The sequence below is a fragment of the Homarus americanus genome, unplaced genomic scaffold, assembly GCF_018991925.1.
Source record: "Homarus americanus isolate GMGI-L3 unplaced genomic scaffold, GMGI_Hamer_2.0 scaffold28, whole genome shotgun sequence".
Classification (NCBI taxonomy): domain Eukaryota; kingdom Metazoa; phylum Arthropoda; class Malacostraca; order Decapoda; family Nephropidae; genus Homarus; species Homarus americanus.
The window spans coordinates 6549462-6621550 of record NW_024742238.1 but is presented as its reverse complement, the minus strand read 5'-3'; the positions used below and the strand labels follow the sequence as shown (position 1 = coordinate 6621550).

Here is a 72089-nt window from a genome sequence, read left to right as displayed (position 1 = left end):
ATTTATCAGAATCAAGATAAATTACCTAGAATTAGGGTAAGATAAAAGTAACTGTTATCATTATTATAACACAAGATGATGATAACAATATTAAAACAAATAGTATAACCCGCGTTCAATACCATACACCACAATGTAACCTAAGAAAGCTTCACCTAGACTCACAACACGGTAAAGAATAAATAACGAAGAGAGATAGGCATAAAAAAATACACATTAATCGCAATAAAATCAGACAATAATAATACACACAACAATAAGGAAACAATTACTGAAAAAAATATATATTAGGCAATGCAAGAAAAAATAAATAAAACCCCAGATGAAGTCAAGGGCACTGAAGGCTTGCGTAATGCCACCTTCGCCAACACCATCACATCAGGAATTGCGACAGCATGTTGATAGAGGGACCTGTCGGGGGTGTTCTCCAGGTGCTGATAGTATGACACAAGCTGAGTGGAGGGGCTCTGGAAGTATAATAGGTATTAGTGAGTATAAAGAATAAGTACCCTGTATTAGTGAGGATTATAGAAAATTGATCACGGCGAGTAATAATTTATCATATACTTGTATTAATTAAGGTAATTATCATTCTTATTTTCGTATAAATGAACGTAATATATATGCATAGGTGAAGTTAACACTGTACTCAATATTTTTTTTATGAAATGAGGGTAATAATATATCATATTATTGTGTACAGGAAGATAATTATCTATCAGATTTGTATAATCGAATATAATAATCGATCCTATATTTGAATAAATGAAGGTAATAATCTATAATATCTACTTAATGAAGGTGGTAATTTATCATATATTTGCATAAATGAAAGTAATTATATATAATATATTTGCGTATTTGAAGGTAAGCATTTGATGTGTTATACATTGTGTAGAATTAAATAAATCAACATATTTGTACACAAATTATTATCTACAATAAATGTAATTATGTATCACACATCTGCATGAATGGAAGTACGTTAATCATCTAGAACAAAAGGTCTGTATCCTGAATAAAGGCAATTATCTATAATGAAGGTAATTACTCTGATGAAGGCAATTATTCAAAATAAAGGTAATCTTTTGAAAGAAAGTTGTAATCCATTAAGTCAGTACCTTGACTGAAAGTAATTATTGAATTTAAAGGTAATTATCTACGATATAATCAATTACCATAAGTTAATTTTCTAGAATGCAGGTAATTACTGGATCTACAATGAAAGTAATTCTCTAGTATAAAGGTAAATACCAACAAAAAAGATGATTATCTAGAATAGAGAGTGAGTGAGACAGACAGACGGACAGACAGACAGAATAAGTGGAAGTACAAGAGACTGTAAAGAAATGAAAGCGAGAAAGAGCAAGTCAAACGCAATGGTGTTATGAATAAGGTTAAGTGAGAAAGAATGAAAGTAAATGTGATCAAATGAAAGAGTAAATGAATAAGGCAAAGCGAGTGCGAGAAAGAACTAGATAAACTGAGAGAGAGAGAGAGAGAGAGAGAGAGAGAGAGAGAGAGAGAGAGAGAATACCTCGCACCCTACCCCAGTCTTCATAATGCAACAGGTGAGATAATTGACTGACACATACAGGTAGGGGCCGCCATCAACACCCAGGCCCTACCTGTCCTCGCTTTCACACTGCCTTTCCTCGCCACAGCCGGTCCTCGCCACCACACTGCCTGTCCTCACTACCGCATTACCCGTCCTCGAGGTTAACACTGTATGATGTAACCAGCTTATCAACAAATTTTTATTTAGTCTCCAGTTATAATTAGATCAATTAGTTCTTGAGTGGATTATTAATCATAGTTCCTATTTCCCGATTTTTTCCGCAGAGTTTTGTTCTGTTTATAGCCTCGAGTCGACATTTCCCGGAATGATTCAGCTAAATCTGTTAGGCTTACTGAAGTGCTGAGTCGATCAAATTGAATTCGATTTTCTTGGCTTTTTGTAATTTTGTTATTCCATCTAACAATATGTCCCACCTACTCTCTCCCTCATTCCTTATCAATCATTGGATACATAGAGCCGGACTTAGAAAAAACAGCCCTCATGTGTGAAACTCATCCATCATTCGGATCAGGTCAGGCGCGCATTGAAGACTAAAAGATGCCAAAAAACAATTGTGTACTAAGTTTCTTCACGTGATATAAAATATGGTAAAGGAAATCGATTAGAAATCACATCAGGGAGCTACTATGATCATGCAGGTATACTGTACCAACAAGTAATGTAACTTAAGGTCTATACTTACCAAGAGTCTCATCAGAGAATGAAATTAGATTAACGAAGTTTCAACAAAGTAATCAAAGAGTTACATTATGCCTCAACCTAATCAGCGAATACAATTTTCAGTCCCCCGCAGTTTTATAGGGGTGTATCCCTTTAACGAGACGAGTTAACTTACACCAAGACAGTGACCGTCTCTGTCTACAACATAACAAACATTGCCCTTCCAACTCTTATGCGACTACGGGATCGAACACGTGTTGGGAGTTACGAGTGACGCCGACTAAGCTATCAAAGTGAGAAAAAACACCTTCATATATCTGAAAATTGAGCAGCAATTTCAATAAAATCTTTGTTTTATATAATCCTTCGTTATGTATACATGTGTCATATTCATATTATGGTTAAAATCCAAAAAACATGTACAGGTAGTTTCATAACTGCGGAGTAAATAATGATTACCAATTAAACCAGCTTCACTTTACTCATGAATTTAAATATGTATTTGTAACATCTGTGTATTTGCCATAAATTTTCTGCTGGCTTACAAAACAATACTTCATTAAGAAAATTAAATATTATCATCAGATATTGAAACTGAAAAGAAACTAAATTCAATTTCCAAAACTTATTTATTTTGTTTCGAGCGAGAGATCCAGATTGTTTTTTGTTATTTATACTGCATCATCAGATCCCACCATCATTATGATTGTTATTCATTATCAATCAACAGCTCTGGCAGGAAGCTGTACCGTACTATAGGTCTGAAAATACAGTGGCTGTTTCACAAGTTAAAGAACACAATTTAAAGCATTTAAAGACCACTGTTCATGATCTTTTTATATCAGCATTTGATATTCCAAGTCTTTCCCGACACAAGTAAACAAATACAATACATTTATTCCTGGGTACTGTTTTTCCAGCAATGTTCTGGAATAATACATCTAATTTATTTAATGCTCAGCAACGAATAAACAAAAGAAACCAGATATAAATCCTCATACATATTTCAAGGAAGTAATTTCTTTTTCACAAAAGTGACATATCAAGACGCAACCTGGTAATGATGTTCCAAGAGATTTTTTAATTTACAAAATACAGTCCATGAACTCTTTACAGTACACCTCCCAGATATGATGTAAACAGCTTCACTGACGAGAATAAAACTGCATCAAACACAATTTCATTCACCTTATATCCACTTTCGCATGATTTTTTTTCACTTTAACTTTGACCTATCATCCCCTGTAGCAAGCTTTAAACAAAATGGCAACCATTTCGAAAACGCTACCGTACTCACACAAACAAAATCAATTGTCTATCCTCCATGATCTCATAAAAATAAAAGCTGCTGTTACATACCAGTTAAACCTAACACTTCAACATACCCGTCAACACAGATCCGCTGTAGGGGATATTTCGATATAAAATGTGGGTGTGATAACTAAGCCGACATGTGGTGCAACGAGGGAAATAATCTTTATTTCAGTTTGAACAACATCAATGACTGTAGCCACCAGACTAAAAAGTTCTAGTTTCATAACAAATTTATCTCGAGAACAACATTATTGCCAAATAATCTAAATGTGTTATTAAGCACCCTCGTGAGATACATCACATAATTTGTTTAATATAGAATTTGGAAATACTGTACTAGAAAAGAAACTTTCTCTTAAAAATAAAAAATAAAAAAAAATACTTACAGGATATATATATATATATATATATATATATATATATATATATATATATATATATATATATATATTATATATATATATATATATATATATATATATATATATATATATATATATATATATATATATATATGTGTATATATATATATATATATATATATATATATATATATATATATATATATATATATATATGCGCAAAATCACTTGTAGGTGCGCGTGATAAAGCGCCGTACCAATTCCTGAAGATGTGAATTCACGAAAGCGCCGGAACTTCGTGTTTCTTCTTTGTTATATATATATATATATATATATATATATATATATATATATATATATATATATATACAGTATATATGTATATATCAGAGCAGTGAACTAATAATGAGAACTGCTTCATACCCAATTACTTTATCGAGCTGTTTCCAGATACAAATGTGAAATTTTGTATATCATTGGTACGTGAACCTTAAAATAAAATTGCTAAAAGTTCCTCCCACACGGAACAAAAATCATGGTGGTGAACTAATAATGAGAAGTGACCCATGGCGAATTGTTTCACGTTTTTATATCACGAAAAACGCAAGGGACATGAAGATTATATGCGAACATTACACTTCCACATTACAGTTGGGTTTTTTTTTTGCGTTCCAACGGTTTTTGTCCGCTACTCTTTCTATGAGAAACATGGGTAGCAACATTACTTCCTCTTACTGCTGCTCAACTTCTCAGGCTGACACTCACGCCTCTTGCCTTCCCTTGACCTCCAGCCTGGGCTCACAAATCACCCACACGTTATTCCAGTGTGTTGTTTTTTATTCGGATTCCAGAGGAACCCAAAACGTAGGCAGCTTCACCTGTCCAACCTAATTTTTCAACAAACAACGCTTCTGCCTTAAACAAGTATACTTAATCTTGCGAAAAATGTGTTTCGTGTGAATAATATACCCCTTGAGGTTATACAAGTGATAAAAAGAGTTGTAGAGTAAGCCCACCAGTAGAGCAAGCTGAGTTTTACTTGAAGCTAATTTAGCAATGACTTACCCCCAAAAAATATGTCGGGTTTTATACAAGCTTCATCACAGTATTGGTGGCTCTATGATCTTCCTTACTGCGAATCTATAACTGAACTTTACGTCTTTATTTTCTATAACTCTAGGAAGAGGTGGCTTTTCCCAGTCCTCCAGGCGCGAATTCCAATAATTTTTGAGCGAGGCCAATACCAAACGCGGTGAAAAAGTGTTTAGAAAAAACATTCGGTGAATTCGTTTCAGAAAGGCATTGCGCGGGGATGCTTTCAAGTTAAAAAAAAAAGGGGGGGCCTTATATTTTAGCCTGTCCAACTGTACCATCCTGGGCCAAGGAATCTGTTTCGACAGGTATGAATGCTCGTCCCTGGCAGTCCATACCTGTAACGAAACGTCGGGTGAGAAAATAATGGATTTCTTCCCCCTGCTAGATTACTTAATTGCTGCACAAATACATCTGGTAAAAAGTGAATTCCATAAGCCCATAGGTCTGAGAATTGTTTCGGGACTGTATGGAATTGTGGATACAGTGCACGGAAAACTAAACCTTCAGTAAATATGGAAACAGCGTGACCAGCACCGCACTCTACCGCCTCCCTAACTTTAAAGTAAGATTGACTTGGGCCGCCGCATTCAGGAAACGGCCGGAGGATTCGAACCGTCGACTGTTGTTAGGAGATAAATGTTATATTTACTTGGTCGCTGCGCATTGGGTGGTGATAAGTGAACGTCCTACCGAGCTCGATACACCACCCCTCGTATTACCGCACCTGGCAAGGTCCTTTGGTGATGTTACACGGCGTAAAGATACGTGATTGACCTCCCTGATTGGATATTTGTGAGTCTTTACTGTGCTTCATCTAACGGGTGTGGATGGATGTACCTCAGTTGTCTGATATATAACAGTTCTTGTAATGATATATATCGGGTGACGATACGTGGCTTTCCTTTCAAGGTATTAACGTCTTAATTGTGTGTTCCGAACAGAGTACACTCTAGGGATTTATCGGTAACCAAAAGATTGTACACTGTAGCTTACCTGTTCTGGTCATGCATGATCCGCAGGTATATTTAACGACCAATATAACTTTCACATACATACAATAACATGCCAATACACAATGACAATTCATATCACAAAATAACTAATACAAAGATCACCGTAACTAAGGTCGCAGTGGAAGGTCAAAATGGGGTCCCTTAAGAGGTCACTGGTCACAGGTCTAGATCATATCTCAGGTCACTCCAGAATGTTTAAAGGCTGGGTAAACAAAGTAAACAAACAGAGATCAAGTTCAGACAAACACAGGTAGATAATATCACAACAAACACGGAAGAACTTAAAACAGATAAAGTGGAAACAAAAACAAAGCATCAACACTTATGGACAGACAGACATACAGGAGCTATATGAGACAACAAATAACAAACAACATCAAAAAAAAGACAAATGTACAGTACAAAAATCAGGTTAAGATTAAAATACTATCAACATGACAATAAACTCACAGGGAGGTAAACATTGAGCCAAATTATATCAAGAAAACGCAAAAAAAAAAAAAATAAATAAATCAAGCGGAACATACAGAGATAATGTTGAACTAAAGAGAAATTCCATTAACTAAACAAATCAAAGTTCAGATATTAAGATGAGAGTTAAAATGAAAAAATAAAAGAATGAAACCAAAACATACAGTGACTGGATCCTTGGACGTATTGATATTACGATCAGTGTATACTGTATAATATTAACCCGTATCTAAATAAGCATGGTCATACAGAGGTCATACTGAGACAAAAACAAAACATATGAAAAAAATTGATGGATATACAGAGATTATCATTAAACCCCCCAAAAATATTACAATACCTAGACAGATGAGGTATAATGAGTTCACGAGAGGAAAAAAAAATATCGTTATTACAGCAAACAAAGTGATGGTCGTTTCAGAGATCAAGATGAAACAACAAAAAATGACAAACAATATCACACTAATCCTTTAAAATGGCGGAGCATCAACAATATGCAAATGCCACCTGGAGCTCACCACTCAGCCGTGCAAATGAAAATGACTAATAAATTCACCAACGCGAATGTTTGTCCGAACAAGGTCAAAGAGCTTAATGATGAAATTAATTATCGATAGGCTAAAAGTGTATTCGCGATTAATTTGGCATATTCATAATAGGTACGTGAAAATTCTGGAAGAGTTATTAGTCTAATTAAATCAAGTTTCTGCTACCTCTGATCGAGTTACATTAGCCCTTAGTGAAATATGCATCTCATATTAGATTAATGATTTTATGAGCTGTTACTCTGGGAAGAGCACACAACAAGCTACGATCAGAACAAAGTGAATTACGAAATGCTAAAGTGGGATATCTTGCAAACGATTACGATTAACGGGAATGGGGAGAATGAGAATTAGACATAGATAAATTGAGAAGAAGGAAATCAGATGGTAGATGGTACGGATCTGTTTACACCATGTAGAGAGAGACCCAGTAGCCAGGTATCGAATTTAGTATGACAGTTCAGCTTCGTTACACGACCCCTGACTCGGCTACGTTACCAGACATTATGAATTAAGCATTTAATAGCTTTGTTAGGTTAACCTTGGTCGAGTCGACTTGGTGTTTACCAATGTTTGTATACCTGCAAAGTGTGTATAGTACATTATTTGTTTACCTGTACATGCAGAATCAATGTGAACTTGTATGGCATCACTAAATATCTATCTGTGTGTGTCAACGAAACCACAATTAACATGAAATAAAATTAAAGTCAGAATATTAATAAAAATAAACCATAAACCTTCACAAAATCAACTATTAAAACACTATAGTACAGAATAAACCACACACCAGAATAAACCTACACTCTGCGATAACTGAATCTGCAGGAAACACAAGACCAAGAATAATTCAATAAACCAGACTTACTTAAATAATAAATAATAAAGAAAAACACTAAACTAAACCAACTCGCTAGCCTAACTTGCTCAGCAGGAAAGAAGAAAGAGTGAAAGAAGACCCTGAATAAATTGGAGCGTCACTAAGTGGAAGGGAAATCAGACCTCATCAAAGAAATAGCGCCATTAGGTCCGACGAGCTGCTTAGTAATTTATTCTCGACAAATATCAATTATTCTCTCCTTGTTTAACGTGTGCATGACATTTTCGCATAGAGAGAACCTGAACTCATGGCAATACTGGGCTTCATCACATCAACGAGTAAAGAGGGATATCCAATGTCAAGTTAGGAGAAATTCTGATGCATTAACTGTTGTAGGAACGTGAAATGAATAAGGAATTACATTTGTTTTTCCTCATACGTAAAGAAAGACTCGGTGTAATTTGAACTTGGCACTATGTATATAACGTTATTTTATACTGTAAATGTAAATGAGACAACTCAATATGACTAACGCTTCCGGTAGACTACACTCTACATAAAGTATAAAGTCGTGTTAAGTATTGTAGGTTATGTATACTTTATTCCGGCTATAATTCAAGGTGTATTTGTCACTATGTGTACTAAAAGCCATGAAAGATTCTCCTGTTAATTTATGAAACAAATACAGGTATTTGCTTTATTTTGTCTACATGTAAAGGATAATTACTTATATGATTTACAATTCTACTGGATTTTGTCTGGAATCTTTTTCTTCTTTTGGGGGGGGGGGGTAAAATAACTGGATCTTGTTTCAGGTTATGTTTAGTCACACCAATTTACGTCTTTTTTTTTATCTGACTGTTGGATGTTCCTAGTTTGTGAGGAATTATGTTAAATAAATGGCTTAACTAAGGCAATAATCAGTACTAAACCCAACAGCATGAAAAACTTTTACATCACAATATATTCCCTCGTCCTTCGGAAAGAGACGTCTTATTATGAACAATGAAACCAACACTTGATAATATTTATCATCCTGTTCATATCATCGCCACAGTTTCGGATCTGTCTACCTCTACCATCAGGCAAACTACAAAACAAAAACAAAAATATGGCCTAAACTCAGTTGTACAGTATACGTGGTATCAGTAAACACAATTAAATGAACCTAACGTAGACTAAACTGTGTGATATCAGTAAACACAGAAATACGATGAAACATTAAAACTACGTCACAAGAACTTGATGAAAATGAACTATTAAGACTAACCTTAGAAACCCAGAAGTTTAAGGAGGTCTCGTTGCTTGCTAAGGAGGGTCTCTCTTTAACCCCTTCACTTCGGGACGCCACTTTCAATATTTTGTTTGGCTAACACCAAACTAATTTATTCAGCACAGATACCCCCAGGCACAAGGGTTAATAGTCTACAGACTCCATTATCAAGAGTTCGGTAGGGCTGGAGGCGGTGGTAAATGGTGACAACTGTTAACAAACCAACCAAGGTGTATGGAATGAACGGAGTGGTGTATAAATCCTACGACACACTGCTAATTAAACTAAAAACCATGACACTAATGCAATGCCATAATCAGTTACACAGAATATGAAAATCCTAAAATAGAATTTAATCTTAAAAAAACATAAATACAGCTAGATATATTACAGTATACGGTACATCAAAACACAGCAAAGTCGAGGTTCACTTCAGGTCTGCGTAGCGATTCCATGAGTGTCGTCAATCCTAACGAATGATGAGCTTCTTATGGATTATTTGAAAATCTTCCATTCTTAAATGCTTCTCCTAGATTCTCTGCACGTTCCTTAATTACAGAGTCAGAAGGTTTACTGATAGGTCGCAATTTTCTGAACGAACGACCCACATGCTCACAAGTTTACCTGTTCTGAGTCATATATAGTACTTGATGAAGCTCGACTCGAAACTTCAATAAACCAATTTACAATGTAGGCTACGCAAAAAAAAAATATATTGATCATTGCGTGCGTTAAGCCACTCTTGATAGAATATCTCTCATTCTCAAAACTATACACCAGTCACGTCAGAAAAATGTGCACTAGACTGACTAAACGCAAGCAAAAATATCAATGTGATTTAGGCTTAACCTTTTTCATTCCATTCAGGATTCTTGTAGACAAAGAAAAAAATCAGTAGGATTTAAATTTCGCTTGTTATATAACGTTCAACAATGAGGATCAAAATGATTTAACATCGTTGAGTAGGAACTGTCAACAGGTAAAGCAATCACCTGGGTACATTTTGGGCGTGGCCGCACGAACACTTCTGTCGCCAACCATCCTATTTATTACCGATCACCTGTGGCAACCATCCAACATACCATCTACCATATCCTGCAGCATTCTTACATGTTATCGCTTACGACAATAATTTGGGGGAGCTAAATCACAAACACATCACTGCGGCAACAATGCTGCATCTCGTGTCAATTGCGGCAACATCTTACAAGTACAGTAATTCAATTGCGGAAAGCCTCTTAGAACGTCATGTGCCATTTGCAGCGACCATCTTAAACAATGTTCGTCTCTTACGGCAACCATCCTACACCATTACATTTGAGACAACAGTTCTGCTTGTGTCTGCTGCAACAGTCCTACATCAGATCTGCAGCAACCATCATATAATATCACGTCTACAACAACCATCCTGTAGGAGTACTACACTGTCCCAACCATCCTACATCAGGAATACTGCTGCCCCAACCATCCTACATCAGGAATATTGCTGCCCCAACCATCCTACATCAGGAATATTGCTGCCCCAACCATCCTACATCAGGAATACTGCTGCCCCTACCATCCTACATCCTCTGGAATATTGCTGCCCCAACCATCCTACATCAGGAATATTGCTGCCCCAACCATCCTACATCAGGAATACTGCTGCCCCTACCATCCTACATCAAGTCTGAGACCCATTCTCCAAGTCTACGGCTGCGGCAACCATCCGACATCAGGTTGCGGCTGCTGCGATCGTCCTACATCAGGTGCGGCTGCAGTAACCATCGTACATCAAACTGCGGTTGCAGCTATCGCCCTACACCAGGTTGCGACTGCGGCAACCATTAACGATGATGAAGACTGAAGTTAATGTGTTGATCAATTCTGTTGAATATTTAACTCTGTCAACAGTTGCATCTGTTTGGGTACAGAAAAATCTAATCAACTTGTCTGTTTTCTGCTAAGAGGACCACTTACTGCATAAACGGTAACCTGCTGCGTGCGTGTGTGTGTGTGTGTGTGTGTGTGTGTGTGTGTGTGTGTGTGTGTGTGTGTGTGTGTGCAGTTATCTATGTACACGTTTCTCTATTAGCAGCTATACAAGTATATTATAATTCGTTTTATATATATATATATATATATGTGTGTGTGTGTGTGTGTGTGTGTGTGTTATGCTACGATGTGTGGAACTTTTACAAGTAAAGGTAAATAACAATGAATAATTTTACATACTTATGATAATGTACAGTTATACAAATTAATTAACGTACAGTATTTATATATGAATACGTTGTGTTAATGTACTAGGTAAACATAATCATATGCAAGTACCTGCGGATATGTATTGTATGTATCCATGTATCCATATGTATCCCTACATAATATACATCATGTCTACTACTGCCGCCCGTCAACCCAGAGCCATCGGCCCGCACACTATGTGATTACAACTTTATATACCTCCAGGCGACCAATATTTTTAGTCCACATTAATAACTTTTACGATGCTTTATGAGCCGATTGAAGTCCATGACAATCAAATTCGTTTCAGATATTATTTCCCGCTTAATGATATTTATGTATTTGTGCAGATGAAATATGTGATTTTTTTTTCACGAGCATTTCCAATGAAGAGCGGCTCATTGTGGATCAGGGGACGGGCGTCATTATGCAGGTAGCCTTTGTGTGTGTGTGTGTGTGTGTGTGTGTGTGGGAGGTTTATATTGTTTCGCTGTTTCTCGCATTACCGGGAACGACACGGCCCACATTCGCCACTTGCCACTCATTGTCAATCACTTGTGTGCGAGACGTGAAAAGCTTTGTGCTAATTAAAAAAATAAATAAAATGAGTACCTGATTAAAAATATATACATAATCATTGGGTTTTGTGTGTTGTTGTAGGGTTTAGTGTAGGGAGGGAGGGAGAGGAGGATTTCTATCGGGTATATTGCAGGCTGTGTTTCGCTGACTATAGCTACAGTATATAGTATCATCAGCCTTTCAACAGTTATCGCTGTTGTTGGCAAGATTCGATCAATCAGTAGTGATGTTTTTGGATATTGGGTTCGATCAATCGCAGTAGTTGTCAGAAGGTTCAATCAATTACAGCACTGAGTTATTAAAATGGTTCCGTCACTCACATATTAAAAAAATGCATCGCCAATCACAGAAAAGAAGTTAAAAACGTTCCGTCAATCACATATTTGTAAAAGCGCACCGCCAATCATAGAAAAGTAGTAAAAAAAAAAGTCCATCAATCACAATGCTTCTATTTAAAAGGTTTTGTTAACCACAGTGCTCTAGTTAGATAAATACCATCAATCACTGCTATTATGAAAGACTTCCATCAATCACAGTTACGGTAAAACGACTGCAGCAATCAGAGTGCTGTTGTGAAACGATTCATTAAACCAAATATTGTTGTCAAAGGTTCCGCCAATCACAGTGCTGTAATTAAAAGGTACAGTACTTGTGTTAAAATAGTTTCGTCAATCAAACTGTTATTGTTAAGGTCTTTCATCAACCACAGAGCTCTTTCAGTGAGTTATTATACCTATGTTGCACTAGTTCGCTCCCCCTCCACACACACAGAGCTAGAGTAATCCCTTGTTTTCGTAAATGAGTTTCATAATAAGACAACGCGAGAAATTGGATCACCTGAAGATTATAAGCCCCGCCAGTTAACACCTTAAGCTCAACCATCCTAACGTAATCTAACCGAACCTAACGTAACCTAATATAACTTAATCTAACCGAACCAGACCTAGCCTAACTTAACAGGATCTACCCTAACCTAACCCAACCCCCCAGACAGCGAGAAATTCAAGATACTCTGTAATACGAGAAATTAAAAACATAAGCAAATAAACACGTCCTTCGTTCATTCGTTTTCAGTGACCAAGAGTCAAACACAGTTCCGCTGTTTTCTACCTGATGGCTCTGAAACAAATGACAGGAACTATGCTAATGATGATTAATATTATGGTGTTAGTAGTTAGAATTTCTCTCCCTTATTGGTAATAACAAAATACGTACACCTCGCTTCAGTAGTCTCAGTGCAATTTCGACATTACTGTATTTGTGTAGCTGATAAATCCAGAGAGTTAGATGTGATAATCAACTTTCATTTAAAGGAAAAAGTTACTTACAAATCGCTAAGAATCTGTTCTGATTTACCCACCTCCCCACGGGAAGACAGGAGTTGACGCAACCCAATGATTATTGCGTCATCACTATGAAGCACCATAGAATACAATCTCATCCTCTTCTGCGGCACTTTTTCACCCACAGATAACCACCTCGCTCCCTGTAATTCACCTTGGATTATATACTTAAATGGAATTAGCGTCTGTAGAAGTAATGTGCCACTCGAGCCCTTCCGCCATTCTACTGCAATATACGCTGGGCGAAAGTAGGAATTTTCCCCACTGAAGTAGAAGGGTCCTATGTGCTCTTAGCTATTGTAGCGGAGGATGTATGGGAACAGGGGCCGGGAAATGACACGTTAGGAGCGGGAAGCAGCAACCTGCATATCCGGCGGGAGGCAGACAATGAGGGAGTCTTGGAGGCTACCAGGAGGTAAGGGAAGGGGCTCTGTTCAACTACCGCTGGTGGTGGTGTTAATGAGGGTGGTGGTGGTGTTGGAGTGGTGGTGATGATAGTGATGTTAGGATAATGTCAATAGTGGAGATGTTGATGCTGTTGTTGATGGGGGTGTTGGGGTGGTGGTGCTGGGGTGGTAGTGATGGTGCTGGAGTGGTGTTGATGGCGGTAGTGGTGATGCTACCTACGTGTGGGTACAGCAGAATGACTGGAGTAGAGATATGGGAATAAAGATGAGGAAAAGAAGATTAGTAGAAGAAAAGCTATTGAGACGATGGAGTGAATATGAGGGTTGAAAGAGAACAAGAAGAGGAGGGAGAGGAGAGAAAAAGAAAGTAAAACGAAAGAGATAAGTAGAGGTGGAGAAGAATAAAGAGGGGGAGAAACTGAAAGAGTAACTAGTACTAGAGGAAATAATAAAAGAAGGAAACGGACAGAATTAGAAAAGAAAGGTGAAACGAAGTGAGGAGAAATAAAGATAATATGTAGTTATTTACAAAGGGAGAGAGAAGACAAAAGGAGAAGAGAAATATGAAGAAAGGAAGGTAAGAGGAGAAATGGAGGAAGGAAAAGAGAGAAGGAAAAAGAGGGAATGACGAGAATAATGATGTAGGTGGTGGGACTCCATGTAAATCTCTGTTTACCATCACAACCAATATGATAATGATGATAATAACAATGACCGTGATGTTTCGTTTATTCATATTAACGATGACAGTTGCCAACGAACCAATATGATGATGATGATGAAGATGATAAGAGCACTGTGATGGCCGTAAAAAGAGAAAGTGATGACACTTATCGATGACTCTCAGCACTGGAGTCATTTTTTACTGGTAGCAACAGACGCTGGAATGATGATGATGATAATGATGTCAAAGAAAGTTATTTGTCATATTTAAAACCGATGATGACAGCAGGTAATGGGATGATAATGATTATGACGATTACAGTGAAGATATCGCTAATGGTGAATACACTGGTCTCATTTTTACTGACCAGTTGTAACAAGTAGAATGATGATTGTGACGATGGCAGTGACTGTGATTGTTTTTACACTAACGCTGCTGACAGTAGACCTGATGCATAATTTGTATTTATAGTGACAGTAATTAACAGGGATAATAAGGGTGATGGTCACAGTAAATACGATGTTTTATTTCTATATATAATGATAGCTATTACGGTGACCATTATGTTGATGTTAATGGGAAGTAATATATGTATGTTGATAAATTTTCAGTGACGTTACCATGACGTCAGGGGGTGTCTGTGTATGCTTGTGTACTTAATTATCGTGTGTGTGCGTGTGTCCGAATACGCCAACGTACTTTTTTTTATAATCTGATATACGGTTTTTATATTAAACAAAATCTAATTTCATAGAATGTAAAATCTTATAAACATTCACGAGCAATACTCACTACATTCTTAAGCCAGTTTTGCGTCATATCTCGGAAGAGACATTGGTGTCGTTCTGGTGACTGTCATTGTGAGCTTCATCTTGCGGTGTCGTCACAAGCACCAGAGGAGTTATCGTGGGGGAGTAGAGGATAGTGACCAAGATGGACGTCAAACACTCTGAAAAGGGTAACTATCTTTTACTCCTAAAGGAAATAAAAGTGAAAAATATATATCCTGTATCAGTAATAATCACAAGATAAACTTAAAAATAAGAAAAAGGAAACAAGAAAAATAAATACATAAAATCATCTTAAAAATATTCACTAACTTTCATTTCGTTCTCTGTATACCTTCAATGCACTGACTTTTAGGTGAGCGACTGACCTGAGTGCAGTATAGAGCACAGGGGTGTCAAACATGCGGCCCGACACACTCTTGCAAGCGGCCCGCGGCCCATTTGCTGCTCCAGCCTTACCTTGAGAAGCTAAAACTAAATAGTGAGTGTATCCCTCAGCTGAATAAAATAGTCTGCTGTTTCCTAGAACGAAATACTCAATCAGCATCAGCTTTTTGAACGGTAACTATCAGACGGCAACTTTTTCACTTTCCGACCTTGAAGTCCCTGCAAGGCACACCTGAGTTTCATGCTGATATCAACACAAAAAAGTACTGCATCAGGATTTCCGAATTAATGAATGATTTCCAAGAAAGATTTGCTGACTTTAAAAGACTTGAGGAGGATTTTTTTCATTTTTCGGGACCCATTCTCTGTTGGTGTTAATGAGGTACCAGTACATCTTCAGTTAGAATTAATTGAGCTCCAGTGTGATTCTGTGTTGAGGAACAAGTTTTCGAGTGTTGATGTTGGCACATTTTATCAATATTTTGGACCAAATTATCCCAGGATTAAATGTTTTGCCTCAAAGATTATGTCAATGTTCGGAAGTACATATGTCTGTGAACAACTCTTTTCTGTGATGAACTTGAACAAGTCTCGGCTTCGGTCTCAACTTACTGATGTGCTCCTTAATTCAATACTGAAGGTTGCTACAGCTCAGTCGTTAGTGCCAAACTTTGATGCACTGGTCCATACCAAGAGGTGCCAATTATCAGGAAGCAGCAGTAGCAAACAATAAGATTGATCAAGGTAAGTAAACACTTGATTTGTTTGTTTTTAAGGGTTTCGCACGAGGGCAGACTAAATCCACCTTCTTATTTTGTCGTACTACTCACCTAAGAGGTGATTGCGAAGTGCTCATAATTATGTTACTTGGCCCGCATACTGTGTACTCATATTAAATCTGGCCCGCCTTGGCAAATGAGTTTGACACCCCTGGTATAGAGCATTATACTTGTGTGTGTGTTTCTCTCTCCCCTTCCTAATAACATAACAAAGAATCAAGCCCCACCATTACTTCTCCACCACACGAAACTGAGATCAACATGAAAAAGCCAGCCCATGCTCTGCTCCTCACACCACACCAGTGAGAACAACCTTGATGAGGCTCTGCTGCGTCTGCTCCCACCACATCAACATTTACACAGCGCGACTACACAGCATACATCCTCAATATTGACTCACCAATGTATATTTTTTTTATAATTGTTAAGAGTCCAATACAAGGTGGTGTTCCCGTAGTTTTTCTGTGAACGAATTGGGATGTTGGTAGAAATTGCTTCCTGTGCGTTACTTAAATTTTAATGCAAGCTGTTTTATACACACATAATGCAGGTTTACGTGCATTAATTATATGACACACTTCATTGCAAGTATATTTTCACATACACGGCAGATTTACTCACATGTATTGCAAGGTTATTTACAAATTAATTACAAGTTGATTCACATATGTAGTAAGCCTATTTACACATAATAAAGCATATTTATTTACAAATCCTACTGCAAGTTGACATACATATCACATTGCAAGCTTATTCACAAATAATACTGCAAGCTAACATGACAGTATGGTGATGTAGTGTGTCATCAATAGTAGTGGTTGTATAAACGGCGGCCGCTTTGGTCATTGTGTACAGCACTTCTTTGGCTTCTAAAAATATAAATTTGGCTACAAATATACTCTGTGCGTTTGTGTGTGTTTATCTGTTTTTCTATGTCTGTCTGTTTGTATCTTATGTATGTTCATTATTTTTCCTTCACTACATCACCTTTCCTTCACGACATTACCCTTCCAACAATGAATCTTCACTGCATAACTATATCTTCCTTACATCTTTCAGAGCCCGAAAAATAAATAGAACATGAATATGAAAGATCTTATGCTTCGTCTAGCGGGGTTTGATAGCTTGTTGTAATCGGGGATGTACACAAACCCCACTGGCGGTGCACACAAGAAATGCACAACAAATGGACACACACCCGTACACACACAATAATAATAATAATAATAATAATAATAATAATAATAATAATAATAATAATAACAATAACAATAATAATAATAATAATAATAATAATAATAATAGTAATAATAATAATAATAATAATAGTAATAATAATAATAATAATAACAATAATAATAATAATAATAATAATAATAATAATAATAATAATAATAATAATAATAATAATAATAATAATAATGCATCAACTTAAATAAACATACAGATCAGCAGTGCACCAACCCAGTTGGACATACAGACAAGCAATATAAAAACCTAAGGAACAGTTACAGAAATGCTGTACACCAACACATATTGACACACTCCAACAGTGCACAACACATATGGACACGCAACACTCACACAGTGCACCAACACATATGGACACACACTCACACAGTGCACCAACACATATGGACACACACAGTGCACAACACATATGGACACACAACTCTCACACAGTGCACCAACACACATGGACACACTCCAACAGTGCACCAACACACATGGACACACTCCAACAGTGCACCAACACATATGGACACACAACTCTCACACAGTGCACCAACACATATGGACACACAACACTCACACAGTGCACCAACACATATGGACACACAACACTCACACAGTGCACCAACACATATGGACACACAAAACTCACACAGTGCACCAACACATATGGACACACACACAGTGCACAACACATATGGACACACTCCAACAGTGCATTAACGTTGCTGAGGGGAATTCTCATGGTCACCGAGAATATTAATGAAATTACGATGGGAACACATTTACCGCCAGAAACAATGCCCGACAACTCATGCACGTCCCTGTCATAACTAACAGGGCTTCCCACTCATTTACCCTACCATCATGATTGCAAAGCACCCACCCACCCTGAGTTACTGGGCTAATAATGGCCACTCAACCCACTACAACAGGGATTCTCGTTTCATTCGCATCAGAGGGAAGGTAATCGTGGTAAAACTTCCTCGCCGTACACACTCTCACAGAATAAGAGCTCAAATAATGTGTTGAAATTTACTGTTAACTTTTACACTGAACACACAAGATGCGTTAAACAAAATAGCTAAATTAATTGTTAATCTCTACACTGAATACATACAAGAGTTTAAGAGGGCAAGAAAGTTAAACATTCAAGATAGTTGAAATAAACTGTTTATGTTTACTGTTAACATTTACACTGTACACATAAAAGATATGAGTTAAAACACATTATCTAAGCTTACCGTCATCTTCCGTCGTAAACACTTACCAGACGAAGATAAACAAATTTTCAGAGTTTACTGTTGAGTTTTACAGTAAACAAATGCAAGACTGCGTAAATTCAGACCCACCAATATGTCACACTTGTTAAGCTTCTCGCTAACACCTGCAAGATAAAAAATAATTAATATATATTGTGTCACGTCTGCTGGTAACTTCCATAATAAATACATGAAAGTCAGTGTTTAAACATCTTGTTAAGTTTACTGTTAACTTCCACCTACTGTATAACACAAACAAGGTAGAGTAATTTAAATAAATTGTTTTATCTTTTTGTTAACTTTTACATTAAAGAGACTGCAGCAGTTTGAAATAGTGCCTTAAGTTTACTGTCATCTTTTACATTAAACAATTACAACAAAGAGTTTATATATACCCTCTAACTTAAGGTTAACTTTTCCGTTTAACACTAAAAAGAATGGTAAGGTTTATGCATTGTATATTGTCTAAGTTCCACCTGGGTTGGCGAGGTGTATGACCTGGTATCAAGGAAAGGCCCAGGAAGACTAGACAACTTGGGAACACCACTGACTAAACATTACCCCGGCATTATGATCAGCCAATCGGTTAACTTCCATAATGCACTGACGTCCCCAATTACTGTTAGGTAGATAAGAGGCAAAGAAACAAGATTTACCCATGCCCACTCACTTGGGAGGCAAGATAGCTATTAGGTACAGGGTACAATGGTACACCACGGAGCTTCCATTCAGTTATATCTTCGAAAGTTTTATTAAAACTAAGTCACAACTGTGGACCTGCATACACAGGCTAGTAATATGCTTCATCTGACACGTTCAGTGTACCATACTCAAGTGTACAGTACACAAGATTCAATACCAATTACTGCATATCTTGACGATTATTGAATTTACAGTTAATGCACTGAAATTAACGTTAATTTTAGTGTTAATTATGCAACATCTATAATTCTTTTTCTTGGCATAATGAACTAAAATTCATTGTGACAAAATCATTGTATCTACTATTGAGTAAAGCTGGCTTACGTTCTAACACTGAAATACATAACGTTTGGTGTAGCTTATGATACAAACTAATTACTTCCAATAATGTTACATTGAGTCTATCTGTTGAATGACATTTAATTAATAGCGTGATAGATATTTCATTGCCTACTGGATAGGACAGCAGGGTTTTAGATGTCAATGCACTATATGAGATTAAGCTATTAAATGGGTCCAAGTAAACTGGCCTTTAACTGACTCTAACAGTAAATAACACAGGCTGTCTAAACGTTAGTATGCACCTTATAATACATTGAACTTATCAAGGTAGTTCTGCACACACAACCACTAATAAGTAATGTTCAAGGAAATTATTCATCATTAAGGTACAGCCCTTACTATGATAGAATCTTCATGGTACAAGGTACACATGACAAATTTTAGATGTCCTTCACGGTACACATGACTGTATACATGTCCGTAATACATTATACACATGATTTAAACACAGGGTATTAAAAGTTCTTCATGGTGCATGCTGTAAGTATTATACGTGACTTATGGTACAGGTATATGATATACATGAGCTAAAGGGTCATGTCAGAGGGAGTTCGTCATGTTAACTCTGAACATCCGAACTTAAGCAGATTAAAGAATTCAGGTGTAGGAGTTGTGTATCTCCCCATGGCGCATACCCATAATATGCCTGAATATCAAGTCGGAAGTGAGGGCTCCTGGTTGTAAAACATTGGTGAAAGCTTCCTGGGCATATTATAGTACAGGCATATACTCGTCCAATTAAGACATTCAATAGTAGTATATTTCAGCTTTCATTAACAGGAGGCTGTAATAGACTACAGTACGTGTAACTTGATTATTCAAATGAGCTCTTTGTTAACCCAATTTTTAACACTCATGTCACGAACTACTTTATGTAGTTCTTCATATTTTGCTATTCTATAAATCAAGTTGGAGTACACACTCATTTTTTATCGTTACTGTCCTGCCGTAAATTGGAAAGAGCTGTAATTTTTTCTAACCAAAATTTTATCGAATGTTTACTTGTAGGTCGGTACATACTGTACTTGACTCCAGTATATAAGGTGCCAAAAACTTTAAAGTACTGTACAAGAAAGGTGTGCATCGAATTCGTCTTGCACATGTTCCCGTGTTGTCAGTAATATTGAGACTAGGTGACCTCACTCAATTCATTAAGTTAATTTTTTCCGGATTAAATGAAAGGTAATTTAATCGCAGCTGAAGTAAAAGATTCATACACAATAATATGCCGAGTTGTGTGACTACTATTTCTGGTTCCCAGAGGTAATATGCGTGGCAATAAGCCTTTAAGGTGGAATATTCCACGTTATCAGGATCAGCTGACAAAAACTACCTGAACACCCTACAATTTGATCCAATTTTCGTGCCTCCTCGTGCGGCTCAGTCTATAGTTTCTCACAGGACTGTATATTTTCATATGAATATTTATACGCACTTTTGACGACTGGTGTGGGTGGAGTGCGAAGGTTATACCAAATAACTTCACTTTACTATTAGTATTCAACACAATCCTCGGACTTCGGACAGCTGGAAGTGTAAGAAAAGGCTGGAAGCTGAGGTCTATCACCAGGGTTGGAGGACGTCTGCAGTGAATCCCACCTAAAAACAAAGACCAATCATGTTACATGACACACTGACCTAAAATAATGCGAGACTGTAAACTAAACTTCCATCACAAAAACTGTATCATACGAGGCAACTGATCAAAAAACTAACATTAATTTATCTTTCAATACCTATGTTTATCGTAAAGGATGGCCCTGTTCCATCGTACACACAGGAAAATGGACTCTATCTTTTCCAACACACTTCCGTATAAATTCATCACATGACATCCACAGAAAAAAACCGGATTGAAGACTTTTTAGATTTTCTATGATTACATTTAACTGAAAGTTACAGTAAAATGTACAGTCTGAACCAAATTGCAGTTAGTTCAACAGAACACACAAGAATACTATACGTATAACGAAATGAAACTTTCAAATCAAATTACACTTCGATATTTGGCAACTTTTATTGCGAATTATGAAAGGTATGCCGAGGAAAACACATATGCCATCGTTTTTATGCACACTATCCATAACATATATATTGCTTAGCCCATTCAGTTGTTTATTTACTAATCTTTTCTTCAGGTCAGTACTTCCACAGAGGTTAAAAATGAGTCATCGTTTTATATATTTCAATCTATAATGAAACGGGTTAATACCTTCCGAGAAACCGCTTAGAGCCATGTTGATACCCGGCTGTAAACCACTCAATAGTGTACGCATATGTATCTAACATTAATATTGTGTATTAAGTGCATTTTACCTATATAATGACTCAAATTATATCATCCAATCAATAACATAGATTCTACATCAACCTAGGTGTATTTTTGCTTGTCTGCTGGTGGCTCGCCGCACTAGGACATATTCCACCCATCATTCTCATGATAGTTTATGGAGGAAATACTCTCCGGCAAACTTTGCCTGATTTAGTATTTTGTATTACAGTAACTTTGTCCTTTATTTTAAGAATAGCGCCTTGCCGGCCGGATTTTCACGTCAATGACACAACCTAGCTCAATACTTTCTCATCTAGAGGAGTTCTATTTACACCAACCATAAGCTGAATACTGCAATCTATCAAAATACCTCCGCCGAATTTATGTCAACAAAACGTTGTCCTCCAAGAATAAGTGCAACCAGTCTACCACCTTAATATGTAGCGGAGGAAGTGAGCCAGGTGTGTGTATCAGTGATGCGAGGAAGGCAGGAGCCGGTCCCTGGAATGGTTGTGATGACAGCTCCACCACACACCAGCACCAACAGGCAGGCGTGGTTTGTATGCTCCCATTGTCGCCTGAATGGAAATGGTCGTTTGATATGATATATCACGTCTGCGGCGCCATGGACGTGTGTGTGCATGCTTGGCCTCGCCGGAGTGGGCAACTACGGTGACATTTCCATGATGTGGCACTTGCTGGACGTCTAACATGACGGAATCGGGAATGGGAACATCCACTGTGACAGCGCGTTGCGACACTGACTCCAGCAAGGTCCCTAAGAGACTTACTTGTTCTCAAAGGGCGTTCTCGTCGGACGCTTGAGCATGACAACAGAGAAGGCCACTTCTGGGAAGTAACCACTCCCCTTGAATTCCAATATGTATGTAGAAGAGCCGATAAAACAAAATTACTAGCATCCCTTGGTATTCAAAATCAGATTTAAAAGTTTATCAATGAGCGCCATAAACTTATTTATATATCAATGCATCTCTTCAAAGAATGCATACTTGTGATTAGACTTAACTTCTTAAAATCAATCGACATCAAGACATTTTGAAGACCGCTTAATAGAAATGTAATTTCTTTAGTGAAGATGTAGGTAACAACATGCCCATTCTAATAAGAATATCAAATCCTATAAAGGCGTTCTTCCTATCTTCCTTTCAAGCACTGAATTTTCATATCAATACAACTAATAGACACGCGGTGCCCACGAGATGACCCGCACCATCGAAGTGAGAGATCCAAGTGTTACTGTAGCTCCATTCTGCGGTGGTGATGTTACCCTCAATTTGGTTTCTTGAGTGACTTGATGCCCTTGTTTTTGTTCACTTTGGGGCAATGGAGCAAGGCTTTTGGACGGATATCTAAAGACAAATAAATATATGGATGTAAAAGTATACGAAGATAAGTACGATAACTACATGTATGGACAGGAACACTCGAATATGTTCTCTACTCCAACCAGAAAAATTAAGTGAGGCACACCACGATGAGTCCAGTGAGAGGCAGCAGAAGGCTGAGGCGCTGTTGAGAGGGAGTTATAATTAACGTGATGAAGAGATCTGTCGTGGAAACTTAGCGCTGGCAGGTGCTGCCACCATTATGTCGAAACTTTAGCTAAATCTCCAAGAGGTAATTCTAGTCTCTTGAGGGAGTTGGTGCACCTGTCACATAGCATTTCGATGGGAATGGAGTAATCCTGATACAGTAGTGTAGAAAGATAAGAGCATTTGGTTCCAAAAACAAGAGTCGACTTCCTGAGCAGAGTCGTGCAAGGTCAGGCTCAACCTTCATATGTATCTGAAGAGGCGAGTTCATTGGAGGCGATACCAAGTACAGGAATTAGAGGAATGGGGTTCTTTTGGATCACCTATTGACTTAAAAATTGTATTTACATTACATTACAAGTAGGGCTTTTTACCAACTGATAATGTAATCAATTTATATCGCATCATCGTTCCCTTGTAAGTTGGTGTACGTTTGTTCCCATGAAATGTGATGACAGAATACCATAGATTATAAAAAATTCAGTTCAATGGGTGGAGATCTGTTCTGTTCCTCTCAGTTTCAGAAAAATAAACAATTGTCTCTTCATCGAGAAGCTTGGCAAATGCACTGCGTGAACCACGTATAGTATAGCCAGTCTTATTGAAGTCTTATGACCCAGGGGAAGATTTTATGGAGTCTCATATCCTGTTTAATATGTTACTGTTCTAAGTTGTAACTACTCTTAATTTAGTTCAATCTTCACATATCAAAAAGGGCTTTAATCCCTTTTATTTATGAGATACTTTAGAGGTAACTGACTTTTCAATAGATAAATACCTACACACACGCACACGCAAAACCCATTCCACACACACAAAGTACGCATAAACAAAAACACACAAAAACAAAAACCACAGTTAAAATAAACGCACACATACACACAGACCTTCTTGACACCCCTTGAGAGTGCAAACTGGAAATACAGAGTAAGGCACCTATGTAAGTGCAGAACCATACATACTGTGCATACACTCTATTTGCAAATCCACATCACAATGTGGGTCAACACGCGTCACAAAGTAGGTCAACAAGTCACAATGGAGGTCAGCACATCATAATGGAGGTCAACGTCATAATGAAGGTCAACACGTCATGATGGAGGTCAACACGTCATAATGGAGGTCAACACGTCATGATGGAGGTCAACGTCACAATGAAGGTCAACACGTCATGATGGAGGTCAACGTCACAATGAAGGTCAACACGTCATGATGGAGGTCAATCATAATGAGGTCAACACGTCATGATGGAGGTCAACGTCACAATGAAGGTCAACACGTCATGATGGAGGTCAACGTCACAATGAAGGTCAACACGTCATGATGGAGGTCAACGTCATAATGAAGGTCAACACGTCATGATGGAGGTCAACGTCACAATGAAGGTCAACACGTCATGATGGAGGTCAACGTCATAATGAAGGTCAACACGTCATGATGGAGGTCAACGTCATAATGAAGGTCAACACGTCACAAATTAAGGTCCACATACACGTCATAATGTAAACCAGCACAACATTAAAAGTGCACACCCACACGCATGTGAAAATATTGACCCACACACACGTTATAATGCACAGCCACACACTCGTAATAATGCTTATCCGAACATCTCTAATAAATTCAATCCACACCCCTATAATAAATTCGATGTACAAACCTGTAACAATCCACCTACACATGTAATAAGGTTGATTCATAAAACTGCAATAATGTACAGTATATCCACACACCTGTAATAATGGATACCCACACACCTGCGATAACTTAGATCTACACAACCGTGAAACATACACTATCGCATCGTGCTGACTCGTAATGTTACTCAATGAATAATGCACGTCCACACACCTTTAAACCTGCACCACCAATTAATCATAACCTTTTCTTGAATGCCAAGCGGCCTCCTCCTGTTGTGTAGGTGAACGCATCATCCAATATTAAACAACTGGCTGCAGGAATTCACAGCTGGTGACCAAGAGGGTTCTTTTTTCTTCAGGACGAGTGACATTATGTTCTTACGACCTGCCAAAGGAAGTAACATTAATAAACTGTGGTTTTTTTCCTCCTAGGACGAGTGATATTATGTTCTATGAACTGCCAAAGGAAACAATATTAATAAACTGACGATTTTTTATTCCAAGACGATTACTATCAATTTCCACGACCTTCCACGAGCCTTTTACGAAACTGACTAGTAATTACTGTAGTTTTTATTTGAAAATATTAACTAACTTATCGCAAGACATAGAGGTGCTAAGCATTGTTTTACCTAGAATATACAGTACATCTCATGCTTGGGGAATGGTCGAGTAATTATTGATTCAAGAAACGAAAAAAGTCCAGATAGTGTTGACTACACTGTTTGACATACACTGTCCACACATACATCCATTCTCGATTAGTCTGGCAAGAATACCAACACTACACTGCTCCAATTGCAATGATTTGGGTCCAGACAAATTGAAACAATTAGTGAGTGTGAGGATAACACTGTGGGGATACCCAGGGTGGAGGAGAGGGTCTACTTGGTATGACTGTAGCGCGTGCCAGGGTCCAGTGTTGCCTGACTTGCATAAACAAAGTCCTGCTTTGAATATATGGCGGCGGCGCTCTTGATGGTCTCCCGTGTCCGTGTCACCATTTTCACTGTCACCATTTTTTTCAGTTACCGCTTTCTCTCACCATTTTCATTCAGTCACCAATAACTCTCACCATTTTCTCTCAGTCACCAGTCTCACCATTCTCTCGATCAACAGTCTCTCTCACCAATTTCTCTCACTAGAGCAGTTTCTGCCACCATTTTCTTACTGTCACAATTCTTCCTCACCTTTAGCATTCTGTCACTATTTTCTCACACTGTCAACACTTCACCACCATTTTCTCTCATTCAAAATTTTAACTCAATGTTAGGGAATTTTTTTCTGACAATATATTCTTCGCCATTACCCATTTCAGTCATTTTTTTAAATTATCGTCTCCATTATACTTTTTAATTTTTAAATACGAACTTAAGAAAAATACCTACACCACACATTATATAGGAGTACCTACACAAGACCCGGCTCAGTCCCCGGCTCAGCATGGTCAATTAAATCGTAATGTGTAAAGTGAAATATAATAACATATTGCATACTGAAAGCTGAAAAATTGTTCAGTCATTATTGAAATAAAAATCTCGTGCATGAAAACACATTAAAATGAATAAAGGGATTCAACTCCTTGAAAATGTAGATTCATACAACTACTGTAAGTCGTAACATCGAAATACAGTAAGTGGTAAACAAAAAACAAATGATATATTTTTAAGAATAATGAATTAAGACAACACTGATGGGAATTTTTTTAAATTAATTACAACATTAGCAAATAAACAACATAAAGTAAGGCAAATTGAAAATTATTAAAATTATCTTCAATTTCCTTGTCTAAGAAATGTATCTATACATATTAATAGACGTGTACTGAACTGGGATCAGAGGCCACGATACCGGCACCGGGATGACGGTCACTCCGCTCACGTGACTCAGTCAACTCAGCTCACACTGGAACAATTCTAAATCGCACAGGAACGCAACGATTACACTGGGACAACGCAGGTTCAGATACATAACCGGATCACAGGAACATCTCTGGGCCTCACAGGAGGCTCAAACTGGTACATTGTCAAACCATTAGTACAATACATGCCCGGCTCTCACTGAAGGGTTTGTATTAACACAATATAACAATATTGCACTGCTAATAGCATACACTCGAATAACAAAACAGATTTTCTCGACACAGCGAGAACTTACTTATAGCTGTGTGTCTCGTTTGAAAAGGGTAGGTGAGACGAGTGATCCGGGATGGCCAATTAACCTTGTCAGAGAGAATTGGACTACTGTACCTAGAATAGAAACAAAGACTTCCTACAATTATATTTTCAATTAAAACCCAAGACCAACATATAACATTAACACCAACCACAGAGAAACCCCTGACATGGGCCAAACGCCAAGGTTAAAATTCAAGTCATCGAAAAATTGTACTTTGTAACTTTTTAAGACAAAAATTTTAAGCTGCTAATTATGAAATTTTATTAACAAATCGGATTAGGTCAGCAATAGGCATTATTATTGATACCAATTAGTGGAGCAGTGCCCAACTGGATAAGGCTTGAAAAATATATACAGGTCATAGATATGTATATACTGTGTGTGTGCATGTATAGGTTGGTGGGTGGGTATACGAAAGCAGAGATTTGACATTTTACCAGTGATTGAGAGGTAACTGAGCAACGCCCACCTTCAGGGTAGTGTGGCGGCAGGTGTGGTGGCCGCTAATGACTCATACTCAAAGCCACATGTGTACCCCCAACCCCTTCCCATCACCACCTAACCCTGGGTGTCCGTTCCTGCCTTCTTGGTGTCTGGGATGTGGAGCAAAAAGGCTAGGAGCAGCAAATAAACGCCATTTTTACGCATGGACGGGAGGAAGAGCAGGGCCTGGGCTTATCTCTAACTCTTTAATATTTACTTACGTGGAATAAATTAATACACACACGTTTACAAATATACAAGTCTACTCACGTACACAACATACACAAACAAGTATAACCCAAGTACCAAGGTGTAAATACAAGTCACAATCACTTGTAATTTTAGGCACGTTGTGGTGGGCGCCAGGCTGTGCACATTATTACTTGAGTTCTACAAAAAAGTGGCCAACATTCGCAGGCGAATACAGCATATCCCCCCAACCCACCCCAGTCCTACTGTGTGACCTAAATCAGGGTATGCGCATGCCAACTTTCGATTTAATTGGTTGCAATATAACCAATCAGAAACTCAGGGCTGTTTGACTCCGTGATATCCTTAAAATTAAGAAAATAAAAAAATAAAAAAGGAATTTGGGATAATTAATTGGGCCAAGACTAATGACGATTAAACGTTAATTGTCTACAAGATTAAAAAGGGGAAAACCGACAGCTTCCTTCCTTTGGCAGCCATAATTACGTTGTGACGGTGATGCCGCTGAGTGGTTTGGATGTGTGTGTTTCACAGCTGCCAATATTGTAAGTCATCCACTGAAAAAGCACAACGTGGGTGGTTCTAACGGTGACGTGAAGTTACCTGACAGTACAGCATTGGTAATCTTGGTACAGAGCCCCAGTACAGTATCTCATCAAAACTTACTTCCTCGTTCCAACTGACTAAACCTGACCCGTAATTATTTTGTTTAATCATCCTCTATCGCTCAACTCGCGCACTGTAAGTCGACAACGAATGTTTTCCCGTGCGAGTTGTTGAAGGTGGAACCTAGCAAAAATATTTACCACACTTGGCAGCTTTCTGCAGGTGAATGAACGAAAATTTCCAATTAACATTACAAAAACAGTTAACAAACCGCTGGACATGACACGACATTGTTGTAAAATCAATCAAACTTATTTTTGCAAAATGATATACCTGGCATCTTCCCTTTCTACTGAGTAAATATTTAATGAATATTACCTACGTCCTTGAGGTTAAAGTTAGCGACACTTCATTGCAGCTTATAAAACCACTCTTAACTCATACCATCTTCATTTTATTAATAAAACATAAATGGTGAAAATTGGAACTTTACGCAACGCCCAGAGGACGGAATTAATCCCATACCACTCACAATAGATCAGATGGTGAACCACAGGACCACGGCACCCCGCGTCGAGGCCTCCACCAGATGGGGTCACTTGCTCCACCACCTGATTTCTTACTTAACCTCATCAGTCACCAGGTCACTTAACGCCACGTTATATCCTGCAAAATGATTATAACATTAAAAAATAATAATTAGTACACATACTAAGGTTTATATCGACGTATGCGTTTCTTTATTAACTATTATATCAAGGAATATTTGTGTGGTTTCCACAGGTGGCGTGAGTGGTGCACCTTCACCCCACCAGAGGGCAGTGAGGGCAGGCGCCAGAGGTCGTCCGCTCGCTACTGATAAATAATGAACAGGACATTCAAAGTTTGTCTTGGGGTGTGTTTTAGAAGGCCACCACAGCAACTACTGCCAACACACTGTCCAGCTGTAAATGTTACTTATCGCAAAAGTTTTAAACTTAGACAAGCCTTTGAGAATGTTGTGTGCTTCACAGGTTATGAGGGCACGCCGCATGCTCTCATGCATGCATACATATACATACAGACAGGCACACACATAACTTACATGAACACAAACACGCACATGAACAAAAACAACAAGAATATACAAACCCCAGACGCATCGTAGCCATAAACACCCATACATTGAATATACATACTGTGCACAAATTACACTAAAATACATACATACTCGTACACAAAATACTCAAATACATACAAAAATATACATACATACATATTCAAGAAAGCATGCACACGCACTCGTGCACGCACGACACACGTGCACCAAAGCATGCATATTGCATACGCACTCACGTTCGAGCAATTGCTAACACACACACACACTCACACACATATGTAGTCAAACAGACACGATTTTTGTAAACTAGCTTGCATATGAATGATCTAAGGAAGCGTTACTGATAAAAACCATCCTCTATTCTCTACCATTTTAATACAGTCCTGACTTGTCCAGAACACTTAACGATGCTGTACTTTATTCCAATTAATTTTATCAATGTCTTCATCCAATACAATTAATCATTCTGATGTTTAATAATAGAGCTTTGTGTCCACGACTTGCCAGCATGTAAACACATTCAAAAGCAATTAATATAAATCACTTACAGAACATTAGACGCTCAAATTCTAGCTATTTATTTGCTTTAGGCCTACCCTGAAGAAACATGACTACTGTTGAGAACACACAGAGGCACTACCCACAAACAGTTTTAATCTGCAAAGACGGTACAAGTTACGACCACAATGCAGGCTATGATCGAACAAATTCACTTGTAGACGTATGAAACAGCTACAGTACATGATCAGTCGACCACGTGTCCCAAACGCGCTGATCTTGAGAGACGACTGGAAAATCATGATTTTTATGTGTAGTGTAGTGTAGTGTAGTGTAGTGTAGTGTAGTGTAGTGTACTAATACCGAGCTCTGGGTTTATTGCCCATATGATCTAAATTAACGCCTGCTCGTTTCAGCTCTCATTAGTGTTATACAAATACACTATGTATGTCCTTGATATGTAGATTGGACCTAGGTAGAAGTAGTAGTGCGTGGATACTGAAATGGCTACTTCACGCTCCTACCTATTCCTTCCCCTACACTCACACCCGCCAACCCGCCGACAACACCCTTCCTACCCAGTGTAACTCTCATTTAACCCGTTTCAGACTACTTTAATTTCGCAATAGACTTGGCAACACTAAGATATTACGTTACATAGGTGCAAGAAAATTGGAAAGTGATTTCAAAACTGCATTACAAGTTTGTAAACCTGTATGACGTCACCCGTCAAGGTTACTACTGTCTGGCTGTGTAAAGAGGTCCACATTATTGATAAGTACCTCACAACATAAGGCAACGAATCAGTATATCATCCAAGTATCATTTTCGACCATTTGGAATTATTTACAGAGCTCTGTTATACTGTTGTTGCTTTTTGACAAGAAAGGCAGGGGCTAAAGGCAATTAACTAAACACTTAAAAGCTAAACCCTGAAAAATAAACCAGTTAACTTAGGTTGAGCCAGGATAGATATATCTTTCTCTTTCCCCTTTGGGTCTAAATACTTGTGAACGAGTTGGGTTTTTGTTGACCTCAGGATATAGTTGTACTCACTACGGTAATGGCCGTTGAAATGCGGTACTGTAAAAAAAATGCAGAAAATAATTTCTTGGCAGAAAACATAAAAAAGTACTACTGGCAAAAACATCGAGAAATGCTTGAAATTTATCGCATAAGGAAATGAGATAATTTGGCCATATAATTCGGGATGAAGGATAACAGCAGAAATATTTATGGGTAAAGTTAACGGTTTTTGTATCAAGGGAAGGCAGAGACGGGTGAGTATGGGAAAATAAGAGCTGGGTATCCAGTGAGATGCAAAATCTGGGAGGACTGGTGAAAAAAAACGAAACCTTTAGTGCCAACCCTCAGACATGATGGCACTTTGATTGATTGACTGCGGCGGTGTTTGTCCGTCCTTGTTTACCAATATGTTTTTAGATTACATTTTACTGATTTCAGTTTTCAAATACTCAGTTGAAGTTGATACCTATAAACAGTGTATGGAAATGTGTATCTATGTCCATGAAAGCATACGTAAGGCGAGATATCTGTTTAAAAGCAGCCTGGGAATCCTCCGCGATGATAGCAGCGTTGAAATATCTTATTCTGACACAGTGAGAATATGCATATGATAAACTCATCTGTTAGTGCGCACAGCGAGACAGCACTATGGTTAGACGTATTTTGTGATGCAACAATGAAATAATGAAACGGTTAGAAAAAGTTTATATAAACAAATTTACTTTCCACTAATTCCCACCATTTAAACTGAAAGTGGATGTTTCTTATACAGTTTAAACACTATAATTCGTTAGTGCTTTGAGCATAACTCAGTCATGGGATGACAACTCCAGGCATGTGGACTGCGTCCTTACTGAGCGGGAACATAGTTTCCCATCTTCACAAACCTAAATCGACTTTGTAAGAGTTGTCATCCAAAAGACACTAATTAGAGATTTTTGGACTCTAATTTAGCGGTCACTTAACTGAACGACCACTGTGTTACTGAACGTTCCAATGGACTTAAACAGTGAAGTGTACATTATCATCTAAAAGTGGCGACACGAACTGACATCAGAGCTATAGATAAACACTCGTTTTACACTTCTTTATTATTCAAACAATAAATATGATCAACGGGCGCGTTTCGTTAACCTATCGATCGCTCACTTTTTGGAGCGTTCGAAATATGGTACAGTACATAGATTCCTATTTCAAAACGTACTCGTATCAGCGCCGATTGTCTCACACTGTATCTTTCAGATGGGATACCTGGACCAATAGAATCTTAGCCTGACATAATGATTATTCGCACTGGCTGTTGAAAAGGAAAGGAAGCAGGGATGGAAGACGAGAGAAGGGCGACAGGGAAGAATAAGAAGTGGGGAGTAAGGAGACACGATGAGTGAGGTAGGAAAGACTGAAGATGGGGGTGGGGTCGAAGCAAATGGTAGATATATACAGTAAGAAGATAAGAGAGAAGGATAAGGCAAAGATAAATAAATTATAAGAAAACAGAAAGGATATGAGACCTTAAGTTAGAAATAAACAGACGAGAGAGGGATTCCCTACTACCTTCAACCCCACTCTTGACTTCCCTCTTCCCTCCTTTCACTTCACTCGCAGTAATCATGTTAGTTAGGAATGACACAAGTAGCATCATGCACTTAGTAACACCTTGATCGCCTGGTTGTTTATATCAAAAGTTTAGCTTTCCCAGATACGTTGTATACATAATTCATTCACAGGGTTTTCTTAGTGCACCAGGCCAAGGTGGTTTCATGATGGTAAGCATTTTTTTATTTACTTATTCAGCATTTGTTTAACACTTATGTACCTAAAAATGTAAATGAGTTGGATTTTTTTTATTTATGCAGCGAATCGATAAAATAAGTTATCATGATTCATCCTCGTAGGCTAATATTTAATGTTAGAGAGCCCGGTGAGAGAGGATACACTAATTTGAATGATTTATGTCACATACCACCAGTGACAAGTGATAAACAAAATTCTGACAACTGATTCCACACGTCGCCAGAGGGTGCGATTCTCTCCACGTCTGTATTTCCTGGAAAGATAGATGCATGAAACCTCAATATACTCAAGCTCTTACTTTATCACCAAAACAACGGTATATAATTGATCTTTTTGTAATCTAGGACAATCCGTCTTGATCGACAACGTCTCCACATTTGCCCAAATTATAGAGAAGGTCCCCCTCCTCGGTAAGTAAATAATGAATGACGCGACGTCACTGATACTACTCATGGCAGCACGCACCCGGGAAAAGTTATCGTACAATCAGTATATTCCGTGATATGGCAACACCGCCAACACTTAACTGACCACAAAAACATTATCGATAATGAGATACTCCTCACATGGGAAAAAGTCTAATTCTCGTGTATTATACGAACATAAACGCAGTATTATATTTACACATATTTTTGTCAAATACAAACGCCAAAAATTTAACTTATAATACAATAATGACTGAAATAAATAAAAGAAAATGAACATAGCAGTTGATGAAGGCTCCTGGGACGATGTTGAAAAGGCAACACCTCCGACACCGCGCCGGAATATGTGGCTGTTTGGTTGATTGATAAAAAATACCGATAATTATTTAATGAGACATCGCATGACGCATTTTATTAACACCCAACAACATACAGTATAAAGGTTAATTCATATATTAGTACATGTAACGCTCCTTGCAAATTTAATACGTAAATGTGTCACAGAGGTAATCCCAGTCGCATTTATTGTTTTTTTTCCTGAATATTCCAATTATACAAGCACAAATTATCCTAGCCCTATCTTAACCTAGCACAAATTTACGATAGTCTTGTCTTAAAAAAAAATCTTGTCCTGTCTTATCCTAACGAAATTTTGCCATTACCCATCCTTTTTTCATGGCTTCTTACTGCCCAAGCCATTACTATATGCGCACTAGGTCTTTCGTGCCCATTCGGACAGCTGTCTTATCACAGAAAAAAAAGGTATCTGGAGCACCACTGAAATGTCCCCCCTCATCGTTCACCAACACTCGAGGGCAACTCCTCCCTCTGGGCGTCCTTGAGAAAGATCTGATCTACACTGTGTAGGATATGGTTCTTTACAGCCTTAGCTAGATCCTTCGGTCAACAACTTAAGGAACTATGCGTCACTATATTATTCATGTTTAGCATAAGTAAATTAGAATTACAGACTGATAAGGAATCATGGTGCACAAGCGATTACCCACTATACGTTCATCAGCTACAATACACGAACACCCAATACGTCACCACTCACCATGCACATATCAACTACAATACACAAATTACCACCCACTAGTCACAATACACTAATCATCATCCACTATACACTAATCACCCACAATACACTAATCATCATTAATATTGATTAATCACTAACGTTAAACTATGCTAAGAACTGTACGTAAACAAGATAGAGAAAACGTTACTTATCCCTGATTTGTATCTGTTAGCGTTAAATTCGGTTAGTTTGGGTTACCATCGGGGTCAATCCAAGTTTACAGCTGATTCCAACTTGTTCTCGGGTAAACTTCACCCTTTTAGGGTGAAATATATCGCCACACGGATGCTATTTGTCAAAATATATTTAGGTGACGTAATAAAAGGCTGGAAAATAGTAGCCATTTTATTCTTGCTCAGCTTTCATCTTGCTTAACTTCTTATAAACGTACGAACAGAGAGGTTGAGGCGCTGGGTGGATACAGTGTTTGCCCCCTTACCTTGAGTGTGCTTTAGTGTACACAAATCCGAACCACAACTTGCAAGAGGAAACTCAGCTGCTTGTGCCCGCAGCGCGACGGCACCTTGATTGAATTCGGTTAGACATGGATTCTGTTATGCAACAACACTTTATTGATAAAATGATCGACAGAAAATTACAATTATGGTACGTTCACTTTTCACTCATTTCTTTCCCCAATTAAATTAGATAATGGATGTTTTCCATCCATTGTTTACACCCTATAATTAATACAGGGAGCATAACTCAGTCCTCGGAAGACAGCTTCAAGCACACGGAATGCATTCTTACAGAGCGAATACGTAATTCTCCATCTACACAAAGCTGAACAAGATTGAATTAATTTTAGGTTAAAACTCATGGTAAAAAAAAAAACAATGGTCGCCCAAAATGTCAATTGCATGTACTGTTGATTGCTTAGGAAAATTTATGTAAATGTAATCAAGACATTCTTCCATATCTATTTTATTTTGTGAACACTGATCGGGCACACCTGCGCTTATTTGTTGCCGTTTATCTTTACCGGAGTCTGACGATGCATACAAACTCGCTAACAGGTTAATCCAACCCTGCCTTGTGCACACATGTTTTGTAGATCACATTTCCTTTGTTACTTCTACTTCGAATATGCCACGATGCTGACGACCAGTTCTTTGTCGAACATTTTTCTTCTGGGTGAAAATACTGTATCTCTCGCCCATAATATCTTGCTGTGAGATCCACAAGTGTAATTCAATATGTGTATTAATAATGGGCAAGTGTTACTATAAGCTACGACAGCTATCATCCGGTCCGACTAATTACCCAAATGTACCCAAATGTAGCCAAATATAGCCGGAATGAAGTCAAATAATGGTCCTAGATGAATAAATCGGACTGCCAATCACTTCTCCACAGGTATTTGGTGTCAGAAAGTCAAAAAAAATTGGTAAACTTAATTTAATCTGAGTTGTGTTGTTAGGTTAGGTTAGATTAGAATAGATTAGGTACATGCACTTGATCCATTAACTCAGATTAAATTAAGTTTACCAATTTTGTTTTACTTCGTGACAACAAATACTAGTCGAGGTTAGGTTAGGTTAGGTTAGATACATGCACTCGATCTATTAACTGATTAAATTAAGTTTATCAATTTTTTGTGACTTTGTGACAATTTTTTGTGACTTTGTGACACCAAATACTAGTCGAGAAGTGATTGGCAGTCCGATTTATTCATCTTGGACCATTATTTGACTTCATTCCGGGTATATTTGGCTACATTTGGGTACATTTGGGTAATTAGTCGGACCCCTATCATCACCCAAAAAGAGAATGGGTAATTTTCAAATTTTAGTCTGTGATAAATTACTATTTTTACTTTTGTTTGAAGTATAAACGGTTAATAATCGGTAAAGGTCAACCACGGTACTTTATATTGATTTGTATACTGTATAAGGAAATAGAGCAAAAATAAGAATACATTACTCTTTAGCGTTTTCGTCCGAAATTTTTATTTTTGGGTCCAGCTCCCCTGAATAGGTTAGGTCAGGTCATCCCGGTTTCCGTGATTAGGTTTGGTTAGGTTAGACATATACCTGTATACTGATATTTGAATCACTTGGTTTAGCAAGTATTTATTTCCACCGTTTTGGGGATGTTCTTGAAAAGTTTCCTAACTCGGCCCCCTTAATTCGAACACCTATTCTTAAATAGGTAAATTTGCACTGTCACACCGCACTGTTAGAAAGTCAAAAATATATTTTTTCTAGTGTATTTGTGTGTTTAGACCGAGTATGACCTTCATTTCCGACGGAAATTAGCCCGGTTTTTTTTTCGAATATTTTTCGTTCGGCGTTTTCCGAAAAAAAATCATGGCAAAATGCACCAATAAACACTAGAAAAACAAAAAACCAAACCAAACCAAACCAAACCAAACCGAACCTAACATAACCTAACCTAACCTAACCTAACTGACTCACCATATGATGGAATCACCTATTTCTTGTTGGCCTGGTTCTTGGTCGTCGTTGCATTCTGGGATTCTTGCCCAACGCCACATATGTTGGTCTTTGCGATATTTACATTCAGTCTTGCTCTTAGTACACTTTACTGAGGTTGGAAGAACACCATGCGATCGAAAAAAGGCTATAGTTTCTACATTTTTTTTCCAAAAACTCACAATCAGCTCCATATACTTTAGGTGACATCCATCGCAGACTTCCATGGTCGGAACTGAACTTGAATTTCAAAATATGAGACCCAAAATAAAACTCGATTTTGATTGGGCCAAATATACTCGGAATTAGCAAAAACGCTTTTGATTGGCCGCGTGACGTGTACGGGTACGCATGCGCGTCATGATTTATGAAGGAGACGCGAGACACTGAGAGGCAGACGATAATGGCGGGAAATAATAGAAGAAAATATAACTTTTTGGGGGGAAAGCTATCTCCGTTATTATACATTTCCGCCGGTAATGTAATAGATGAAAATTATCTTATAATTAGACGTCTTATTCAAATATGATAATAGATTAGTGGTTGGAATGAACGGTGTGTAAGCGCAATAATATATATATATATATATATATATATATATATATATATATATATATATATATATATATATATATATATATATATATATATATAGTCTTTCCTTAATTACAAACATTTATTACACAAAACATAGGAACAAACATAGTTTTTTGCAGCTTAAAATATGCATGAAAAAATCTATGAATTCGTCTACACAATGCTACAGCATTCATGTTTCTATTTAGAAGTCTACGAGATATGATTTTTCATAATCAGGGAAAGACTTTATGCTCACCCTGTATATATATATATATATATATATATATATATATATATATATATATATATATATATATATATATATATATATATATATATATATATATACACTGTAGGTGAACCCAGTCTTCCGTTACATTATATAATACTTGCAACTCATACCCGTATCCCTAAATAACACATTGGCCATCTCAAGACAGTGCAAAAACATCTCAATGACTTACCAGTGCTAAAAAGTTGACACATCTGTAAATTTTTATTTTGGTTCCCATTCTTCCCGGTTTTCGTTGCCATGCACATCATCCTGTCGCTCTATAGGAAATCGCAAGTGTGTATCATTGCTTCCTTCTCTCTGTTTCCTGGTGCACCAAATAACGTAACGACACAATAATAACGAGCCTGATAACGAGCTATAAAAAAATAAAAGCGCGATATACTTAAGCCCCAAGTTTTCACGGCTTCCAGCAGGAGACTTTGACCAGGTGGAGGACGCCAATGATTGGCTGGCCCAAGTGGCCGCGTGGAGTCTCCCGCGCCCCGACGCGCCATTCTTTTCCCGTTTATGTTATCAAGCAGCCGAAGTACCCGAAGATCAATTACAATAATAATAATAATAATAATAATAATAATAAAAAAAAATAATAATAATAATAATAATAATAATAGTAATAATAATAATAATAATAATAATAATAATAATAATAAAATAATAATAATAATAATAAAAATAATAATAATAATAATAATAATAATAATAATAATAATAATAATAATAATAATAATAATAATAATAATAATAATAATAATAATAATAATAATAATAATAATAATAATAATAATAATAATAATAATAATAATAATAATAATAATAATAATAATAATAATGATAATAATAATAATAATAAAAATAATAATAATAATAATAATAATAATAATAATAATAATAATAGTAATAATAATAATAATATGTTTCTCATTTTCATAGGTGATATCTATTATTAGTTTAGGAACCTTCATAATCTTATCTGCAAAATCAAAATCAGTAATTTCATTATTTAATTTAGATTATCATGGATAGACTCTACTTAGTAAGACTATAATGCCGGGTTCCCCTGTTAGTGATGTAATAAGTTTCAATTAATCACTTTGCAACTCTTGTTTTCCAGAAATAAGCAGATATATGAAAAATCTGCAATGCTTTAGTTATTCCTGGGTTTTTTACGATTAAGAAGACGAATGCTGCACATTCTATAATTCATCTATCTCAAAGCATACACGCATATAAACATGTGCAAATTAATTTTAATAACTCATAGATATCACATCAATTACATTTGTCTACAAAATTAAATACTGCTCCACACCTGTTAAGCTCAGTGGTTTTGCAATAGACGTATTCCCCACGCAAATCTCTTCTGGTGGATCAAGTGTCTATGATGATGTGTTCATAAAATCACCATCAAATGAGATGACAGAATCGCAGATGAATTATCACCCAGGTTATTTTAACTCACTATATAAATATATATATATATATATATATATATATATATATATATATATATATATATACATATATAAAGAGAGAGAGTATTCCAAGTAGCGTTCTGAGCTTCTCGATAATCCTTTACAAAACTATCAGTTGTTTTATATATCATGAAAAAATATAAATATACTTAATTTATCCTTTCAGCGTATTTTTTTCTGTGCATAATAACATTACTAGAATTAATATTTTTAACGTTGGTGGTGAGGGCAGGCCCTCCAACAAAGCTTGAATTCGTAGTAAAATCGTAATTATTGAAAAAAATTGTTTCTACAATGTATATACCATTATATTTTTACAAAGAATTATACGTTCCTTTATTACTGAAGCCTCACACTGGCTGTCCATAAAAATACTATCTGTATAACTACATTGATCACGATATTAACAATTGGTGGGTTACGTCCAGCTTAATAGTGTGACATGAATAAGCCCAGACATAGTGCTGACTGTGGCCCTATTGTTCTTATTGTATACACTAGTAACATATTATGAATTAATAGTTTGATGGCTTAGAAAAAAAGCGTAAGTATGCACAGACACACACACATTTTTACTAGTTAGATTGATTTTGTATCTTATGTTACGAGGAGACTTTGAGAATCAGGATCCTGGAGTCACGGTATTCCTAGAATTTATATAACATGGTGACTTTTGTTATGGAGTTATATGGGATATTTTGGTTATTTGGTCCACTGTGTTTTAGACGCTGGCTTTCAAAATTTATTCTGGTAAAATTGGTGTCCTGGATTTTTTTTTTTTTTTTTTTTTACGGGAATTAGCCCACCCGGGCACAGGTCAAACTGCCCACAACGGGGCCTGGGAGGCGGAAAAAAGAACATAAAGAAATTTAAAATAGGGAAGAAAAATGTTATTCTGTGTTAACCTACACCACGAAGATGCCGGAAAACCATCTTTTTAAAGTGAGACAAATTGTATAAGTATGGAAACACAGAAGAAGGCAGAGCATTCCACAGTTTGGCTGTGTGGGGAAAGGAGGAGGTGCTATAACGGGTTATTCTCATGTGATCGACATCCACAGATGGTAACACAGAAGTAATTTATTTTAAGCAATAATCTTTGGCATATACTGTAACATGGTTTCAAATTGTAACACTGCCTATTATAATTAGAACAGCCTGATTTGGCAACATTGATTAAGATTATACACTCTCCAGGGTGATAACACTGTACGAGACAGAGTAATAAACATAACTGGGGTGGCTAATACAATATCAGATGGCAACTTAGATGTGCGCTCTGGGACGACAACACTGATAGGTAGTTTATGGGATGGTATCACTGAAAGATATCATTGTGTAAAATGACATCGCTGTGAGGGATGGTACTACAACTGGGATAAGTAACAGTTTTGGGGGATATATAGCAATCTAGAAAGGATGGGGACAAGAAACGACTGTGACGCACTTGAGAGCTTAGACTGAAAAGTGTTCCGTGCACTGTACTTATTATGATGCACGGTCAGTCCCACAATACAACTATATACCAGAAGACTACATTCTTCCCTTCACCTTCCCACCTTCTTGAAAAACCTGGTTAATGACCCTCCAAACTTCACCTAGACTGTAGATTAATCAAAGGTTCTAAAAGTGAAATGGGGAGTAATCTGCTCAGTCAAGGCAGCTAATGATATAAAACAGGAAACGTAAGATCAGTTTTAAAGACCTAACCTGATCTAACTTAACCTAACCTAATCTGACCTAATTTAACATAACCTAACAATGGACATGCATTATTACAAAGCCATGATTAAAGTGGAGGCTTCGTGACTTAAATATGGCCTCATGGCTGTGTCCACATCGTCTCAGGTGAATAATTTAGTTGTATAGTGTTCCATGCAGATCACACCACCACCAACTACTCAAAATAGTAACTAGCTGCTTTGCCAGACTGACACAAATAGCTATTCTACACTGGACGTCTACCCTCCCCGCACCTAATAACAAGCACGGTTAATCGATATGAAGACCACACCACCGTTTTTATCTGCAATTCATCGTGCTTAGCCAGTGTTCAATGCTCATGATATTTCAACATTTACCACGTGTGTCAGTCTTAACTCTTGATGGTAATATTTTCTGGAACACCACCCGTCTAGGACGGTAATACTGTAGTGGTTAATGTGGTAACACTGTTTCCGTGCTTAACTTTCTTTGGGTTGGTATTTTCCTTCTAGTGCTCTAGGCCATCACAGCTTCCCAGGGGGATACTGTAAATAAGCTAACTCAATAGTTCTGATGTAACACCCTAACAAAATGGGAAAAGGTATAAATTCAAAGTATAGATCTATTATATACTGACTACGTGTCCGGGAAAAGTTGACGTGGCGAGTGTTAACAAGTGGCTGGGACCCTGACGGCACCTCTCTGACGGAGCGGCTGACCTTGTTCACACCTGGCGTGGTGCTGCAGCAGGTGTTGGTCCCACACCTGGCGTGGTGCTGGAGCAGGTGTTGGTCCCACACCGGGCGTGGTGCTGGAGCAGGTGTTGGTCCCACAACAGCTGAGACATGGTGCTGGAACAGGTGTTGGTCCCACACCTGGCGTGGTGCTGGAGCAGGTGTTGGTCCCACAACAGCTGAGACATGGTGCTGGAACAGGTGTTGGTCCCACACCTGGCGTGGTGCTGGAGCAGGTGTTGCTCCCACATCGGGAGTCTAGCACGCGATTCGGTCAGGTTGGCATGTTAGTGACGCGGATAACAAGCAGTACTAATAATTGGCCATAACTGAGCTAGGATGGCTGATCATAAGCCCGGTAGTGTATATAACGAGACGTCTTTGAAGAAAACATGTCCCTCACAAGGAAAAATATTGCAGTTACCCAGAAAAACAAAATTAGGCTGAGTAACGTAAGAAAATAAATTGCCGCCATCCTAACCTGATATGACCAGCTGCACCAGGGATTGTCTATGGTCAAGAATGTAATGCAACAAGGCCGCTCATTCTATGATGCTTCGTTTAAGAGTTATCACGAGAAATATGATTGAACTTTTGATAACCATGGTTGATTTTTGACCTTGACCTCCAGAAAAAGTTTAGTTCTTATAGTTCATTCATAATTTTTAGTCAGATGTGGTGTATATAGGCTGAGATATGCTTCATTACACACACACACGCAGGGGCGAGGTGATGAGCTGAATATGAAACTGATAATTGAGTATGGCATGGACCTTGAAGGGGGTGGAGGTATGAGGGCCAGTGATGGACCTTGAAGGGGGTGGAGGTATGAGGGCCAGTGATGGACCTTGAAGGGGGTGGAGGTATGAGGGCCAGTGATGGACCTTGAAGGGGGTGGAGGTATGAGGGCCAGTGATGGACCTTGAAGGGGAGGTATGAGGGCTAGTGATGGACCTTGAAGGGTGGAGAGGCATGAGGGCCAGTGATGGACCTTGAAGGGAGGTATGAGGGCCAGTGATGGAAGGGGATGAGTATGAGGGCCAGTGATGGACCTTGAAGGGGTGGGATGAGCCCAGTGATGGACCTTGAAGGATGGAGGTATGAGGGCCAGTGATGGACCTTGAAGGGTGAGTATGAGGGCCAGTGATGGACCTTGAAGGGTGGAGAGCATGAGGGCCAGTGATGGACCTTGAAGGGGTGGGAGCATGAGGGCCAGTGATGGACCTTGAAGGGGTGGAAGAAGGGCCAGTGATGACAGGAAGGGGTGGAGGTATGAGGGCCAGTGATGGACCTTGGGAAGGGGTGGAGGCATGAGGGCCAGTGATGGACATGAGGGTCAGTGATGGGGAGTGGAGGTATGGGGGCCATGATGGACCTTGAAGGGGTGGAGGTATGGGGGCCAGTGATGGGTCTTGAAGGGGTGGAGGTATGAGGGCCAGTGATGGGTCTTGAAGGGGGTGGAGGTATGAGGGCCAGTGATGGGTCTTGAAGGGGGTGGAGGTATGAGGGCCAGTGATGGGTCTTGAAGGGGTTGGAGGTATGGGGGCCAGTGATGGACCTTGAAGGGGGTGGAGGTATGAGGGCCAGTGATGGATAAAGGAGGGGTTGGAGGATTGAGGGCAATAGAGAGGGGAGGAAGGAGGGAGAGGAAATACTTTGGGAGGAGAGGTAGGGATGTAGGGATACTGACGAGGAGAGACAGTGGGGGGAGGCTTGACCATGCTAAGGAGTTCAAGTCATAAGTCAGGTAATCACTGCACCCACGTCATGAGCAGAGAGTTATCCCCCACACCCCACAACAGATACACCTTTCAAATAATGTTTGCACCTCCTACGACCATAAACATCTGTAGTTGTGCCCCGTAATACATGACAAACAAAATGAGGACAATGTTGATATTATTGCCCAGATTTTTCTTCTATCTTTAAACATCAACACAACCTTGAGTCCGAGACAGCGAATTGACTGTAGTTGTAAGACTCACGATGATCCATGTTTGTACAGGCAAGGAATATGAATCAGCAAGGCTTATTTGTTGTTAATAAAACAAATAAGCCTTACTGGGCCCTAATGTATATTTGAGGTGAATGTTGATTTTCCCGTCGCAAATATTTCATACATTATTATTTTGCACTGTTTACGCTGAGTTGGTGTTGAGAAAAAATTGCCCTCTACTCAAAATTATCCTCATATTTGTATAATAATACTTAGATATACTGTATTAACGAAGGCACATGGTTGTATGGAAGGCATACTTATGTAAAATAAACAGTATTCCTTCTTTCTCACGTGCTTTGAGCGAAACTATAGACAAAACTAAAAAAAAGCTTAAACAGTTATTACACAAATAAGGAAATAAAAAGGGATACAAATAATTACCTTTTCCTATCAGTCACAAAACAAACTGATTTTGGTCGCAAACTCTTGCGCCATAGACTTCCTAAAGGGGAGGTGTGTAAGGCTATGGTTGTGTATGCAAAAAAAGAAGAAAAAATGCTATAACCAGGACTTATTAAGGATTTTACCTTACTTACGTGCTCAATAATAAATGAATAACAGCAACATTTTATACATTCTTATTATATACATTTGTATAATACAAATTGATATAGCTTGGTGATAAAAATATAGGGAAAGGATGCAGTTAAAATTGATTGGTATCTGTGCTGCGCGCGATGGTCCAGACCCGAAGTCGGGCGGTCGATCCCTGTTGCACATCGCGCACTTTTCGAATATTTCCTGATATTTATTCTTCTTAAATAAAAACTGTTTTACGTTGTTTACCATTTATCAAATTACAAAAGCATTCATTCTAAATTTCTAGAGTTTGAATTTCACACTGGCTTAATGTAATGCAAATTAAATGAAAAGTTCCTAATATGCAGACGACGTCCCACCACTCCACAACGAAGAGAGCTCCGTCTGTTTCCACCCTGCCTTGTCTTTCACGTATAAGCAGAATATAATTAATATCCTTTATATAGTTTAATGTATAAAAATAAAAGGTAAATATATATATTTAATAATATATTTCCTGATCACATCGAAAACAAAATGTCAGAATCAATATAACGGAACCCTTTTACTTAAAACAGACGGGCCAACAAAATGTCGGACTGCACGGGAAGGCTATTTTACCGATTATAGTTTACAGTTTCAAAGTTTCGGTGGAAATATACCTGCTATCGCGATTATATTAATTTAATGTGTAGCTTAAGGTGCTTTTTATAACTGAAACAGTAGTAAAAATGGACGAAAACACAAATTAAAAGAGACAAGTTTGTTCGTTCGTGCGACCATAAACAATAAACAAACCCTGAGGGCAGATTGTTATAGTAGGACGCTCACCGTTGCTGACTCTTCAATATTTCCCTTTTTTCACAAGAACCAGGAGGAGTTCTCTCATGAATCGTCAAACTGAGGTAAGTCAGTGTTCAGGGAATCCTATTGTGTATTGTGTGTAATGTCAGTCGTTTGAGATAGTGAGAAAAAGATGACTTTCTCAGAAACTCTCACCCAGGTCTGACCAAACGTCGCGTTCAGAGCTCTGCCAGCGATCCTGGGAAGAGACATCAAACTGACATTTCCAAACTAGCCTCTTTTAGCGACAGCGATGCTTACTACAACTAGAATTACTTAATTATCGCAAGTAAAGTGATCATTGGTTAATTGTAGTGGCTATATCATGTTGAAAGAAGTTAGTAGTGAAATTTGGACCAAGCGAGGAGGAAGAACGAGCTTTTTCATATTTATCTGTATTTACCGTATTGATGTGTAGTGTTTAGGTGTCAAGACAGGTGTTTTGCTGTTCTATATATATAATGTTGGTATATTACTGCTGTATAAGACAGAGTTTCCTGCTGTTGTGTCTGCAAGAAGTAATTGTACTGTGTGTGGGTGCATTTATAGTATTGAATGAAGGTGAAACAAACAGACATTGATGAATTTTGTTATATTATCAATATATAGAAGAGGCAAAGGCAAAAAAAATATTTTTGTGTGTATCACAATTATGAAAATAGTGGATAAAATACTAATTATTGCTATGTACATTGGTGTATTGTAATATAAGTAAACGTGCATAAATATGGGCTTTAGCTATGGTACATGGCCATTGGAAAACTAGCTTTTAGCTGTTGAACTATAGACAAAGATCTCGAAGGTAGTACATTACTGTTTGCCTATAATTCATCTAATGACCACCCAAACTAATGGTGGCCAAGACAAGGGAAGGAGGCCAGTGGTCTGTTCTTGATAGCCTTGTCCAGTGTTGTTTTGAAGCCCAGTGGGCCAGTACTGTTCTTGTTTCCACAACATGAGCTGATAGACTGTTCCAAAGGTCTACTACCCTGTGTGTTAAGAAGTTTTTCCATATATTTATCTTATACTGTACCTGATATGACACCTTGGTGAGCTTCAAGTTGTGTCTTCTCGAATTGGTGATTTGTGACATCATAAAACATTGTCCCAGGTTTATGTTTACCTTCTCTTTCAAGAATTTGGATGTCTCTTGACTCAGTGAGATCCACCATACTGTCTTGTGATTACTTGTAAGAAAGAATAGACTTACCTCACCAGTATTGAACCAATATCTTCAGATCTTAAAGACTTCACACTTTGACTCTTGCTGTAGTTAGATTTTTAAACTTATGCAAGAGACTTGACCGTCACATAGGCATGAACTACTATTTCATCTAGATGGCTAGATAACCACTTTTTGGTAAATACATGATTGCTAATGATCATGGAATCTTGGGATATATCATTAATTGTTTTAAGCTGCATGCAACATGAACCAACCAAACCTAACCTAAGTAAACATGCAGTAACTTATACAAAAAATTAGGCAAGATCATTAAATCAAGTTAGATTTATTTGGTTTAAGTTTTTGCAGTCATAAATAGTTTATAACAGCTAGATATTGAGATCAGAACAACTCTGTAACAAATCTCTGCATCTGTTACAGCTTTCAAAGTTCACCAAATGCTCTTGTTTAAGCTACTGTTTGTATGAAATATTATTTTTTCACAATACTGATCAGATGAACACCCTTTGTGGTCTCTACTTTATAATATTTTTTGTGCTACCAGTACTACTCACAGGATGAGTATGGGGTGTACAGTAAACTAGATGCTGTCCGTGGCAAAAATTTATTTTTCAATAAACACACGTGCGTGCAATAATTCCTACAGTCCTTTTCACATTCAATACAGTTTGCCAGAAAGAAGAAAAAATCACACAGTCACTGTACATAGTATTTATTCATTCTGTTATAAAATATGTGTTCTGCCATGGTCCATGGTACTTATTACTTTCTGGATGTTCATACTTCACACTTCTATTATGTTCTTTATTTCATCCATTCATTTGCTTTTTAGGCTTCTCCCCCTCCTCCTACTATTCATCTCATTATCTGTAATTCTTCACTCCTCCAGGAAGCTGTCTTCTGATGGGATTGCCACAACAGAAAATCCTCCAGCTCGCCCTATTACTAAGCTACATGCAGTACTGCCTTTGCCCTTTCTGTTCTGGTAACCCCTCCCCAGTTCTCCTCTTTTTGCAAGGTACCTTTCCACCTTTCCTGTCATTGATGTCAACAATTACTCTTTATGCAATACACCAGCTACATTGCCCAATACTGTACATTCTCTTTATTATCATCTTCTCCTGCATCCATCTCAAATGTCCATGCAAGCTCACATTCTTTCCCTTTATAATACTTACCAGCACCGCAATCACCCTTCTTTGGAACTTAGTTGGTCTGTGTATTTCAGGAAGATTTCAAATATAATATTGGTCCTATGGAGAATTTTTTTGTATTGTTCTCCTTGAAGATCATATAATCTATGGTCCTGATTTAGTAATTGTGATTAGAGATATTCCGAGAATATTCCTCTCTTTTGCTAGTTATGCCCAAAAGCCAGGCAACTTTCAAAATACATTTGGCATGATCAGAAAATAGGATATTGTATACTGTAATTTCTTCCTCCATTTATGCTAGCCAATGTGTTTTATTATTAATTTTGGGTATATTGTGCTCTACCAATCATTCCTTCTTTCTTGTTACACTGTCTCCATATTATGGCTGGCATGGTGCAAAATTAACTCTAAGGGAATTAGGTCTGAAGGAATTTAAGGCTGCCCACTGAGCATGCTCAATGCCAAACATATCCACCGATTAGAATCCAGAGCACTAATCTGACTGCTATCTGATGCTACAAAAAGCTAATTATCAAAGCTCCTCTAAAGATATAGGGAAATCAACAGTTGTAGTTGTTATCATTCAGTAATAATGTAATTTTTCCTGCAGTTATTGGTTTGATTTGATTTGTTTACATTTAAATCTGGCCTTCCCAATTCTAGGGCTAATGTTAGGCTGGGGTGGCTAATCTTGACTGTCACTACTCTCTCATGCATGTACAGGTATAGTATTTCAGTCCCTTTTTTGTGAGGTATGGGGCTGATCAACTAGAGTCAGGTCTTGATCATAGGATATGAGCATAGGATAGACCTTTCTTGTTGGGAGCAGATTTGCTAGCTAAATTACCAAACCTATTTCCTTTGGGGAATTGTCATACTAACATTTGATTTGCCAAGGTTATTCAATCATGAACCTTTATTAAGATGGTAGTTAACTCAGATGGGTTTAGGCCGGACAGTGTAGTTAATTTTTGGTAGAGAATTACCAAAAGTCATGTGAAGTATACAGTACCTCCTATGAATAGTTTTACATGATACGTACTGGCATGATAAGCAGCTCCAAAACCTTTTTGCACTCACAGAGAATGTGAGTGAGCTTATGTACTGGACTAGAAAACATATCCTACCGGGTATATTATTCAAATGCTTAGGATGCGGCACTTATGGTTAACTTTAAGTAAATGAATTATGGTTAATGCTTCATTGCAATTTTACATTTGAAATAGGTTTTACATAATGCTGGTCAATAACACTAATTTCCAGTTTGTTTGAATTCTGGCTTTGGACATTTTGAAGAAAACTGGCAGACTGTACTTCAGCAGGTTCAGGGATGGGTTAGTGAGTTTTGGTGATGACAAGAGTACTAGCTTTTATGGGCACTTTTAATGGTAGTGGCTCTTCTGAGGTGTTTAGGGGCTTTTCTGGTTTGTGTTGTCTTTCATACTCCAGGAGACAAAGAATAATGTTTCTAAATCTGTATGTTTGAATATGTAAGGGAATTCAAAATCCTTGTCACAGTTCATGATGTCTGTTGGGGGAACTCACAGTGGACAGTTTTTGGTTTCAAGTTCACTGTTAATCTGTTTCATAAACTGTAAGTTGTAGTTGGAACTACTGTATGATTCCTAAGCTTCTTAAGTGATATAACAGGGTCTGAATGGAAATAAACCTGCTCATTATTATGTAGAAGGCTCTTTGGATATTTTTCTCTGAATATCAGATACACTGTATGAGTCATTCAATACTGTATGTTCATCTGGTAAATCTGCTAATAATGCTGCATGAGATCCAGTGGCAGTGAACTCTTACACACCTCTTGTTGCAGCATAACTTTCATGAGAAATTCTGCACAATAATGTGATATGTATGTAAGTTTTCTTTAGTAACGACCTTCGGAATTATGTAGAAGAAATTAAGTACTGTACTGTACCTGATAGTGTAGTTTTCAATACCAGAAATGTATGAATGCTGTAAATGTGAAGTCAGAAGATACTGTAAGTACAGGGGGGGGGGGTGCATCAGCAAAGGGAATGTTGCAGCAGGTAGGGTTAAGGGTTCAAGAATGATTAGACAATGCAAATCAAATGTAAACTTGCCAACATACTGAAGGACAACCTCCAGCTTTTCTCCCGTAGCTGTCATGCATCCAGAAGCCAGCTCACGTTAGGATCCTCCATCATTGAGGTTACCACTCAAGCATAATGAACCCATGGGAGAAGGTCGGTAACAAACTTACTGTATGAAGATAAACCTTGTGAATTGACAAACAAGAACTAATATTGGTCTTACTTACATGATAATATTTCTTGTGAACTATTCTTGATGTAGTAAATAAGCAATCAGGAGAGCTGTTCTGATACACCCATTCTTGATAGCATTGAACATAGAACTGAATTTCAGAATGGTGCATTGATTAGAAGTCAAAGATGAGAGACAGTAGTCTTGGCACAAAGTGTGCTGTCTGGGTGACTCATGTATCTGAAGCCAGTCCTACATAAGGAGATGGACTCAAGTGCTTCACACATTAATGCAACATGTAGCCCACTAGGAAAGGCAATTGATACCTGTACTGATACAGTAAGTTAAAAACTAACCTTGCGTACTTCCCAAATTACTGTCATATTAATGTAATCCTTCCCTCTCTAAGGTGTGGATATAAAGTTCTGGTCAATGACCGTCCCTGTTTTACTGAGCTGAATTATTTGCCTGACACAAATAATTTGGACGATGCTGTGACAATAAATTCATGTGTCTATACATTGCAAATTATTTGTGGCAGTTAACTGCACAAATTATTCTGAAGATAAACAAAAGTTTATTAAAAATTTAATTGCAGAAGAAGGACCTAAGCAACATATTCTAGCCACCCACCAGGATGGAACTATCTCTGAGTATACTGTACTGTACAGTGTTATCAAAAAATGTATGAAATAAATCTAAAAATTCTTATCAAATGCCTCTAAATTGTCATGGCTAACTGCACTTAAAAAAATTCTAAAAGGCAGCAATATTCTTAACTCTCAGAAAGCACAACCAACCTTTAAAAAAGAAAAAAAATCCAGTTTCACTAAATGTGAAACACCTCCCAAGTTCATATTACCTACAGTATTGAAAAACTGTACAGTATTATGAGCTCCTTGGCTTATGGGAGTATGCTAGAAAGATCACAACAATACTGTACCTGCACTGTGGTGGGGTGATCTCACGGGTCACTTCCCCCCTCTCCTATCAAGCCATATTATAGCATTTCGTACTTCATTCCTTTGCCCTTTATATTACTGCTGTTGGTGGTACAGCTGTAAAAAGTTTGCCTCACAGCACTGCTGCTGTGGGTTGAAATCCTCAGGTCGGATGTGAGAACGGTGTACAGTACATAAGCCGTATGACCCTACCAAACATTGCAGGTTTTCTCCTGGATACTCTGGTATTGCCACTATAGTGATGCATTAACTTGAACAAATATTATAGGTTATTGGATTTCAGCAGAATTTTGTACATAAACCATCTTTTAATGTACGTGTATACCGGTATTAAGAATTTTAATACTGTAATGTATTTGAGTTCTACCCATGTTTGCCAAATTGGATACAGGAAAATTAATGCATTTGATTTGACAGATTTAGGTAAATAAGTTTCATACAATATTTTGTGGTACAGTACTGTTTCACTTAATGCCTTTATTTTTTCTTCTTCTGAACCATTTGTGTTAAAATGCAGAGTAATGTTGAAATATTAGGCCGTAGCTTAATATGGTGTGTGCATTTTGGAAGTGATTTTGAATAATTATGTTGTTTATTTCTTGATTTGTAATTGTAACTTTTTTCTTTTTCAGATTATTTTACTGAGGATGCTTCATCACAGCAGTAACATAAAGTGACAGAGAAGGCGCAACACCCTTGTGGAAGTTTGCCAGCTAGTGTCTTCTGTCTAACTCACAATGCTTCTTCTGCTTCCACTATTACTACCAGAATACAGGCGATATGGTCTGGTGTAGACCATTGCTGTTCTGGTCTTGTACCACTGGGTTTCAGATGTTTAGTTCCACTCCTTAGGAGTATGAGGATTTACTGGTGATTTGTGGGCTTGCAGACATTAATTAGTTTAATTTTAACCTGAGCCATATTAGTTGGGCTTTGCAGAAATTTTTTTGAAGGGAAAGAAGTGGCAGTTGCCATTATATTTTTTTTTGTGATCATCTTCCGAAACACAAACTAAAATGCCTACAGAGAGCCTTGGATTAGATTCTAGAATGGCAGCGATGGACATGGACCCTAAAGGCTTTAGTCCCATGTCAGGACCAGATGATAATATGAGCTCACCCCCTAGTGTATTAACAACAGCTTCTGCTGGATCAACACCCTCTTCCATCCCATCCGCTGGGTCCACACCGTCATCCATTCCATCGGCGGGATCAACTCCATACCAGTATAATACTCAAGAAGATGTTGGGATGAAACCCATCACCCCATCGTCAGACCACCAGCCTATCACTCCAATGACGCCGGACCAGCCCATAACCCCTGATCAGCCCATCACCCCTGATCAATCCGTTCCATCTGATCAGCCCATTACACCGGACCAGCAACCCCCACGAAGTCCAGCAGTATATATGGACAGTTTGAAAGATGGAATGTATGTGGAGAAAATGGACATGAGTGTCAGTGCAACAAACAGACACTCACATCCCAGTGGAAGCAGAGACAGTGAACGACGTGATGATTGTTCTTGTATTCTTTGTGAGGACCACAGAAGACATGCAAATGATCCACATCCAGAAAATGATTGTGATTATATGCTTGACGGAAGTGCAAAGGATCGATACAGTGGTGAAATAAAAGTAAAGACAAAAAGAAACAAAGACCCAAACGCAGAGCGCAAACCCCGTAAACGTAAACAGTCGGGAAAAATGCACTACCAAAGTGAAATATCTCAAGATTCAGAAGTGACTGGTATAAGAATGAAGATTAAAATGACCCTCCCTCCACTTAAAGACAACAGTTCACGTGCAGTTGCAGATGTACCCATGGGAAACCGAACTTTTAGTGTCAATTCTAGTCTAAGTGAAAAGGGGTCTGGAAAGAGAAAAAATTATCATGGCAGTGACAATGATAATTACAAATTAGGGGAAGGAAGAAAACGGAGAAGAGCTTCTGGTACAGAATTTGAGTGGGGTCCAGTATTAAGTGAAGTGAATGGTGAACCTCAGTCACCTTGGGCGTGGAAACTACCCCCATTAGTTTTGTTCAAAATTCTGGACTTGGTCACTCAAAATGTGGGAACAATTCCATTTCTTCTGAGGTGAGTATATCTATTATCTATGCTTTGTAATGATATACAGTACTGTAGCTTTAAAAAGCTTTCCTTGTGCAATCCTTCCTTATTTAGCTACCAATTATTATACTGTACTGTAATTATTAACTATGAAGTCTATTTTCACAGATCTATTACAGACTTTTTGTTTCCAACCCATTTTTTTTGTCGTTAGTTGTTCGATGCATAGAATCTAACTTCCTTTAAACCTAAATACAATATGGTATGTCATTCATTGACTGGCTGTATGTATCTTGTGGAGACTTCCCTTGACCAAAATTTCCTTGACTTCATTCTTGCATCCATGCAACCATCCCTCACCCATTACACTTCTGTGAGTCCATACTATGACATTTGTTGTGAAATTTAAAACAGCAGTATGGTTAGACAAAATGGTTGTTGATTTTCAGAATTTACCAATTTTTAAAAACTGATAAGTGTATGGGAACCAGAATTCTAACCTACTGTTGTCGTTACTTAACTTTACTAGTGTTATATGATAATTTGTATGTTAACATGATACTGTATACAAAAGTGTAAAAATTTACTTTGGGAATAAGATACGTAATTTTGTTCTTAATTTTTTTGATCTGAGTAAAGTGATTAGTACAGTAGTTCCTTAGTTATTCTGGGTTAACCTTCCTTATCAGAGGATTTTCTGTATGGAAGGGAGGAAACCTTCATTTCTGATATAGATTTGGTAGAGTCAATGTATATTGAGGGTCAGAGGTCAGCATTTAGAAATTCAATTTAGTTGATATTGTGGGTGTTCAGACAGTCAAGGTATATGATAGCTATATTCTTCATGCAGATTTAGGTATACAGTAGCCATATTGGGAAAGTAGTGCAAAGAGTTGTACAAAAACATTGATCAAAAGTAATTTCCTCTGCACCGTGGGAAGTCATCACTAGACTTCATTAATGGTTCTCATATTTTAAGGAAAGTACCAGTGTCTCACTGGACATGAAAGGTCTGTAAATAGCTGCAAAAGTAATTAATGCTGAATTGGATGTTGGGATTGCTGTGTCAAACTTCCACTTCATTTCATTTGTTTATGATAGAAGTTTGGAAGAACTTTTTTGTATGAAATCCATAACTTTTGTCAGTTCAGGACTTTGATTTGGTTGTCGGTACTGTACCACGTACTGTAGGCATTCTCCTCCAGGAAAGTTGTTATTCCAGCAATATGCTCTTTTAAATTTTTACATCAGCATTAACACTTAAGACACACTAATGGATTTTCATCTATCTCTTTTCAAGAGAAATCTACTGATTCAAGTGAAATCCATTTACTATTTCATCCTCTTTTATTTTTGTGAGGTTGTTTTCCAAACCAAGCAGAAGGTGGTAGCTAGCATAATTCATACTTTTTTATATGTGCCAGTAAATCTTTCACCTCTTCTCTCTTGTCAGATCAAGAATTTTGTAGTTGGATAAAGTGAAATTATTTCTCATGGTTAAGGACTGTCTTGGTAACTGAAAACATTATCACAAAAATTTCAGAGTAGGCTTGTCAGTTAATAGAGAGCAGGGGAGTGTTAAAAGTAATAGTGAAATAGGTTCTTCACATGGAGCAAGTGCCCATACTGACACCAAGAAACACTAGAGCCCCTGATTCACAGTATGACCTCTCTTAATTCAGTTCCAGAGGATTTATTCTTACGTTTGTACAACAGATCTTAAGTGAAAATTTTCAATAATTAGGTTTTGTTATTTTTTATCCCTTAAAAATTTTTACAGAAAAAAATGGAAATTAGCAGTTCTGTTTGTTTTGTGTTTACTTAGAAATTTCATAATTCTTTCCTTTTATTAGTTCTTTAGTACGAAGTGCAGAAGAGCGTATATTATGCCATTATCATAATTGTTTACGATTTTATAGTTCTATGTTGCAATAAAATACCCTGTACACCAATATTTATTGGCATTATTAACTCGGGAAGCCTCCTGAAATCTGTGCCACTATGACCCGTATTTGAGGAAATGCTGTACTGTATTGGTTAGGTTTCACCCTTAAGCAATGTGTTATCATTTATCATAGTGACACAATTGTGATTCAACTTTACCCAAATTTCACAGCTGGTTGGTTTAAGCTTCAAATAGGCAATGTACTGGTTGTCCCTGGTTTACACATTTAACCCTTTGGCTATGAATGATTTCCCTAAGCTGAATAAAATCGTCTGGTCGTAGCCGGAAAAAAATGACAGTGGGAACCGCATTGAAAGGGTTAATTTGTTTCTGAAAATATGTTTGTAAACCAGATCAGTAAGTCTCATTGAAACATTGATATAGATAATTAATTTGGTCCTATAGTTACACAAATGAAAACCACTGTACAGTATTTTAAATATAAACTAACTGTATTAATACAGTACAGTGGTCCCTCGGTTAACGAACAAAATTCGTTCCACAGTCGTTTGTTAACCGAAAATTTCATTAACCTAATCTATTATTTCAATGGGATATTGGGTAATTGGTTCCAACTCACAGAAAAAGTACTTACAAAGTACTGTATACCAGTAATAGAATTAACAAAACATTAAATATAAACTAAATACAGTACTGTACTGTACTGTATGGTATACTGTATAATAATAAATAAAAACAATATAATACTGTATTTTAACTTACTTTGAGGTGTGTATGTCGTATTCCCGGCAGCTTTGTTTACATAACAAACAGCTGATTGTAGAGGCAGTCGATGATGACATGTCATATTCTTTACAGAGTGCTTTGGTTCTAATGCCTTCTTCGTGTTTCATAATAATTTCTGCTCTATATATTTTCAATATGTTAACTAAATTTCAGAATGACCAATAATTTTAATGTAAAAATGCAAAAATATTCAAGTGACCAACAAACTGGATGTTCTCTCCACTGTAAACAAAGTTAAACTGAGAAGCGTTGTTGGGTGATTCATTCAGCTGATTGGCACCCAAAAACTGTTCCCTGTACTGTATATATTATTAATATGTTAACTAAATGACCAATAATTTTAATATAAAGAATGCAGAAATATTCAAGAGATCAACTTTTTTGATATTTACTCCACTGGAAACGAATGTAAACATAGAACCGATTACTGTATTGGCGAACTGGCCGATCAGCTGATGCGCACAACAAAACGTGTTTGTCGTAAGGATTTCGTTAATCGAAGTTTTGTTCGTTAATTGAACTGAAAATCCTTATGGGAGCTGATTCGTTAACCGAAATTTCGTTAATTGAACCGTTCGTTAACCGAGGGACCACAGTACCAGTATACAAATATTAATACAAATTAATACTGTACGGTATATACTGTATTATAGATATTAAGAATAAAGCACAGTAAAATAAGTAAAAAATGCTTACAACACTATACAAAATGTGTTTGGTGCCACTCAAACAAAGCAGATGCATTTTGGGGGGATGCTTATGTGCAAAAGTGATGCTCAGTACGGCCACACAGTGATTGTTTTCCTACATTTAAGTGTCCAAATTTCTCTTTTTCTCAATTGGTAGTTGTATTTTTGAAAAACTATGGATGTATGAGCATGACCAATGTTTAAAAGACTGAAACATAAGTTATAAATACAGTACAGTATAATGTTCGTATGCTGGGTATTCAGAATCCGAGCATTGTCTGCGCTTTCAAAATTAATAAAGAAAGTTTTGTTATTATACCATAAAAAAAAAAATTTTTTTGGACAACTTTGAATTAAGGTCAAGATGGGGCATTGACAAATGATACCCTGTGTTGGTAAACCCTGCTGCTATATGGCATCACAAATATTGTGACCAAGTCCCAGGTTGCTGATCTGACTTTCTGCCTCATTTACACAAAATTGCAGGGTCTCAATTGTTTCACTTACTATTGACAACACAACATACATACAGTACAGTATATTGTTTCTCACTTTTGATCTTTTTTTCATTTTTTTATTTTATTATTATTATTATTATTATTATTATTATTATTATTATTATTATTATTATTATTATTATTATTATATTTTCGCCCCCCAGGCCTTGATGTGGGTCAGTGACTTGTGCCCGGGTGGGCTAATCCCCGTTAAAAAAAAAAAAAAAAAAAGTTTTTTAAAATTACCTAAAGTTAAACAATACAGTTTGGACATTACTTTTGAGATAATTGCATTCATTTTTCTTGTTAAAGTTATTCATTGGATTCCCACAGAACATCAAGAGTGTGCAGATTATGGCGAAGTGTTTCTATAGACAAGAGGCTGTGGCACACTGCTGACCTAGCTACTGGACGTATCAAACCCCGATACCGTAATGAAAAGAAGCTGTTGTGGCTTCTTGAGCACAGACTCAGTGATGTGCGTGACCTTACCCTAGGTAGGATGATAATACATTTTATGTTTAAAATGCAACTTTTCTGTGTTTTTAATATTTTTGGGGAATTTTAAGATAATTATAATTTGTGACTTTATGTACTGTGTGTGTGTGTGCAGTACAATACAAGGTGACTTGCATAATACCTCACTAGGTCTTCAAGGTTAAAATCTAGAGAGCTCAAGGACAATTGGGATCAATTCATGATGTAGTTTTGTTTTGGAATTTGTTCCTTATAAAGTTGCATTGTTAATATTTTCTTGCTACCTTGAGCTCTTTACATATTTGATATAATATGTATATAATAGAACATCTCATATTTGACTTTGAGATCTTTTCAGCTGGGTGGAATGAGGCTGTGACACCACATCTCTTGACAAAGCTGGTGCAGTTGTGCCCAAATCTGACTGGCCTAAACCTCTCGTACTGCCATAAAATCCATTCAGAGAACCTTCACACCCACCTTGCTACTTGCCACAAACTGCAACGCCTTGACCTTACTAATGTTATGGAGGTAAGTAATTGGCATCGAGATGTAAACGAAACATTGAATAATTTTTAGGCGAGAAAATTATCAGTGCTATTTTTGTATTTTTTCAAATACAGGTACATGTTTTTTTTTTACAATTTCTTGATATGTATTGACAGGGAATGGATGAGTCTGTTATGATACAGGTAATGAATACTCCTAATATTTGTAATATGAAGCATTGTTTTGTGATTTTTTGTCCGCCTTAGATGACTTTCGTATTATCCCACCAAGTCTAGGAGTTTAAAAGCCTTGAAAATATTTAGACTATGGAAGCAGAGACTAATCCATTGATTAGTTATACCTTTCCACTGAAGCTCATGCTCTTAAAAGAGGGTCTTAGAAATAGGGGGAAAAAAATCTATCCCAGAGAAGTAACAGTTGGTATACAAGAGTCTTTGTGAACACCTTGTATTTGTTGTTTACTAAATTTTACAGTTATCAAGATATTCATCTTTCAGTTTTCTATTTTTCTAGGTAAATTTATGCTCCCAGCCTTCATTAATGTAGTTAATGATGATCCAGGAGTCTGATATACAGTACTGTATAAGCAAAGACTCCCTGAATCTGCCTCTGACTGGACTGCATGAGGAATCTGAACTTCTCCTTGGATCCAGACCCTAAGTCCATTGTGCAACAAAAATTTCTAAGGCCCGAATGCACATGCTTGATTCATTTGAACAAACCAATAATGATGAGTGTGGTAGTGTGTGAGGGGAAGGAGGGAAAGTCCCCTTAGTAGCAGAGTGGCTGAGAGATACTGAGCATCTCATTAGCTGAATCATCTGGGCATCAGGGCTCCAGTCCCTCTCAGTAGGTGTGTGTTTGGTCCATCGTGCATTTATGATGTGTGAATTCTCACTTGCTTTTTGTCATACAGTACAGTACAGGACAGCTTGTAGTGTATTAAGTATACTGTTAGTGAATGGAAGTCAACAGAAGCACGTTAGTGCCACCACTTTAAAGAAATTAAGAGATCCTAGAGAAACTGGAATAAGATGTTAATGTGGTGATGTTGATGGAGGAGTACTGTGTGTGTCATGCAAGTCAGGTGAGGACCCAAATGAGGGATTTTTGTTATTTTTAATTATAATGTATATATACTTTTAGGGTAATAATTATGTCCACTGTATAATTTTAGGGTAAAACTAACTTGATTTATAGGTGTGTTTCTCCAATTTGAACTCTTCATTTATGTGAACGACTCAGGGTGAATGAATCTGGAGCTGAGGGGCTTAAATGTTGAGTAATATATAATCTCTTAACTGGATATCCCTTAAATGGAAGTCTATAATAGGCAGATTTGAGAGCCAGCAGATTGTTCTTGCTGTTTCTTCATTTTTGGTTACGTGTTAAAAAAAATTTGGTCCTCTACACTGATAATGTTGAATATCTTATATTTTGATGATCAACTTTGAGTGATGATAAGAAGATATCTTGCAGTACCTTCTTGTAAGTCATAATTAAAGTGTTATGATAATCTCTGACTGCTCATTTTTCTGTTGTCAACAGTCTCATAAGCCAACTCCTCGATGTGCTGTGGGTCAACAAACTTTGTCAGACTTAGCATCAACAATGAAAGATAGACTGACTCATCTCACGTTGGCCAACAATACTCTGTCCAATATGCCATCACTAATTAAGTCATTATCAGTGAGTATTTTATATTATTGTAACAGGTGAGAAACATTTACATTTATTAATTTGCAAAGTACTGTATTTGCTATTGAGGGCAGAATTATTTTTATAACTACAAATCTCTTATATGGTGCAGTGTATTATTATTCGCTTCATATACATACTGTATAGATTTACAAGAGAACTCATGGATGCTCTAGAGCCTTAACAGTGTATATTCATAGATATGTTCAACACTATTTGCAAGTACCTGTACTGTATTGCAATATAATTTTTAATTTATATTTTTTTAGACTCGTATATCTGTCAAATCATTTGTTAACGGTCTCAGTCCTGATTCAATGAATTTTCCCAGTTTCCATTGCATAATATGTAAAAGAAGAGAGTGAAGTACTGTACAGGAATCCCTCGTTTAGTGCACTTTCATTAAGTGCTTTTTGTTTTACAGGTACAGTATCACTGTTTCATTTTTTTTCCAGTTAGCACGCTTAGTTGCCACATATTTTTTTTTTGTGTGGTTTTGTATCAGAAAATGTTCAAGGTACTCTTCAACATGGCTGTGCATTTGTGAGTTGTGCCACATGCCCAGGTTATATAGTGGTTACTTCGTGGTACAGGTACCACTGTTCTGTGCGGATACAAATACAGTAAACAACACTACATCCAGACACCTTGGCTCTTGGATATGTCCGGATAATAGAATGATTCCCAGGTGTGGTGGAAGGAGGGAGTTATGTTCTCAGCATTAGCCAAAATCCTTCTTTTGACAATGGTTCTCGAATGTTTTAAGTTTTAGTGCACAAACTAATAGCATTGTGATGACTAAATAATGTAAATTTTATTGATTGAATCATCATTCCCGCCTTAACTTAGTCCAGATTGGGATCCATATCAATCCCTTCCTGGATCACTTGGTTAACAAGGGTGAGGTAACATGTTAGCCTCTTCCTTGTCGGCTGGGTCTTCAGGAACACATTAACCGTACTAAATGAGGGATAATTGTTCTAGAAATGGAAATAAAAAACTTTAAAACTTACATTCTATCTCAATTTATGTTGTGTTAAACAAATTGAATCAGGACCTTGACATTCGCTAAATGTTTAATATTTACTTAACTTTCTACCCTAAGCTTGTAATGTACTGTACTGTACAGTACAGTAATTAAAAAATACTATCGATACAAAATTCTATTGAGATAGTATGATAACGAATGAAGGATTTTGACAACCCTACTGAGACAACGGTAATCGCAGTGTTCATTCTGAAACTCATCGACACTCCCCCCCCCCCCAGTGCAGATAGTTTTTCGAATGACTGTACATCATTGTCATTGACATAATCATATATTTCAACTACAAACACACACTCATGTCACTACTACAGGTATACCTCACTATATATTACCTTGTTATATGTCTTTTGCATACGTGTTGTTGATGAATTGAGAACAAAATTATATTTTCCCCCTAAAATTTGAGCATTTTATATGATGCCCGAACACAACAGCTTTAGAACACTAAACAGCCATCTAAGTAATCCCTCCACTACAGTCACATCATGCTTGAGTAAGTAAAACACACTTATATTTCCTCCAAGCACATTTTATTAATACTGTAAACTATTAATGTTTGTCATTAATTACTATGTTCAGTACAAATCCACTAGATATTGAGATACTGTGTATTTAAAAATAAATATACTGTATACAATACATATTGGTAACTGGAGTTTTTGGTTCATTTTAGACACATAGTGTACAACTGCACTGGGCTTACATAAGGTAACACACACTAATAGTCCCTGTATCTATACCAGTGGAACATACAATAACTCGTAACTAACCAATGAAATTATCTGCTGCAAGGAGCTGTATAAACAGAAGAAGAAAGCTGTCCAGTAGTCTTTGGGCTAAATTTTTTAATATTTAACCTTGGATGAAGAGGCAGGCAATCCTGCCACTTTGTCTCAACATCTACACCACTCCCTAACTCAGCTGGCCTCTATACACAATTTCTGCAACCAATTCGGGTATTTTTTATATCTAGATATTTTCAAGATTGCCTGTCGGATGTTTAGCGAGGTATACCTGCACTCTTTTGACATACTCTGAGGCTTTTAAGGCTCAATTATTGATTTTAACATCTTCTGTGTGATTTATCTCCCCATCTTACCTTCTACTCTGTAACCATAAATTACTTTTACCAGTTGTCAATTATATGCCCAAGCCAAAGCAGCGCATGAATAATTTCTATCACATTCATAGATAAATAAAGGTGACCAAGAATTGGTCAAAAGCTATTCATACTTTGTATTTTTTCTTTTAGGTCATTTATACAGGGGGGGGGGGGGTATTTGCTCTTTAAGTGATTACTATTGTGGCATAATATATTTAAGTGTAGTTCTTATATTATGATGTTATTGTACTTGATATGTCAGGGGATGCTTGTATGAATGAAAAATACTTATATAATCCATACAGGAAAACTGCCACAATCTCCAAACATTGGACCTGTCAAATGTGATGACTGTTGGCCGTGATTGTGTGTTGATCAACATTGAAAGGTTACAAACAGGATGCACAAAGTTGAAGAATCTTAGACTTACAAACTCTCTTGTTAGACTTAATCAGAACTCACTGCAAGAACAGGTATGTATCTTAACAACAAATTAATAATTTTATGAAATATTAAAAGACAAAATATTTTTTATACAATTATATACTTAGAGGCTCCACTAATGACATTTAAATACTACTTAAGAGACTCCATCTTTTGAATGCAAGGACAGAGTATTTGATAATATGTGATTGATTTAAAAAACTTATACAAACATCAAATACAGTTGAGAGGAATACTGCTTTAAGTGCCTGTTTAGAAATGATGATAGAATTTAATGTACATTTTTTATAGTTTGCCATGCAAGAGTAACACATGTTCATGGATTGTAAACTTATGGCTTCCTCAGAATTTTTTTTTTACTTCTCTAAAAGACTTTGTTCCAATCATCAGTAGACAGAATTAATTTTTCATATATGCTGCATCTGGATCATATTAGTGATAATTTTGTCCATTGATATCCCACGATGTGTTTCCATACTGCAAGTAAACTATTTCCACCTTATATGCATCAGTCTGAAGGTTTAAAGAGCCTGTCAAAGTGATGTGTGCTCACACAAACACTGATATACACTTATGTATTCGTTTAATTGAAGTACAGCACAAGAAATACAATAGGAAACAAAAAGGGTATGGCAGTGTTGACGAGTGAGAATAAACATTGAATGCCAAGTGAGTTAAATAACTATGTAAAGGGTGTGAAGTGCTTTATTCACTAGTTCATTAAAAAAAATATATATATTTTAGTTAAGTATACTGTAGTTGTATTAACGTTGTCTTCTTTAATGTAGGAAATGTTCCACTAGATAAAAGAGATTGTCTTGAAATATTTCATAGGTTAGTGATATCTTTGTGCTTACATTGATGTCCCTATCTGTTGGTAAACTAACAAACATTTTATTCATTCAGGCATCATCACCAGGGTTTCCAGAGTTAGAAGAGCTCAGTTTGGCTGTTATTGGTAACCTCAGTGTTGGTATGAATGATGGTGAATTGGAGCGGGTCCTCAAGAACTCTCATAAACTACGCCTGCTGGATGTTAGAGGGTAAGTTGTGCTGTATTTCAGTAATACTGTAACTAGGTGTAGTTAATAGCATCTAAAGGACTGTGCATTACGCAACCATTTGGATAATGTAAAAAGGCAGCTTAGATGTGATGAATCTAATTAAGTAAGATGTAATTATAGGTATATAGTTGTGAGTTTAAGAATGAATGAAACAATCTTGTGAAGGAAGCAAATCAGGACCTTACCATCAGTTGAAATCTCCATTCATGACTATGGGCCATTGTTGCCAGATTTCATAATAATATATACAGCTCTTCCCCGACTTACGACGGGGCTAGGGACCCAAATCCAGGTCGTAAGTCGAAAATGCTTAAATAATAAATAGAAAATCTAAAATGGGTGTCTCTTTTTCTTCCCAGCACCACAAAACTCTCACCTTCAAGCTTGCCAGCCATTTTAAAGTGAATTACAAATTTTTTTTTTTGTCAGTACACTGACGTTGGGACTCGAAAATACGTAATTTGAAAAAATTTTGGTACGACTGAGGCAGGTCGTAAGTGCGGGTGGTTGTAAGTCGAGTAGGTCGTAAGTGGGGGAGGCGCTGTATACAAGATAAGATCGAAGATACTGGTGGTCTCTCCTACTATCTTAAACTTAACAGTGTCCATTCGGTCAATATATTTTCTCCAGTCTTCATATCTTATCTCCTTTATTTGTTTTGTTTTCTTCATTTCTTGTCTTATTTTTTCTGCTTTTCAATTTGTGTTTGTTTGTACAACCCTTTTCTCTTCATAGTCTTGCTTGTCACTGTAGTTGGTGAGGGTTTCTTTTATATGATAACCAGACTAAAAAAATGTGGCTACAGCAGTGGCGTACCGTGGTTGCACTGATGAGGCATGCAGAACACCCACAGATATCAGTTATCAAATCAAATATCAAGTAGGATATGGCCTAAATTGGCCTTTCTCTAAATAAGGGTTGTCAAGCTTTTATAAACACCTAATTTCTTAAATTATATCAGTAGCATCTGACAAAGTATCTATTATAAATCATTAAATAATGGGTGCAAAAATACTTACGGCAAAAGAATATTAATCTTTCAGTGTGATCTACAGTAATTTAGAAATAAAGTAGTTAAAAAAGTGACAAGGCATCATGTACAATGCTGGCCCTCTGTAATGTTGCCAATGATCTTACTGCTGAACATTTAAATAATTTGAAAATATTTTTATTTATATGATCCGATTATTATTTCAAGTAAAACAGAAAACTGAATAATTTTCCCAAGTGAAAAACTATAATTGAAAGCGGACTCTAGGGTTATTTAGAAATATTAAAAATAATAATGTGGACCAGTTTTGTCCAGCTGACGGAGAGCCGCCGCCGGTCTACATAGCCTCTCGACAAGTGAATGCAGTTTTCGAATTGTATGCATTTGTACCCATTATATTTACAGAAACCTTTTTAAATAGCCACTCTTATGGAACAACAACTCTTAGACAATATAATATCACCGTATAATATAAGACTTCATGCTTATTAAGGGAAAAAGTATTAAATTTGTCTAAAACAGCTCAAATTCCTTATGCTCCAACACAATAAAGTTCATTTAAGCATGTTATTGATAGGATGGTTATGTCTATATGTATGTCCATTGAGGGCATGCGGCTTATCCTTCTGCATGTATTGAGGGACGCTGAATCACCTCGACTTTCCTGGGTGAAAACTGTGAAGACTCTAAAATTAAATCTGTATTATTGAAGATACCATTTAAAGATATATTTTACTTTCTACTAGGCATGCAATGCATACCTTGTATTCATTAAGAATATGCCAGTGGGCTACAGAATTTTTTATTTACAGTTAATAGACATAAACTTGGAAAGAACAAGCTACCAGGAACATGGTTATAGCATAGTTAATCACTTGTAGCAATAAGTGAAGAACAAAACATTTCCTGTAAGTCATTGCTTCCAACCAAGGGCTGCTTTTAATTAGTTTTCTTTCTACAGGTGCATGAACATCACAGATTCATCACTGGTGCGCATTCCACCATGGGATTTGGAGCATCTGTTTTTGGCAGGTTCAACCTCCCCCAAGAGTTACTCAGATCGGCTTGAGTTGGTGGTACGCAAGTGGCAACACTCTTTGGTAGAACTAGATCTGTCCTGGACTGCAAATGCTGATAGTATTGATGCTGCTCTTATGGCTATATCAGAAGAAGCAGACAATAAACTCAGGTTAGTGAACAATAACTTGAATCTAGATTTTGTCAGAACTGTTTGGCAGGGTTATATTTTGGTTTATATCTTCAAACTCTCTCTTCATTCCCTGTCATTCAATCATTTATACTACTGTAATGGATGTGCTGTGGTGCTCCCCTTCCACAACAAGACCCCAAATATCTATTTGGTTTACCTTTCTTGCTTTATAGAAGCAAGTATCTTCCAACAACTATATATCCTTCCCAAAACAATTTAATCCATGCTCTCTGTTTATGTATTCATTGCTGTTCCCTGGATATCCATCTCTTATAACTTCTAATGCATCTATTACATTGTCCATCCATCTCATTTTGGGTTTTCCCTCTTTTTCTCTCTCTTAAGCCATTGTCCTCTGAATTACACACTTTTTTTCAATCTTTCGCTTTCTTCTTTCTCAGTACAGTACAGTACTGTATGTCTATACAGTAAAGTAATTGTCAACTAAAAATCTACTTTACAAAATAATCTATTGTATGAAAATTTTGTGCATTCAAGATTCCTGTTCTGTGGTTGCCGATGCAATCCTTCTAAATTCCTGGTGCTTTATTTACTGGGTTTGAATCCTTCAGTCACAGGAGTTGTAGTTCCTGCCTGACATGCCCTATACTCTTTATTTACAGAAGCCCCTTGGTCCCAAGGTTTTTGGTTAGCAGATACTTTGCTGTACCACTTAAGCAAACCCTGATCTTCTGTCTGCATAACCAAATTTTTCATTTTATGTTTCTTCATTATTCAGTAATTGTATTTTTTATTCTCTACATCCTTTTCAACCATACACATTGCTCACAAGCAGTTATTATGTCAGGTCATATGTGCCCCATGCAGAGTCTATGATAATAATATCAGTTTACCACATTAGGTTTAGGCTTCTTTCCATAAGCAGCATACTCAGGCCTCAATAATTCTATATCTTATGCATTTTGAGAAATGTATTCAAAATAAATACAGTAGATAGCCAAAGCCTTCTTTTATGGAACCAGAATATGACAAAATGTTCCAGTGAGCCATCATATGACTTTGAGTGAGGACCTTAATATTTTCATTTTGCTTGCACTGTATACATTGACAGGTACCTGAACATGTGTGGGTCCTCAGTGACATTCAAACCTATTCGACAAGTATTAGCGAGGTGCAGTCATCTAGAGAACCTCAACCTCACCTCCTGCCGGGCCCTGCCTCGGGGAGTAAAACGATTCCATGAGGCACCTCAACTGGTCACTCTTCGAACAGACATTGCAAATGGCAAATTTGATGAGACCCCAGACGATGATGATGATGATTAGGCCATATTAGGTCCTGCCATAAGAGGTTAGTTCTACAATTTCAGATTGTTTATTTTAATCACTGATATTGTTCCATATTGCTTTGCAGGTACAGGGTATTAGTCTTTAAGTTTCAGACTTGTGGAAGTACTGCTGTGGGCGAAGCAAATGAGTGGTCAGAAAGGACAACCTCCCTGCAGCCCCCTTGGTCTCATTAATGGTTTACTTAGGCAACACACCATTTCTCTTTGATTTGACCAACATCACCCTTCTCAGTATCTTACCTCCTTATTCTTAAGAATTCTAATGCATTTTTACTCAGTTAACCATATTAGTGGTACTGTACTAACCCTGTTTCTCAAGTAGGTATCACAGCTAATCTGTCCAGACAAATTCTTTTTAATATTGATTATAAAGTTGCTGTATAGGTAGTGTATCAGTAATTATCTTTCAAGCTTGGGACCAGAATGTGAGTGGTCAGAAATGATGTTAAATGTAAGGATTTTCCCCAAATGAAGCCATAATGCATCCATTTTTAAATAATTGTTAATTAAAAGTCAAATCAGCTTCACTGTAAAACTTCAGTACTATACCTGCTCCTTTTTGGCCTTCAAATCACAGATAGTGGTTATTTGAATTATCTATTCTTGCACAAGTATGTTTGCATTCTCACCTGCATCCAGTGGCCACAATGTTTCTACTTTCATGTTTTTTGTCAGTGTAACTTTTCTTTTGAGTAGACAATCCTGGAGATAATAAGGCATTTATTGATCATTTTTAGCCAGTAAAAGTGGGGCAATGCAATGGAACACTAATATTGTACAGTACTAAGCTAGTTTAACCACAACAGACTATTGTATCAGATTGAAATATTTTTATGGCTTGAGTTTGAAGATATAGGTATGGATAATTGAGCCACTATCTGACTTTGCGGTGGGAAAATCTCTTTTCTTGACAGATTCATGTATGAGGAAGTTTGTGTATCACAAAATGGTAGGAATTGATATATAAATTTTAAAAGGGAAAATTTCAGAGAATTTTTATTGTTCATTTTACAATTTTTTTTCTTGCTTTCAGAGCCAAATTCGAACCGACCAGCTCATGTGCCCAGTACAAAGCAAATATATTTTGCCCCCAACAAGTGACTGTGAGGAAACTCCTGTGTACAAGGAAAATCCTACATGTCTGGTGAATGTAATTTGGCCTCACAAATTGGATTATGCAGTTGGGGTCATTTCAATATTTTCATGAAGTTAGCCTCAAAATATGGTAACGTATATTGTTTTTGTAAATGTTTACAGACTGTTAAGGGTGGGTGGGAGGTGTTATATTTAGAATGTGCATAAGCTCCCAGGATGTAGGCCCCTATTCTGCAGATTGCCTCAGGGTAAGCACTACTCTTCTGATGTCCTCAAAACATACTAGGTTGTCTGTGTCCCATATAATTTATCCCTGTTGAGTACTGACACTTGCTGTTGTTCTTGAAGAAGTTTCAGGTACTCTACAGGCGATAAACAAAGTTAAATTGTACCAATGTTTTGTGTGTATTGTTGTGACATCGTGAGTGCAGTGTTTCCTCTGAATGCATTTTCTAAATTGGCTTGTAGTTACTCTTGTTAAGTCTGTGTTCATTGTCCTACCACCAGGTCCTCCAGAGGTAATATTATTCCAAGATTAATATTATCCTGCCAGTGTTAATTTTATTTTGCCAGTGTTTTTATATTCCCAACAGGAGTCACTATTGTCTTGGAAATATCTTATTTTTCTGCCGTCTGCATTGTCCTGCTAGAACTAATGTTATTTCCGTGGAGTCCTTATTATTCCAGTGGAATAATTTAAATTAATATCATTATAAAGATAATAAGAAAGTCCCATTGTGTCAGTATGATCTTCCTGGGTTGAATATTGCCAAAAGTAATACTACTAGGTCAATGCTGATGATATTTAGCAAATATGAATATTAGCCTGATGGTTTCCAGGGAACCATCTGGTGTTGATAGTGTCCTGCCTTGAATTTTTGTGGGTTATTTCGTTTTTGTAAGACTATTGTCATTGACTTGATGGTAGTTAGGAAACAAAGTAGTGCCTCTTGAAGGCTCAATCATTGTAATTATGATGAATGATAATTACCCATGGTCAAACAGGTTCTTATCCATTCCATATATAGCAATATGTAATGGTATCTAGCATGGCAGGAACTGTGGTGATCATAATTATAGTGTTTGAAGCCAGAAATAGTGTGGATTTTGTTTCTTGACTTTACACAAGTTAAAAGTTTGTAAAGTTTATCCATTTTCTTTTTTACATAGTAATGTCCAGTGCCGTTCCAGAGCAGATGTATAATTTTTAAACTGACAGATTTTTCTATCTGAAAAAGCATATCCAATTTTTCATTCTTGAAAGACATGATGAAGGCCTGTAATGTACATTTAAGAGTGATAAATTTCTGTTATGTTGCAATGTTTGATATACAGTATATTGTACAGATTATTGAAATTACATTTTCAAAATGACATGGAACATGACTGAGAAAATATATATGTGCAGCTTAATGAGTCATACCATAAGCTGATCTTGAGCATCTCCATTTATATAGTGAATTACAGGCATCCATTCTGATGTCTTCTTCAGCTGTAGACTAATGCAGAGTTATAAAACCATTAGGTAATCTTCGAGATATTTTGTATGTGTGCATTTTTCTTTCTCCAAAAATAGTGAAGCAGTTATCTTTGTTATTACCAATTTTTGGAACTGGAACTAATAAATTTAAAGAATTTTGGAGTAAATATTATTTTGATTAAAGAATTAAATTTTTTAGTTGAATTTGATTTTTATAATGTTAATGTTTTATGTATACTGTAATACCTTTCTCTAACATTTTAAATGACATTGCAAGGATTATGGTAATTAGCAAAGATTATGATGATTCATACCAATTTGAAAATATTTCATCTTTTGGGGAATTGAAAAGTCTTTTGAAGTCACTTGGTCATTGGATTTTTCATTTTATTATGTTCCCATGACCACTATATCTTCTTGGGATTTAGAAATATTAATATGGGATGTGATGTCAGTTAAACTTCTAAGATGAATTCATACTTTGCACAATACCATCTTTACGTCCTTTTTTTAAGGACATACGTAAAATGTTGTGCCTTTCCTGTGTCCATGACGAGCACATATTTTTAAGAGTCCAAATTCTTTGGTAACCCTTGTGTGCATTTAGAAATTAACTGTCAGGTCTTGGTAGCACAAATTGTCTTCCAGTTCCATCAGATGAAGTTTTGAATCGAGTAACTCTAAACTTCTATAAGTGGCAACATAAGAATTTGGACCATGAATTTCATAAAGTAATGGTTGCATAATTTTTTTCACCTGAGACCTGTATCAGATACTTTTAACAAATAGATTGGTAAATCTTACACAATTGAAGTTCCATTTAATATTTGTGAAGTTTTGTGTGTACAAGTGTTATGAATTCATCTTTTCTAGCATTTTTTCTCACATGGGATAGGCCTGTTAAGTGGGACTGGAATCTAGAACCATAGGATTTTATTTAAACATTTTCAGAACCTTACATAAACTGTGCTTGGAATATCTGTTCATATGACGTGCAAAACACTTTAATAAGAATTTTATCAATTTTATTTTATTTATTTATTTTTTAACTGTTTTAGTGTTAATACAGTATTTAGTTGAATTTTGAAAATTCATGAAGATGGTTTGTTATATGAGAGTACAGTATCATAGGAAAAAAAAGGTGGGAATACATACCAAAACAGACTTACATACCAGCAATGACAGATTTAGAAGCTCAGAATGGTGTACATCCTGCAGATTCTGAGGATACAGTAGAAACATATTTATACACTAGTTTATTGTTTGTGGAAATATGCCTATTAAAGAGGGATATGTAAACTGCATAAAGCATTAAAACAACAGGTGAGGGAGGGCAAAGGTGTGTTGGTACAGTAACCCTGTGAGTTTATCCTCAGAGTCCTCATGGTGTCCATTTTTAAGATCTGGAAGAGTTACAGTCATTCATATATAAGAGCTGGATCGGTGTTAGGTTTATTATAGCATGTGTATTATCCTCACATTTGTAAAGGTATTTGTTTTAAAATATTTTACTCTTGCAAGATAGTCAAATTGTTTTTGTTCTTTTTTATGGGGGTCTGTAGTTGAAAGTAAAATTACACAATATGTATTAATCATATTGATTTTGAAATGTATACTGTAATTGCAAAATTATAGATGAATTTTTCAACACACATTTTAACCTCACCAACTACATCCATTTTCTCTATTTGGAGAGATGTGTTGGCAGAACAACCATGGTACATACTGCTTTGCTGAATTTATTATTTCCTAAATCATTGTACTGTATGTGAAGAGTATCATCCAAAGGAAGATTTGATTGATTTTTAGGGCACCTCAAATACTTTAATATTGATAACATTATCATTAGAGAATATAGTAATGGTAATGAAAAAGAAATAAAAGAAATTTAACTGTGAGGAAAACATTCTTGCAAGTACAGAGACTTTCTTTCATAACTAAATGACATGCATAAACCAACCCAACTTCTTATTGTAACTGGGTTGTAATACAGTAATCCCTCACCAACCTTTGGCGTTATGTTCTAGAGTTCCTCTGTGGTGGGTAAGGGCTGTGTCTAATAGGAAATAAGGGGGAAGTGACCCCCAGAGCGACATACTGTACATAAATCCTATGATGTACAATCCTCAAAAAAAGTATCGTTACTTTCCCATCTTTACAATTTGAAACGCTGGACAAAATTCTTTGATTTAATTTCCAGTGTTTCATTATATGTTGATATGTCTGATTGACAGTATTCTTATATACTGTACTCAGCATATGTATTTATAAAAATTTTGCAGGAATAAAACTTAATTTACTGGTGATTTTGAAATTCTAGCAGTTCTCTGCATGGAAATGTCACCAGAAAATTTTATACATATGCTGTAGAAGATAAAGTTATTGTATACCAGTAGGTGTGGTCGACTCCACCAACTGTTCCTAATCTAGTGGACTAGCACTGCTCACAAAACCACAAACCACATTGACCCTATGGGTAATGATACTTTTGGGAGACTGTACAGAGCAAGGTTTAAATTATGTACAGGTTGTATGCTATACTGTACTTAGAAAATGCACTACAGTATTTTACAGTTTAAAAATGCCATTCCATACACTGTGCAACTATTGACCCAAAAAATTATATAAAGAAATATAATGAAAAAGTTCCCCATGGCCTGATACCGATGCTCTCCCTAGAAACGCTGCTCCCCATAGCACTGTAAATATCTACATTAAAATTTCATACATTATAAGGTTTTCATATGCAAATGTATATATGAACAATATATATACAACTTATTTTATTTTTGACTAGATCATATGCGTAGGGCAGAGAATATACAAAAACGAGCTAAACCTACAAAGTACAGCTCACAGTCAAAATAAGGAAAGATTGTTTGCTAT

The 72089-nt window shown here is 36.9% G+C and overlaps 1 protein-coding gene across 6 annotated transcripts; it reads left to right on the top strand.

Moving 5' to 3' along the window:
- Positions 1-45070: 45070 nt before the first annotated feature.
- LOC121876598 (F-box/LRR-repeat protein 6-like) lies at positions 45071-69361 on the top strand. 6 transcript variants are annotated; one of them, XM_042381811.1, is made up of 12 exons: positions 45071-45348; positions 49762-49845; positions 50027-50203; positions 51459-52924; positions 57109-57272; positions 57611-57783; positions 59311-59451; positions 61916-62083; positions 62961-63097; positions 65071-65298; positions 66392-66630; positions 67662-69361. In XM_042381811.1, the coding sequence occupies exons 4-11, from the start codon at positions 51843-51845 to the stop codon at positions 66603-66605; spliced, it is 2307 nt and encodes a 768-aa protein (XP_042237745.1). In that variant the 5' UTR covers positions 45071-45348; positions 49762-49845; positions 50027-50203; positions 51459-51842; the 3' UTR covers positions 66606-66630; positions 67662-69361. The 6 variants fall into 6 exon arrangements, with proteins under 6 accessions (XP_042237745.1, XP_042237746.1, XP_042237742.1 ...); XM_042381812.1 differs by lacking the exon at positions 50027-50203 and adding an exon at positions 47362-47490; XM_042381814.1 differs by lacking the exon at positions 45071-45348 and adding an exon at positions 48297-48349.
- Positions 69362-72089: the final 2728 nt, after the last annotated feature.

Bases quoted from the DNA above. Each gene is read 5' to 3' on its own strand.
- LOC121876598 (XM_042381810.1), top strand. From the start codon at position 51,843: ATGCCTACAGAGAGCCTTGGATTAGATTCTAGAATGGCAGCGATGGAC. The intron at 52,925-57,108 runs GTGAGTATATCT...GGATTCCCACAG, and splicing joins ACAATTCCATTTCTTCTGAG to AACATCAAGAGTGTGCAGAT. The intron at 59,452-61,915 runs GTGAGTATTTTA...TAATCCATACAG, and splicing joins CACTAATTAAGTCATTATCA to GAAAACTGCCACAATCTCCA.